At 46.6% G+C, this 71,741-nt stretch overlaps 4 protein-coding genes across 5 annotated transcripts in view; 1 reads left to right on the top strand and 3 right to left on the bottom strand.

Moving 5' to 3' along the window:
- LOC119391802 (putative nuclease HARBI1) overlaps positions 1-1,399 on the bottom strand; it is a 2,873-nt gene extending 1,474 nt beyond the window's left edge. Inside the window, exons 1-2 of the mRNA XM_037659449.1 lie at positions 1,365-1,399; positions 1-231 (exon numbers count right to left, since the gene is read on the bottom strand). The exon at positions 1-231 is cut by the window's left edge and continues 316 nt beyond it. Of these exons, the coding sequence (XP_037515377.1) occupies positions 1-231; positions 1,365-1,399 (266 nt within the window). The remainder of the gene's footprint in view (positions 232-1,364) is intronic.
- A 6,452-nt stretch (positions 1,400-7,851) lies between these two features.
- On the bottom strand, positions 7,852-8,238 carry LOC119391801 (serine/arginine-rich splicing factor 6). The gene has a single exon (XM_037659448.1). It carries the CDS (start codon positions 8,236-8,238, stop codon positions 7,852-7,854), a length of 387 nt encoding a protein of 128 aa, XP_037515376.1.
- A 10,877-nt stretch (positions 8,239-19,115) lies between these two features.
- Positions 19,116-60,605, bottom strand: LOC119390863 (evasin P672). Of its 2 annotated transcripts, XM_037658570.2 has the most exons (6): positions 60,522-60,605; positions 56,207-56,236; positions 48,391-48,438; positions 39,111-39,151; positions 36,111-36,194; positions 19,116-19,367 (listed from the first exon to the last, which is right to left on the bottom strand). In XM_037658570.2, the coding sequence occupies exons 1-6, from the start codon at positions 60,562-60,564 to the stop codon at positions 19,245-19,247; spliced, it is 369 nt and encodes a 122-aa protein (XP_037514498.1). In that variant the 5' UTR covers positions 60,565-60,605; the 3' UTR covers positions 19,116-19,244. The 2 variants fall into 2 exon arrangements, with proteins under 2 accessions (XP_037514498.1, XP_049270925.1); XM_049414968.1 differs by lacking the exons at positions 56,207-56,236; positions 60,522-60,605 and adding an exon at positions 53,889-53,968.
- Positions 60,606-68,240: 7,635 nt separating this feature from the next.
- Positions 68,241-69,670, top strand: LOC119389095 (uncharacterized). The gene has a single exon (XM_037656355.2). The coding sequence runs from the start codon at positions 68,289-68,291 to the stop codon at positions 69,516-69,518; it is 1,230 nt and encodes a 409-aa protein (XP_037512283.1). The 5' UTR covers positions 68,241-68,288; the 3' UTR covers positions 69,519-69,670.
- Positions 69,671-71,741: the final 2,071 nt, after the last annotated feature.

Below are 71,741 nucleotides of genomic sequence, written 5' to 3'. Positions count from 1 at the left end.
AAGAACCTGAGTGCGCAGAGAACTTGATCCTCAACACTCAGGCCTCCAGCAGTGCGGTGCTCTAGCAGGTGGGCCATCTGGCTGCACAAAAGCCGCACGGTGTTCTTCGACATTCGGAAATGCCGCCTAAAACGTTCTTCCGGCATGTCGAAGGGGTTACGCCATTGGTCAGGGTTGGGGCGGGCACGCTGGCGCGCGGCAAACCACGCGATCAACGCGGGGTTCATGCTGCTGCACGTTCAAATGACTGCACGACGAAAACACGGGCACAAAACAGCTGTCACCGAAGGCACAATGCAAATATGTTCACTGAAAACTTGACCTACGCTACGCACATCGACAAAAAACACTAGAAACTACCGCCTACGACACTGGAATGCTAGACTTCACCACGAACCGACGGTGAACGGTGTCTTCGTTTATTGCAAATATGTCGAGAGCACCGTCGAGCACCATGACGCAAAATTGACGTCGGCGGAAGTGCCAGATGGCGCCCTAACTTTTCCGGTTTGTTCAATAGCCAATCAGCGCGGACCAAAGGCGATACTTTTGCGATTGTCGCCTTTTCAGAATACGGCCCCAGAGCAGGTACTTTAGGGCAATGCGCAGATTAGTACGTGCACCTTTCTTAGTCCGAGCAGTGCACCGATCGTGAATAAACAGGATATCAAAGTGCACAGAGCATCAGTGCATGATTTCTTCTGAAAAGAGCAACCGTTCTCCGGGAGAGTCTTCGGAAGCGATTCCTGGGAGAGCTTTCGGAAGCATAGACACTGCTCAAGATCGCTATAATAGGTGTGGTGAGCGCACAGATGTCACAGCTGCTAGTATTGTTGATCCCGGAGTACCATATCCCCAAAAATTTTCCAAGCACCAGAAATACATAGCCGGGTACTTTCCCCATGGCTCCAGAGAGGATTTTAACACGCCAGAAGTCTGGGAATTGTTGGATGTTTATAGAGCGCTGAACAACACCGTTCACGTGACTGCAGTTGAACGCAACGACGCCATTACCGACATATACGCCGACATTCTTTTTCTTTCCGTTAAACACAGCATTTCTGCAGCAGCTTCGGCTATTTGAGTATGTCCACTATTCACTTTGCGTCTCTGCTTTTCACCAGAATCCAACGCGCGAACCGCATCACTTTCATCGATTCTCGATGAAAGTGACGCAGCCACGATGAAAGTGAAACAGCAGCCTTAGTCCTGGCTGCTGTTTTTCTCGTACTGTGTGTGTTTGCCTGTAGCCACATCTTTTTCCGAAGGTCCAAGGCCCTAGTTTGGCTCATTTTATCTTGTTTATGCTGAGAACTTTGTTTGGTCGGCCTCAAAGCATTCCAACTTCTCAAGCAGCTGCTTACCGTAGCCTGGCAATAGTCTTCTGGTTCCTCGGCATGGTTATTCTCGGAAATTACGCCCAGACGAGCATCACAGCCTTCGCCCCTTTCAGTGCGTCTCCACTCATTAGGACGACTGAGGAAGTGAGTCCTTACGTAGCGGAATGCGCACTAGCAATGCGCATGAATAGCATTCGGGAAGACCCGTTCATCCCCGGTTCAGTACCAACGTCTCCAGTTCTTACAGACTGGCGTTATGCGCGGAAAACAATACTGGTGACATCCCGTTGTTCGGAAAAAGTGCAGGCAGCACTAACTTTGCCTTGTCTTCATGCAGCACCGAAGAGCTATCTGCCCCTTCACAAAGGGGGCTGGTTCCGAGCAAGGACTTGTGCACGTTACCTCAAGTGGCCGCCACTCATGCGTTAAATCTCGCGAGGTGGGATCATGTTTTCTCAATTTTTCTAGGCCTGATATTGAAAGCAATCGCACGGAGCCAGTTGCCTTAGCAAGTTTGTCATGAGCGGCAATGTCGACCATAGTATTAAGCAACATTCTTGGATGTTCCATGACCTGATTCAAATGGCGATGACGAATAATATTCGATGTCATATACATGATCACATATGCACATGCGATCAGGATTTGGCCTGAGTGATCGCTAGCTGTTTGAACTCCATGGTATAGTGCAATGTCTGCAGGTATCTATTTTACCGTTGTGTACCATTCCGCGGGAAAAAAACATCGGCAGATCCCACGCAATGTGGGACTCGATGTAATGCGAAGCAGCCAGCAAACAGCTGCATACATAGTCTTGTTTGTCATTCAGGCTAATGAAGTCAATCATATTGTGACATCTAGTTCGCTATATATCGCGAGATTGTCATACATGCATGCGTGTACAATCGGTATACGCCATGTCAATGAAATATATATTCTGCCACATATATACGATGCATGACCTGCCGTTTATGTTCGTGACGCACTTCTGTCATGCCATACCAATTTAGGTATATCTCCAGTTAACAAAACGGCCGCGAGTGCACCATGAGCGTGGCGTCTAATTCATAGCCTACATGACATGCATGTCATCATTTTCGTATTACCCCCTGTTATTTATGTTCGTCACACAGTCACGTCGCGCGATACCAATTTTGGTGTATATCAAGCTAGCGAACGGCCCCGAGGGCACCATGAGCGTGGCACGTAAGTCGTGTTCTACATGAGAAGCGTGTCATGATATTATTATTAACTCCTGTTATTTGTGTTCGTCACACATTCACATCGCGCGATACCAATTTTGATGTGTATCAAGCTAGCGAAACGGGCGCCAGCGCATCATGAGTGTGGCACGTAAGTCATGCTCTGCATGACATGCGTGTCATAATTTTCATGTTACCGCCTGCTATTTGTGTCCGTCACACAGTCGCGTCGCGCGATACCAATTTTGGTGTGTATCAAGCTAGCGAAACGGACGCCAGCGCATCATGAGTGTGGCCCGTAAATCATGCTGTGCATGACATGCGTGTCATCATTTTCGTGTTACCGCCTGCTATTTGTGTTCGTCACATAGTGACGTCGCGCGATACCAATTTTGGTGTGTATCAAGCTAGCGAAACGGCCGCCAGCGCACCATGAGTGTGGCACGTAAGTCATGCGGTGCATGACATGCGTGTCATGATTTTCATGTTACCGCCTGCTATTTGTGTTCGTCACACAGTCACGTCGCGCGATACCAATTTTGGTGTGTATCAAGCTAGCGAAACGGCCACCAGCGCGCCATGAGCGTGGCACGTAAATCATGCTGTGCATGACATGCTGTTAAACTATCACACATATTCCTCCTGAGTGGAAGTTATAAACGAGAGCCATGCACGTGCTCTCGGCTATATAATTTGTACAGCTTTGCTTAGAAAACTCAGTTACATATATATGACCGAGCCGAGCTCACCTGAACATTCACGGAGAAGACCCGCTTTCGGTTTCTAAACACCTCGGCATATTCGCCGCCGGGGCTCTTGATACATACATGGGTGCAATCGATACACACTGTGACTCCAGGGAACTGGACCATTTCGTAAAAATCGCGCATCACATCGGGATACTGTGAAGCTGCTGGCAAATGGAGAAGTCTGCGAAACAGATGGCTTGCGATGAGACATGTCACCTTTCACACGACGCGCCACACAGTACGTTGTGAAACCTTGATGAGGCCACCGGCAACAACCTGAAATGTTCCAGCACCATAAAATCTGAGGGACAGAAGAAGCTGAAGCATTGGCGTGATCGGAAGCCCGCGGTTATCATGGCTTGCTTAAAGCGGCAACATTGTCAACAGCTCTCGCACAGTTTCTTTAGAGAAACGGTAGCGTGCTCGTTGCTGTACATGTCCAGTGGATTTTCCTGGCCCCGAAGCACTCGTCGTGGCACTCTTGGTAGTGCATATATCTCGCTGTAGACAATGTCGTTAGCGCGACCCCTGCAATCAAGTGCGTCGAGCCGACGAGCGAAATCCGCCATGTTTACTCGCCTACGTGCTCGCGACGGCTTCAAGTCGGGTCGAAGGCAGCTGCGGAGCTGCCTTCGGATTCAAGCCGAGCTTGGCCTTCCAAGTTCGTTTTGAGATGGCGCTTCAAGTCAAGGTAGGTTTATGAAATGCGATGTCGCCGCCTCAAGCAAGTCAGAAGTCAAGTTCGAGTCAAGTCGCGTTTATGAATACGGAGGTATGTCTGTTTCCGTACAGTCTCTTCGCGTTGAGAGCACAGTACGTAGAAGGGTATACGAGCCGCTTGCTGATGTCTGCCGGGATATCGGGCACGCCAGCGATCGCGGCGTTTGTTTGTCTATGCCCTTAAGTATATAAGACCGTCAGAGCCCAGTAAACATAACTGCATGGCGTGCATGCGGCTTTACGCGGTGTCAGACGCTTTCAGATCATTTTCTTGCCTATCAGACTCACGTAATCTAGGACTAACGGCACACAAGCTGGAAATCGTGCCCAGCCGCTTGTTACCAGGCGAAGTATCAAGATGCTTTCTTGGTGGCTATTGATATTGGTGCGCATGATGTCGACGTCGGTTGCGCGGTCATGGCAGGGATGGTCGCATAAAATCACAGTTTCACCGCAAGAGCGCGTCGTGTTGGCGCGCGCTGCTGCAACCCAGCGACCAACATCTTGACGATCAAAGATCACGCCGGTGGTAGCCGGTTCCCGGAAGGCGCACCGAAAAAGGCCCCCGGCGTTTATTTACACTCGTATATGATGCCCAGTTTGGGAACTCATAGCTCCCATAGGTTTCCCCTATTTCTCATAACCTCGAAACCAGAAATCGCAGAACAACTCGCCATAACCCTCGCCCTGATCGACGATCGATGCTGGGAGGCGTACAGTTACTCGAGAACCGCCATCAAGGCATTTCAAAGAGGTCGCATCGCTAAGCAAGCGGCCCGTATTCTTAATCTTCGTGAGAATAGCCGGCTCAAACAAGGGAGTTGCCCTCAACCCCAACGAGTCCGCCCACGAAGCAGCGCGCGCGTTAACTGACCGCACCACTACCCTAACGGGCGACAACTCGACAACCGACTTCGACGGGGCACACAAAGATGCTCCAAGCACGTACAAGGAGGTTAATAAATATTACATGGCCAGAAGAGTTTCCGTCTCCTCACCCCAAACTCAAGAGAGCTCAGGCGGTCTCGTTACGATTATTGCAGACATACTTCGCATACCTTAACGAAATCTACCCGCAAAAGTACCCTGACGCTTACTGCACCGCATGTCGTCAGGAGGTCGCTACCCTAGCTCACATACTCTTGGAGTGGTTGTCGCTAGGCCCGACCTACAGCAAGCCCAGATTGGAAGCCACGCTGCACAGCCCGAAGTCGCAAGGCCAAACCCTGGCCGTCCGATACGCCCGCGAAAGGGCCTACAGGCTAGACCTGTCGGTCCTCACGTGGGAATAGCCGGATGGGCGCGGGGGACGCTCTTCCCCACGTCTGTCATGGACCTCAATAAAGTTGTTCTCTTTATCTCTCTCCCCCCTATTTCTGCAGGCGGTTCAGCATCCTTCTTTTACGCTTTAGCGTAAGGTGCTTGTCAGTTTTCAACACGTAAGACCAAGGTGTAGCAGCTGCTGGAAGGACCGTGCCTCTCGTTTGCATCATACCCAGGAAATCGGGACATCGCTTCTAGTTCACCGTTTTTCACACCACGTGGCGTACGGACCTTCAACGTTCAAAATTCGCGCGATGACGCTTGCCGTAATCGCGCGGATTGAGAAAACCACACTACATAAAAAAAAGCACGACAACCAGCGAGCGCGAACCTGTCGCCGACAGATAACCGCAACGCTTGCGACGAGCGCCCGGTTGGGCTGCCCGGCTGTGAGTCAGCAGTTCTGTTGCACTGAAAGGGTGCACACATACAAGTCGCTTGGCTGTGCTTGATAACTACGAACTCTCCAAAGAGCGTGCTGCCCTTCTTCTCATCCCCTGCCTCTTCAATATATTTCGTCCGATGATATTGTAGTTGGCTCCGACGGGTTTCTTAAAAGAAAGCAAGAACGCGTCCTTTAGCGCTGCTGTTTTTGTAATGTGAATAAACTAACTTCCAGAAAATAATGCAAGCTTGGGAGGCGGTGATGACGATTGCCGGTTTCCGAATGTGCAGTGTCTTGACGTCCCTAATTTTTGTTGGCCTCAATTTATAAAATCAATATTTTGCGCTATTATGTGAAGACGCCTGGCCGTGTTCGCTACCACAGACATTTTTCTTGAAAGCTCAATAAGCAGCAGAAGTAAAGGAAGAATGAATACCTTTGCATGCAGAATGCAGTTCGACGATCTTAAAAAGAATGGTTTTAACAAAGTCGCTTTAGTTTTAACTGCGCGCTTTTTGTTTCTAAATAACATACATATACGTCGGAAAGTGCATTGACTTACGCATGACATGCTACACAGGAGGCGTTTCCCTCTCTGCTAAGTGTTGGTTAAAGAGTAATGAAACAGATTAGATTCATATAAGGTATCAAGAAACACGCCTTCTTGTTTGACTGCCTATGCTAGTCTGCACAAGTGTAGGAGGTCGCGGCTTGAAACCCGATTCTTACGGCCAGCTTTATTCGGGACAGAATAGCGCGTTTCTATTTTTACATGGTAAAGTTCGCTAAAAGGCCCCTCGTCAGGACCCGTTTAATATATTGATTACGAGCTGAAATATTTCATTTATTTGAGCAAGGGACGTGGAAAAGTCTCGAAAACCCGTTTTATTTTTATTCTCTGTGTCGTGTGTTTGTTTACCGTAAGACAACGTAGCACCTCACCAGGCGATGTTTGGAGCAAGCTGAGCAAACTTTCACGGATGTCTTTTTTTTTTGTCAGTATGTTCGCTGTTCACTATTACAAGAGTAGGAAGGCATTGAACTGCCCTGTTACCGTGCCGCCAGAAGGTAAACTGTTGTCAACGCGGGCCTTGTTCGCCGCGGTGGAGCAGTGATTATGGTGCTCGGCCGCTGACCAGAAGATCGCGGGTTCGATCCCAGCCGCGGCCGTCGCATTTCGATGGAGGCGAAATGCTAGAGGCCCGTGTATTGTGCGATATCAGTGCACGTTAAAGAACACCAGATGGTCGAAATTTCCGGAGCCCTTCACTACGGCGTCTCTCATAATCATATCGAGGTTTTGGGACGTTAAACCCCAGATGTTATTATTAACGCTGGCCTTATACCTTCGCCAAGGTGATGCAGGGAAAGAACTCTGCAAGCGGAGTTTTTTCCCTGCCTTCCCTTACGGTATCGTAGGCGATGTGCCCTGTTTTGCTTACATGGCGAGCCCCACCTTCTTTCTGTTTTTCTTCGCGGCGCCTTTAGAGTGACCGCATTGAGCGTCTCGCAATGGGAGGTTAACTGAAGTCACGTGCTGTAATCAATGCCGCTAAAAGCAGTGTGCTGTAGTGCACGACTCACATCTCGCAGGAAGTGTGGCCCCCTCTGAGATGCACGGACTACCTTTTATTATTTTCATACTTGGTAGACACGATGTTCACCTGCTAATCCACTGACCGCGAATTGGTCAGAAATCTTAGATGATGAAATTCTTCGGTTTCCTCGCATTCCTCATTATCATCGTCTCAATCATACAATAATGTCAATAAACACTTCCCACCGTCAGATGGTGCTAAGTAGCTATCATTCATTAAGGCGAGAGCGTTGTACGGCTCGTGATTTTAAAAATCCGGCTTGCGGCGCGAACACACCATTGGTACCAAAACTCGACTGGGCCGATACCCGGAGGCTGTGCAAGAACGGGCGAGGTTGAAAATGCTTCAGGGTGAGGGTTGGACGACCAATTCTTAAAGGCTGTAATTAACCAATCTAGCTTGGCGTCACTTCCATCAGAAACGTGAGTCAATGCGGTTGCCCCGCTCTCTCTCACCTTTCTCGTCCCTTGACTTTGTCTGCCCAGGTGGTAATCCCGGCGTCTTCTGTCGGTAGGAGTTCCTTGTCTGCCCAGGTTAGGCTTGAATATCTCCTGCCCTGGTGCTCGTTGGCGTGGACTGGTCGGGACAGCTGGAGCCCCTGGGTGTACCCGTAGTCGGCCTTGGGCGACGGGTCCGTGCCTGGTCCTGCGCGTCAGTCCTTCCCTTGGCAGGCGTGGAAGACTCTGAACGGGCCCGGGAGCTGGAACGTGGTCCGGTGCGGCCCTTGGATTCAGACCGCGTCTTGGACATGGAGCGGGCCCCTGATCTCGAACGGGACCCTTGACGCGTCCTGGAGGTAGAGCGGCTCGCACTGCCGCCTCTGGTTTTGGATCTCCTCCGGGATCTAGATCGGCCTCCAGGTGCCGATGATCCGGGCTGGTCCTGTTGATCGCGGTCGTTGAGCTCGAGGAAGGCGTCCATATCGAAGGATAGGGACCTCTCCCGAGTTGCGCGGGCGCTCAGGGCTCGCCTGCGCCTGACGACAGCGGGTGTCAGATATCGGTGTTTGCATTGCCTGGATGCAGTGACGTGTTTGCCGCCACACAAACTACATATCGGCTCACAAACGTGATCCTCTTCTTGCTGGATAGCTTGTCTGCAAGCCCTGCAGACGGAAGCGTCTGGCGTCGGGCACACGTCAGAGCGGTGTCCGAGTCGGCCGCAGGCATAGCAGACGTCGACTTGCTTCCTGTATAAAGTGCACTTGAGGAGGATACCGCCGTAGGAAACATATTGGGAACCTTGTACCCGTCGAACAGCACTATGATCACGCCAGTACTTTTGATTCTCTTCGCTCCGAGGGCCAGCGGATTTTTTGCATTAACAATCTTGCGGTCGATGACCTCTGGGCCGTCGCTAAGCGGGATCCCGCGGATGACTCCTTTGCAGGTGGCATGTGGAGCAGCCACGTATACACTGACTTCGTGGTCCTGACCGGCCACTGTAATAGCTTCAACGTTAACGTAGCGCTTGACATTCTCAGTGCTCGGAGTACTGACGACCATGATATTTTGCAGTGGATTAGGGCACATCGTGTCCATATTTCTCCCGTCCGCATCGAGCCCAGCCGCCCCCCATATGGCCTCTGCCACGACAGACGGGCCAACCTTGCTGATACATAGACCGCCTCTCGGCCTCACAGCGACCTTAGTTTCTTCTCGTGGCAGCGGTGGCATCTTGCTGCCCCTTATAATATTTTTCTTGACATTCCCGAAGCCGCGACGGCCGGGCGTATGCTCTGCTTATTTTAATAATCCGTAAGTAGCCACGTGAATGCGCACGTGGATACTTCGGAATTCCAGATGCTCTTGTCGCAGGATAAAAAAAAACATATATAAAGGGAGAAGGTTATGATATTCCTCTAGTTTTGCTTGCTTTGCTCGCTAGGCCGTCTTCTGGCGCTGTTGTCGCATGCTAAAAGCTACACCGCAGTGTGTATTTTCGCGGGGTACAAGTCATGAAATGGCTTCTCCTGGTCTTTGTATTTTTTTTCGGTCATATTGCAAGATGAGAAATCCAAAACACGACTTGACGCCTAAGACGAGTGCGGTTTATCCAATGCCCTACGGAGAAAACATTCAACCAGGTTGATTATAAAGGCTTCGAGCTTTCATTTTTGGTAATTCAATTTACATAAACCAACACTCTGCCAGTACCATGTGTTAATAATAATAATAATAATAATAATAATAATAATAATAATAATAATAATAATAATAATTGTTGGGGTTTTAGCGTCCCAAAGCCGCGATATAATCATGAGGGACGCCGTCGTGGAGGACTCCGTAATTATTGACCACCTGAGCTTGTTTAAGGTGCACCTAAACCTAAGATTTATTCCAGTATTTTTAAATATGGTTCATCGACGCCCTGATTCCGTAGCGCCTGCGTAACTGCTTATGCTCGACCGAATCAAATGCCTTCTCGTAGTCTATGAAGGCTATATATAGGGTTTGGTTATATTCCGCGCATTTCTCTATCGCCTCATTGACAGTGTCAGTATGGTCTATTGTCGAGTAGCCTGTACGGAATCCTGCTTGGTACTTTGGTTGACTAAATTCTAATGTTGTCCTAATTGTATTAGCTACTACCTTTGTAAGCAGCTTGTAGACAACGGACAGTAAGCTGATCGGTCTGCAATTTTTCAAGTCCTTGACGTCCCCTTTTTTGTGGATTCAGATGATCTTAGTATTCTTCCAAGATTCTGATACCCTCACCGTTAAGAGACATTTCGTATACAGGGTGGCCAGTTTTCATAACACAGTCTATCAACTCTTTCAACGGATCTGATATTACGTGATCCTCACCAGGGGTTTCGCCTCTTTTTCCCTCCAAGGCTTTCTTTATTTCCCCTGTCGTTACCGCTGGGATGTCCGATTCCTCTGGGCTACTACTACTTCTTACAAAATCTTCCTGGTTGCCCGGCTACTGTACAGATCTCCGTAAAACTCCTCAGCTGTTTAAGCAATCCTACCCATAGTGTTAGTGCCTTTGTCTTCCTTGTCCCTAAGTGCATACATCTGGTTTTTGCCAGTACACAGTTTTGCTGTTCACCGCTTTGAGGCTTCGTCCGTTCTAGAGAGGACTAATACAAACATGGGACGAAGTTAGACACGTGCGAGCCGGGCCGTGTCCGCTGCCCCTACAGCATAAATTAAATAAAACAAAACAATTAGTCTTCCTAGATGAAGTTCAGGAGCGGTCTATGCAATTCGCGAATCCATTTTGAATCAACGTCCGTCGACACTGTCGACGAGCTGAAGGTGAGGTTGTGATATCCAAAGAGTACTCGAGAGAGTATAGTTGGCGTTAACTAAAAAAAACGTATACATTCAAGTATAAAGTATACTGAAATAAAGTATAGATAGACCCGGTGCGCGTCGCTCGCACCATATATGCATCAAATGATAAGCTTTTACGACACTTCGTTGATACTTACTGTAGTTGTTGCATTTTAGAAACGCTGGTTGTGCTTTCGCGTGATGGCTAGCAGGTGAATGTATGCCGCAGATATGAATAGTCGTGAGCAAGATGACCTGCAACGCTCAAATTACCTTTTAAATAGGCCATAGCGGCTAAACGCAGCGAGCAAGCGCAAAAGTGTTCACTACACCAAATGCTCAAACGGAAATGTGTCTATGACGATTCTGTACGTCCCATTTACATTAGTGCATCACAAGTATTCGTACACTAAACATTAATTCGGTGTTCGGCTCATATTGATGACGACAGAACGTCTTCACGGCATCGGCACGCGGTAACACACGTGCCGTTTAAATGCTACGTCCGATACACATACATACGCTCGGCAATACCTACAATGACTGCGTTATTCCTTTCACATTTCATGCGTAGAGATACATGCAGATGCGTTCGGATATGTGATTTGTATTATGATGTAAGAATATTCAACGTGTTCTTTTCGTTTCGTGCTCCCACGGCGCCAACGAGCCACGGGCTACCGAACGGCTGGCTCGCTCGATGTACACATTTTTCCTATAGTGCTTCACACTCCCGCGCGGCGTTCTGGGATTACTTGAAAAAGGTTTATTAGCAAGAATCTAACAATGGGGGGCGGGGGGGGGGGCATTCACCCTCTCTCTTTAGCCTATCATCTGATGCTTTGCAATCATATCCCTCAATTAATTTTTACTATATCTCTACGCTTAATTATTATTTGCCTGCAACTATCAATTCAATTAATTACTCCTTTAAATTGCAAAAGGGTCTCTTGAAGAGCCAGTTGGTATACCTGTTACTGGTTTGAAAACAGCGCGAAAACGGGACGAAGTGTAACAGACAACACAAGCGTTGTTCTTATGCTTTCTTAGCATTCGGGTCGTTTTCACGCAGTTTTCAACGCAGTAACGGGGGGGGGGGTGCAGGGTACTTACTGAAAGCCTTGACTATTTGAGAAAAACGCCTATTTTCAGTATTTATTTTCGGTAAAACACCACGTATCAAAAAAAATTCGGGGGGGCCCGGCCTTCCCCCCTGGCTACGGGCCTGCTATCTATCTATCTATCTATCTATCTATCTATCTATCTATCTATCTATCTATCTATCTATCTATCTATCTATCTATCTATCTATCTATCTATCTATCTATCTATCTATCTATCTATCTATCTGCCAGCCTGCCTGCCTACCTACCTGCCTACCCACCTACCTACCTACCTACCTACCAGGCCCGTAGCCAGGAACGTTTTTTTCGGGGGGGGGGAGGGTACTTACTGAAAGCCTTGACAATTTGAGAAAAACGCCTATTTTCAGTATTTATTTTCGGTAAAACACCACGTATCAAAAAAATTTCGGGGGGGGCCGGCCTTCCCCCCCTGGCTACGGGCCTGCTATCTATCTATCTATCTATCTATCTATCTATCTATCTATCTATCTATCTATCTATCTATCTATCTATCTATCTATCTATCTATCTATCTATCTATCTATCTAGCCGCCTACGTCTCGGTGCTCTCTTGATCGCCTCCCTAACTTGGTGTAGACCAAAATTGGCATGGGAGGGTAAGAGGATTTGACAAATATGACTGTCGGGTGATGGCATGAATAATGTGAAAATCCTGTCGCGTACGTCGTCAAACACTATCTTCCAGAACGTGTGGCACATACCCGTGTACCACGGGCCGCGGTGTACGGGTATGCGCCACAGGGGATAGAGAGTTTATATCTACCCAGGAACGGCGAGAACAGACATTGGTAATTTAAATGCGAGAGAGTTAAGAGAAACCGACATCGGCAGCGTTGACCCGACGATTGGAAAGAATAAGAATTAGGGCCAAACAACGAAACGTTCCTTTCCTCAGTAAGGAAGCCTTCAGTTTGGTGAGACCGCCTTATGTCACTTTGAAAGCTTCCTCACTGAGGAGCCCTCGGTGAAGGCTTCCTTGGCGCTTCCTCAGCTTAAGGTTGCTTTGGGGCTACCTTCGTGCGCCCTTAGGTCCGCTCCTGGACGAGCGCTTCACCTCACAGCTAGCCCACGTGATGCTTGTTTCCGAGGCAACCCTCCCATCCCAGCTTTGCGGGGAAACGCGAGCGCGCGTGCACGGTATCCAGAACACTGTAGTGCACGGTGCCCGGCGTTTCAGTGTTGCTACAACGCACCACGTTTTGCGCTCGACTACGGTGGCTTTTCACATTTAGTAATCGCAGTTGGGAGAAAGCGTACACGCGTCTCTATATTAACACTTCAATTTGGAAGTGATGCGGTGATCCAACTTTTTTTTTGCAGAATAAACGCTTGTGAGCAAAGCTTATACTCGATAATCTCAAACGCAGGAGCGCGGCAACCATTCCTCCCGCGAGGACGGGTGAAGGGAGCTTTCAGAATACGCTTGCTTCCTCCGTCGGTACTTGGCTGTAAGGAGGCCTCACGTAAGGTGAGGACGCGGTCGAAGGAAAGGAACGTTTCGTTGTTTGGCCCTTAGGATCCCAGCAGGAATCGAACCCAAGCATTCTGCGCGGCAATCAGCTATTCTACAACAGAGCGGCGCTATGTCTATAAACTGGTTTGGAAAAACAGCCTATGCAGGCGTAATGTTGGTGCAACTTCAGTAGTGGTTGTGGTGCTGGCTATCTAATTTTACAAGAAAGCAATAAACACAACATATGTACTCCTGCGATACAGACGTCATATCAGATTAACGTCTGTGGTTGCAGTGATGGCTCCGCTCATATAGCAGTCTAATAAGCATTACATTTGTATTCCTATGATTCAGCAAGCTACATTGAAGTTGAAGCACTGCTCGACCCCTACATTAAGGAAAGTTACGTATGATATTCACATGGTTGCACCATAATGTGAACTTAGTTTGTATAATACTGTCGTATAGACGTCAGACTCTGCCCAGGCGGCGCTGCGAAAAACACCGCCACCAGCGCCCTCATCGTAGCCCTGGCACTCACTGGGTAGTGCAAAGAGAGCCGCCCGCAAGCGAATGTCCATAGGCCGCAATATAACCCTCCTCTTTCGTTGGTGTCGAGGCGCGGTTTCCTGAAAATCAAGGACCTGGAAAGCTTCTTCCGCCAATCCACGCTTCAGAAACAAAGGAAGCTGATCAAAGCGAACTGCGAGTACAATGCAATATAAGTTTTAGTTATTCCCGCGCGCTGCAACTCGCAAGTACAAGCGAGCATCACACGACACCGAGTTCGAGGCAAGCCCTCCGACATCCGTTATCTAGAGCCTAAATGCATTAAAATCTGGTATATACGTATGCCACAGCGATAAAGTACCTACATACACGATCAATTTACTTAGCTATGCATCTTACGATCAGCGGTAGAAAACTCGGTTCATCAGGGGCGAATGGCTCCGGCGATTTTCGCCTTTTCAGTTGCATTCTCCCTTAATTTATCTCTCGCTTCCTGTGCATTGGAGTGTTTTATTATGCATCCTCAAATGGTCTCTTGACGGTCGTCTTCCGTTTGTATGTACTGCAAATGGGGATACGTGCGTGTCCACTTTCGCGGGGTACAACCAAAGGCAAAACCGTGGCCTCCGAGATAGCTACGGCAACCGCGGAGGACACGGGCGAAACAAACCTGAAGGGGGTCACGACCAACATTCTGCGATTCACTTGTATGACGCACGTGGTGTTAGCTAGTTAGAACCAGAACTCTGAGCCTTCAAAACGTACGTACGTCCGCGATCCTGTGTTGTGACGACCAACTCGTCGCGGTGTGCGTATCACGCTTCTCCAGTCTGCCTCTAGCTGATCACTTCGTGTTACACGACAAGCACCGCGGTCAGAGCCTCTGCTGAGCTTCATAGTCAAGGTTACCACGGTTTTGCATCAGGGCTACGCAAAACAACAGCAGAGCCACACATTCATGCCACCGGCTGTGGAGAACGCGGGTACTTCGCTTACCCAACACGCTCGCAACGGCCCGTCTCCAGCGCTCTCGCCTTTCTTCTTCGTACGACAACTATGGAAATCGGTAAAACTGAACGTTTTTATTCAGTCTTTTACGTCCGTGGCAATTCACAACTCAACAGTGCGTCTTTTGCGGAGTTTCTTCGTAGCGTGCGGAGGGCTCTCGTCTGCTGCTGTTTTCGCCGTCGTTCAGGCGAGTGATCCAGCAAGCACTTCACGACGGCTCGGTGGCGCGTCCGACTAGCGGAGAGCAATTCACAGCTCTCGTTCTGAGTGCTAAATGCGCAAACACACGCGATATTAAGCTCAATCGTTGTTTCGCACTCGCTAGTTGCACCTGGTCCCATAGCAAACTGTGCGAGACAGTCGGTATATGCACTGCTCAATACTTCTCCGACAGGTGGCGCCACACATCTTGGAAACTCCAGAGTCTGATGTCTATGTGCTCTAACGTGAGGGCTGACGTTACGTCGCACCATAAGTTACCCTTTAAACGCCAGTATTGTCGACGTGCCTGGTAAGCCCACGATGTGCACACAGCTACTACACTTACAAAAGCACGTCGATCCACCTCGTAACGCTTGGCTCAAAGCCACAAAATACAGCATAAAGGTACTCGATGACTGCTTCGCACGAAACCGATTCCCACAACGCGTGAGATCTGCCGAATTTTTTTTCTTAGCCTTCGTCCAGTTTTTGTGCTGTGGCACATGTCAGTGAAATATGGCATCTATATTAAACGAATAATTACAATTGAATACAAATTAATTATATTTATCGCTGCAATAATTAACGACATTCTATTATTTCCCGCCATCGTACTATAACTGCATAGATTGATACACTAGCTATCTATCCTAATTATGTCCTACACCGACAGCTTTCACCCCTACATTTAAAATGTTGAATTCATCGTCGCCATTCGTTAGTAATGCACTTCATGCCAAGGTCCGAATGTAGATCAACTTATAATGAGTAATTCTTAATGTGAATTCTGGGTTAACCTAATTTAAAAATTCGCGCAGCTTGCACTGAGTCGCGCAAAGCTGGGCTAGAGGGGAGCTGGTCGACAATTGGCTGGTCCTGGCTTTACCAGCCAAGTGTCGACACATGCATTCACACGCCGATGCACGACGTGTTCATGGGATCACATTGTAAATCACGAGTATATAGACTAGGTGTTGATAGGGTTCCATTGGGTATCGCTTGGTAATCACAACACCAAGTAGGTCACAACACCAGTAAATCACAACACCAAATTAATCACAAGTACCAGTCACAAGTAAATCACAACACCAAATGAATCTGCTTTATGCAGGATAATTATAATAATTAGCTTAATAGCACTGTAACGGAAAAACAGCGCGAGAAGACAGGGACGGATGGGGCACACACAAAACGCTCGTGTGTGTACCCCTTCCCTCCCTATATTCATTACAATGCATTACAATATTCGTTACAATGCTACCAAACCAACGAGCCCACCGACATGCAATAGCTTAATAGGTCTTAGTGGCACATTGGAGACTTGGTCCCGATTAGCTTGCATCCCAAGTCAGACTAGCCTTAATTATAACTTAATTAGCTTAATTAGCCTAACTCGCACATTCGAGGCTCGGCCTCGACTAGCTTGCATTCGAAGTCACTCTAAGCTTAATGAACTGTTTATCATAATTAACGCTAATTAACTCAGTATTACTTATTCTTAATTAGCATTTGCTCGGCACATCTTGCTGAGCGCAGCACGGCTATGCAACAACACTCTCAACTCGGCTTAATAATCGCTAATTAGCCTTTGAGTTTAATTATGCCTGGCAAATTAGGCTTTGCCCTGTTCAGCTAGGCTTAATTAGGATTGGCTATGATTCACTTGGCTTAACTAGGCACATTTATGCTGAACACGCCGACATGATGATCATTGTCTACATCGCGAGTCGGACAACGGGTGGACATAACAGCTCTGCTGTAAAAATAAATATTGTAATTGTGCTGCAGAGCCCTTAATTGCCAATTATCAAAACACTCTAAATGTATTCAGCCTCTCCCTGTATACTTTCATTTGATGCATTACAATGATATCGTCCTATTAATTTATTGACCATCTACCCACGCTTGATAACTGCCTACAACGATCACTAATAAACTATAAAATATGTTTCTCTTGCATAAAATTTCATTTGTCACCTTTAATCATTCGGTTCCATAGATCTTCCCCCAATATCATTCTTGACTACTAACCATCGATCACTACCACTAAAGGTAATTCCGTCTTATTATCTATCTCTTAATTTCATACATTGAATACAGTATACATTTCATGTACGTATGCTTCTATACTGAAAGGGTTCTATTATGAGCCTAAAATTTGTGATTTCATCGTTAGAAGTGATGACATATTGTCAGGATGCAAATGGGCATAATGTCGATGAGTAAACCTCAGTCAGTGTGAATACTTGAGGGTACGTCATTGCAAATTTTTCTAATTATCCATAATAATTAAGCTAAAAGACCCATAATCACGAATTAGCAACTTGAGATTCTTACATCTAATTAGGATAAAATACCCTAATAACTAACTAGCAACTTAAGATTCTTATATCTTTCATCGTCTTCGTCTCCACTCCATGTGATGCATTACAACGCGATCCCCTGATTAATTTATTCTTGTTTACCCCTTTCATAATTAACACTAAGTGTAAGTATTAATAATTCCAGAGTACGATTACCATATCTTTTATACCTTTTATTAGTAATTAGCTATAACAGTAGCTAATGCCAGTTTCATGCGACAGCCATCTAATAGCAATGGTGTAGGTTCAATACCAATAAATATATATATATATATATATATATATATATATATATATATATATATATATATATATATATATATATATATATATATATATATATATATATATATATATATGATACATGTCCTTCTGTACTGACCGCTTTCACCAATGGCTTTTAAATAAATTGTTAAATTCATCAGTACATTTCATTACATATACTCAATAGAGGAACATTCGTATGCGCATCAATGTCGCTTGTTAATTCTTACTTGCTTTGAATTTCGAGGAACTATTCTCCTTTTTGATCATCTGCTCTAATTAACCTACGATTTCTCATTGCTAATTATCAACTGAAGAACTCCACAGTATTCATAAAATCCGTATCTTGAGCAGCTTCAAGAAAAACAAACTTGTATAAAAACACTGACATTTTCACGTGTTTTGGGGCCACCGAAAACGCTATGATGCGCATACACCCCTATAAGATAGTTTTGCTGCAATGCACCGCTTTACAAAAGTTCCCGTCGAACCTCAGAAACTTCGCCAACATCAGCCAAACTTCACAGGTGCGAAGAATGAATCATCTAGATTGAATCACTTCAGTGATTTAAGCAGGTGAGGGCGCATTGTTTTTATATAAATTTTTTAAGTTCTCTCCTATGGAGTTTCACATTGCACATAAGAGTGGTTCTCGAACCCAGGAAGTTTATGGGAATAAAGCAAAACTTCTCGCACTGTGAGATGATGACTCCCAGATTATATGGACGAAGTGATTTAAGCGTATATTGAGGCGTTGCACTACAATAAATGTTTAAAGGTCGTTTCCCATTCAATGACGCTGCCACTCAGCAGCCAACTCAACAGATGGCGCTAGTTGTCGATGTCCCAAATTCCTGGACATGGTCGGTCACCCTGCCCGTATCGCCACGACTGAGTTCCCTTGGTCGCCTTGCTCGGTGGCGTTTGTTTAAAGACTGCACTTTCCGCTTCCTTTCAGCGCGTTCGTTAGCTTTCACGTCCAAAAGACCAGACTTGACTGGGCCACGCAACTGAGGTGCCATTGAAACAAGGGTTCGAAGACGCCGGCCCACCAGAACTTCCGCAGTGCTGAGCCCAACAATGCCGGGTGTCGCCCTGTAGGCGAGAAGAGCCAAGTATGGGTCCTCAGACTTGAGCACAAGGCGCTTAACTGTCTGCACCATTCTTTCAATCTCCCCGTTAGCTTGCGGATACCTCGGGCTTACGGTGATGTAAGCACGAGGCATCCGCAAGCTAACGGGGAGCTTACGGTAATGTAAGCCCGCAGGTAGAACATACGATGAGCGGCAGGATGTTATCAATTTGAACTTAATACGGAACATGAGGGCGACGCCGACGCCATAGACCCGTGCAGAGTGTCCATATAACTGCTGTAGCAATAAAACGGCTGAGGAATTTTATATTCTTACTGTGCAACCTATACATTAGGGCACCAAGTTTCTTTCAGGCGTAGTATTTGTTGGTAGTTCTAACACATTTGCGGGAAAACAGTGATAACTGCGACAAAACAATTCCATGCTTCGTATTACCCCGGCACGCATTGTGTAACCAAATGTAAAGTCTGTTTTGATTCATCTATCCAGACCACAGGTTTGTCTCTATGGCATCAAATTTATTGATTGAAATATCAAAAAAATATATACACCGTTTTTCAAACATCACGTCAGCGGGTTTGAGGAACATAGTGTCTGTTCTGGCTCCGCTACCAGCATTCGGCGTATGTGTGGTTGGATATACATGTCCCATTGCTACAAAAACCAACAGTGCAGTTGTAGATTTTCGGTGATGCCTCTTGCAGTTTGCTTTGTAGATCACTGTAAGAAGACTAGAAGAGGAAAAAAGAAGAAATAAGTCCCTAATTATCAGAAATTTATTTGGGCAAACAAAAATTAAAACGACTTTTCAAGTTTTACATCGTTCACAAGCTAACATCCCTGCTCGCATTTTGCAGATGTATTATATTATGTACTTTCATAGCTGTGCCCAAACAAGGCGCATCTTTTATGGGCATCTGTTTCTCTGTCTCCACAACTTGATTTTTTGCCAACAGAGGCCTTGCCTTCCAGAGGACTTGCGTCATAGCCGCGGCAGACGCACTGGCACCGGCGCGTGCCCAGCTGTGCCCCTCTGTTGCGCAGTAGCCAAGTCTCACACTGCGCACGGCGTTGGGGCCATAGACACGGCAGCGTGTTACAACACTGACCACCGAGCCGTCTTTGTTGCAATAGAGAAATGACGTTGAGCAAAAAATAAACATAGATGTGTCACATAAAGCGCATACCGTGTGTGTGTCATTGAAGCAGCGGTAAGCATCATAATCAAGCTAATCCTAGACGACTAGGAGAGCTAAGAATAATCAGCAGAACCTTAGCTCACGCTACGTATATCCTGGCTTAGCCGAGCTAAGTCACTACAAATGATTTTTCTTTCTTTGGCTGCAGATTTGAGTATATGGTTATAAATGCTGCCGGCTGGATGGGCTGTGCTACGGGGGCTCTTTTAGCTAGTGTTGACTTCCTATCTTCTTGACACGCTTCGTTGTAGACCTTGTTTTAGACAAGATCTACAACGAAGCATGTCAACTAGATCGGAAGTCAACATAAGCCAAAGGAGCCGCCGTTGCACTGCCCAACCAGCCGCCAGCATACATAACCAAATACTCAAGTGCGCCCCCAACCGTAAATAATATCCTCTGTAAGCATGTTAGTGCAAGCGAAAGTACACCCTCGTTCTGCGGCCCACCAGCACCTTGTTCTCGTCCTAGATATAAGACGTGCAAACGCCCTCACGAGGACGTTATAGTTAAAAGCACCGAAAATGATTACGCCCATAACATAAAATCTACTTTTACCTGCACTAGTTCAAACGTTATCTGCATGGTCGAATGTTCATATTGTCACAAACGATATATTGGCGAAACATGACACCCTGTAAATGTTAGAAAACGTGGCCATCGCGCGGACACGGCGAATAAATTAGCGAAAGCTGTGCCGCAGCATTTTAATGTAGCAGGTCACAACTTCACCGATCTGAAACTTTACATACTTGAGTCAAACTTCCGGTCCTCAAGGAACAAAAAATATTCATTCCTACGTTATTCACTAGTTCAATACACTCCAGTGAGCAGGCATTAACGTTCCTCAGGGGGCTCTTGAATCCATCCGACATGGTACATACACAATGATGCCAGCGGAGTTAAGCCCTTCTTCTAGGAATTTTTAAACTACAGTTGTTAATTGCTGCCTCCTCTGACAACCACAATTCAGCGAAGCGTCATCCCCCTCCCGCATTTTTCTTGTTTTTTCCCACCGATTACCGCTTTCTTTTCTCATTCACCCAATTCGTCACGGCGGCCTCTCCCCCACCCCCGCTTTCGCAGTTGCCTTCTCCTCCTCCTTTGTTTGGATTGTAGGAGGGCGTACGCACCGTATACACACAAGCGCTCAGGAAACAGTGATGCCAACCAGACTTCTCCCTAGATCTAGGGATTTTCGGTATTGTTCAGGAATTTCGCGCCTTTTTGTTGAATCTGGGGAGTTTTGTAAGGCTCTGGATATGTGAGATTATGCAGTCTAATTACAGGCATTTAAGAGTAATCACGTCTTTTCAACCAGGAAGGCTATAAAAAACTATATTTCTTCCTATTTCGTGCTCTTTTTTTCATTGACGAGCTTTGATGTTCTCCTGGGCCGAGTGAAGGCGATAGCAGTTGGTAACGCGAGATTGTTATTTCCTGAATACTGGGGGAAATGAAACTTTGTCGTTGTAAGTGTTTAGCATGTACGCGCATATCAATATAAGCGCCCTGAGTGATTGCTGCCCGGAGAAACAAGACGAAATTTTGTCTTGTTGCGCACGTAAACACGTGCCATGTTCACGCCCACTGCGTGCCTTGGCCGTGCAAAGTCTCCATGCCAAATAGCTACTGAACCACGAGGCTTAGAGAGAAACAGAGTGAAAGGAGTGAAAATTGTGTCAGCTGGTACGGGTTCATTACTGTGAAAATAGCGTGATAAAAAGAGACGAGATAACTGTTCGGGTGTTTTCAGTCTTTCCATCGTGCAGTTTTCATGAGAGCGAACAAGAGACGAAAATATTTGGCCAGACGGGAAGCTGATCGATAGTATAGAGGAAAGGTGTAGCTATCAGACAGTAAAAAAAAGGCCCACGTACATCTACTGCAAATCATGCAAAACTAGTTGCAAGTGTGAAAAATAAGAAATTGACCACAACCTCCCAAGCTGCAAATACAAGAAGGGCACTACAGGCTCCACACTCCACAGAACATGTAGGAAAAAGACACTAAATTGTGTTAACATGGTGATTTTAATTCTTAACAAGACGTTGTCTTAGGTTGGCATCACTGTGAGGAAACCAGTTCCAGCTTGGAAGGAGACACGTTCACTTGTCGAAACGTCGGCTTGAGTCATCTACCCCCTGTGTCCGGATTTTTTCATCCGGAGCTTCCCTCTTCCACTTCCAGCTGTTTTATGGATAAAAACTCATGGCGGCATCAAGGCAACATCTTTTAGTATTAAACCATATATGCCCAAACTCAGAAAAATTGACAAAACAAATATTTTTTTCCACAAAAAGTGTACTTCTAGCCTCAAAAGAAAGCACAAGTTCTTTATTTACTGCCAGGTGAACGCAACACTGTTTTTCAAGCCGTGCTATACATATGAGACAACAGGCATTAGGGGTTCTATGTGCGGGTGTGGTGAGCCTTGAAACATTTCACGTGCACACCAACATTGCACTTCTTCCTCTCCATGACGTCTTTCATACAAAGCACGCGTTTGCCCGGAGAAAGCGGTCGGCATTTCATGTGCACTTCTTCCTCTCCATGGCGTCTTTCACAGAAAGCACACGTTTGCCCGGAGAAAGCGGCCGGCACGTGGCAGCATGGAAAGCAAGCAGTGTCTAGGCTTGCACCCTTTCAGAATGAGGCCTGCTTGATGTGCTGTAGGTGGCGCTAGTCATCAGCTAAAGAAATATCGATGTTAGAGTGCATCAAAGAACCGTCCTATATGTAGGACACTGGGCATACATGGGTTAATACGCCAGCGAAGTTACCAGAACAATTATTATGTCATACGGCCGTCGGCTGTTATTTTCTGCTACGATATATTATGTGTTAATCGCACAACTTAACATTTTATGAAAAAGAGGAAGACACTGGAATGTAACTTGGAATAGAGCGAATACATTTCAAACTCGATTTAAAGAAACCAGATTTCGCGAAGTTCACGATATAACAAAGGGATTTCCATTAACCAGCACGTAACTATTGGGGGCAATGTTGTCATCAGGCCGAATTGACAAAATTACCTTGGCCACTAAACCCAATTTAAAGAAGTTTATCGAGATATAATTTAATAAAGGAGCGCGATTTCTTCCCCAGTTTAACAAAGACCAGAATTTTTTGTCGATCATGCGCTCTGACGCCATCGCGTTGAAGGCCCCGCCACGGTGGTCTAGTGGTTATGGCGCTCGACTGCTGACCCGAAGGTCATGCTATCGAATCTCGGTCGCGACGGCTGCATTTTCGATAGATGCGAAGATGTTTGTGGCCCGTGTACTTAGATTTAGGCGTACGTTGAAGAACCCCAGGTGGTCCAAATTTCCTCAGCCTTCGACTACGGCGTCCCTCATAATCATATTGTGCTTTTGGGACGTCAAACCCCAGATATTATTATTATCGCCTTAAAACATCTATGGGCCCAGTCCCGGCCGTAACTTTATTTGGACGAGGCTACACGCCCCGCCCATGCACAAAACAACGCACTGAGCTGTCGCTAGCCCTCTTCCGTGCCAGAGAGCCCTGGGGCCGGCGGTGGTTGTTTCGTTATTTCATCGTTTGCGCCACCGATGGCGCTGGTCGATTGCTAACCACTTTCTTGCTCGGCCTCTCCGCACAGTCACATTAATCGTTCTCCCCGTGCTTGCAGTCTGGTAGCCTTTCATAGCTGAACTTGACCGACTGCCTCAACTTCATCGCCCATATGCCCGCAGCATGAAATGTGCCGTGCACGGTTCGTCTTTGGGCGACAGTCGCTGATATTTCACACGTGCGCCATGGTTTAGCGGCAGATGCACTGCCGCGGCAGCTGTTGGTGTTGGGTGCTACGGTAGTTTTTGTGTGTCGCTTCTAAGCAATAAAATTCCGGCATAGAAACGGGTCAGAAAGTTACATACAATCTCGCTAGTTTTGCTCACTGCATGTTTATATGTAGTGTGCAAATTATAAGCGTTTAAATGTCTAGAGTGCAAAGAGGCGGGTATGATTATTAACGGAAGGAAGGAGCAAGAAACATGCGGAAAGACAGGGAGGTTAGCCAGTTCTAAAGCCGACTTTCTACAATGTGCTGGAGAAATGGAAATAAAACAGAATAAAAAGGTGACGCTGCAAAAAAAATACAGCAGAAAAAATCGAATGACGAATACAACAGTGCTCTAAAGCCAGTCTCTTAGCCCGGTTTACCGCCACAAGTGAAACAACGCTTCGACGGCCTTCTGAGCGGTCTTAGTCAGTGCCAGAGGACCCATTGCTCCGATAAAGGACGATTATCAAGTCTGTCTTACAGATAGGGTAGCTCTCTTCTGGGTGCACTAGAACGGGGACACTCACAGAGGACGGAGAATATCTTAGCAAGCTGTGATATGCCGACGACATAGTGCTCTTCTGCAATGAAGGGGACCAATGAAAAAAAGAAAAGTCATTGAATACCAAAGACTGACAAAGTACTAGTAGGATTTGAAAATGAATATGCGAAAGACACCGATAATGATTAAATTTAGCGAACGGGGAAGAGTTCATTTGTGGCAACCAGTCTCTAAAGTCTGTACAACAGCATGTGTAGCGAGGTGAATTAAAGACGGGGGAGCATACTCAGGAGAATGAAGTCTACCGAAGAATGACAATTTATTGGAGCGATGATGACAGGCGTTTGCGAGTAATAACAGCTAATGCGCTGCCATCCGTAAAACGGAAAGTGTACAACTACTGCATACTAGAATGCCTCGATGCCCGTCCTCGCTTAAAGTGGTGTCAGTTTTTGAACGGGCAGTTGGCGCCTCCGCGGCCTTGGCGTCAGCGTGGCCGCCGTTTTGACTCCTCCGCCCGGTCACTCGTGCGTGGCATGCGTGCTGTTGCTAGGTCGGTCCTCGTTTCCCTCCAGTTTTATGCGCTCGGTACTGTCATCATGGACTGGTGTAGCGTGCCGCAGTGCACCAATCATACCAGAAACGCTGGAAGGTGTATTGTTTTTCAAGAGGCCAGAAAAAAAGGCGTCTTTAGACAGTAAAAATCAAACGTGAGAAGTGGCATTCGAAGATCACATCATCCATTTGCAGCGTAAGTTTCCAACCGGTATTTCGAATGGACATGCAAGCAAAACGTGTGCCAGCGTCAGCCTTGCGTAAGAAGGGGACACACTGATACCAGCGGTATGCTTAACCCTTTCAGCCCTGGATTCTTTATTTTGGTCGGGGAATTTTTTTGTGCGTGTTTTCCTAATAGTTCTGACCTCAGAAGACCAAAAACGAAAAATTGAGCCAATGCTGCAAGTATCAACGGATTTACAGACATGACGTCAAATTAGGTCATCAGGTCTCAGCGGTTGCGAAATGAGAAAAATTGCATCTTTTTTCCTGCTATTCACTAGAGTACACAAAATGTGAACCACGTCTCATTTTTCAGTGTGATACTCATTGAAACAGCTTCGGTACGTCGATCCGAAAATGGCGGTTACCCGCCTCAGCTGACCCGCCTCGCCGTCACCCATGACTTCGCTCAAGCTTCTTCTTCTTTGCGGCTCCCAGCTCCGTAAGCATGTCACAATTTTGATGTCAATCGCAGTGGGTATCATTGAAGAAGTATTCCCCCAAGAATCGGCAGTTTTGGTTTCATTTTCAAGGCGCTAGGGCAAGTTTTGTGTCATGGTGTCAATTGACACCGCCAGGGCCGAAAGGGTTAAATTATTTTGCTTCACGCGTGCATGAATCCTGCATTTTACTTCGTAGATATTCTTTACTGCACTTGCTTGGTCCTGTATGTGCCTTTGATCTTTGCTTTCGCTATTTTTTGTGATGTGAAATGCATCATCGGATATATTATGCGTGTTTTCTGCAGATGATTTGCAGTATATACAAACTGAAGAAAACCATCAAGAGACTATTTGAGGATGCGTAATGAAACAGTGCAATGCACATGAAGCGGGAGATGAAGAGAGAATGCAACGCCGAGGCCATTCGGTCCATGACAAAGAGAGCTTTGTACCTCTGATCGTTAGATACATAGCTAAGTAAATCGATCATGTATGTACTTCATTGCTTTCACGCATATACCCCATTTTAACGCATTTAGTCTCTAGAGAAAGGACATCGGAGACCTTGCTTCGAACTCGATGTCGTGCGATGCTCGCTTGTACTTGCGAGTTGCAGCGCCTCCGAATAACTGAAACTTATCTTGCATTGTACCCGCAGTTTGCTTTGAGCTTGCTACTTCTTTGAAGCGTGGATTGGCGAAAGAAGCTTTCCAAGTCCTCGATTTTCAGGAATCCGCGCCCCGAAACCAACGAAAGAGGGGGGTCCTATAGCGGCCTATGCACATTCGCTTGCGGATGGCTCTTAGTACTACTCAGTTAGCGCCAGGGCTGCGATGAGGGCGCTACGTATGCAGCACCACCTATGCAGAGTCTACATCGGGACAGCGTGCGCACCAGCGCTCGCGACAGCGCCCTTTTTCGAGCGGCGCAAAACCCCCCGCGCTTGCACCGGCATCCATTCATGCTCGTTCACTCGACAAAAACAGGGCGGGACGTTTTCTCTGTGCTTGAGGAGCCATCGACGGCAGGCCTCCCACAAGCGCAGATGATATCGCATGCTGTGCCCTTCCGGATCCTTTCATTTCTGCTTCCGCCGCGTTCGTCCCCAGCGCTCGTGAGCGTAAAACATACGGTGCGCTTGTCGAATCGATTTGCACTTTACAGGGAACATGGCCACGACGCCGGCGGTGACGACAGCAACCCTCCGAGGGTGTCCACATAATGGTTATCACAATAATGTTGGCGAAGAATATCTTAGCAACCCTGCGATATGCTGATTATATAGCTTTCTCAGCTATGATGGTAAGAAATTAGAAAAAAATAGCCCAGCTTGCAATGACTCGCGCAAGGCTCAGGCTGAGCAGTGTGGTCAACCGTCGGCTGGTACCGGCTGGCCTAGGCACTCAGACGCCGATGTAAGAAGTATTAACGCGATCACAATGGAAACCAGGAGTATTTCCTATGTATCAATCGGGTTCGATTGGGTATCGCTTGACAATCGCACTGCCAAGTGTCCTAATTGCCTTGATTATATTAATTACATGAAAATGTTATTTAGCTTAAAGCGACCCTGAAACGGTTTTTTGAAGTTTCGCCAGCGTTTAGGCAAAAGCATCCCTAAATCATTCGCACCAGAAATTAATCGACGCACCGTGTAACAAGGCCACTACGGATAATTATATATACATCCTCCTCCTCACCCTGCCTTGCACCCTCAACTCACAGACACGCTGGTATCGCCGGCAATTGCAGCACTGTCATAAGCCCACTCGATGGTTTGAGCTTTGTGAAATAACTGGTCGCGGCACTTGAAGAAACAAGACTATATTTACATTATTTACACATAGCAGTTCGAACAGTCCATGGCGGATGCTTTCTTCTTTCTCTTCTTTGTTGAGAGCTCACGCGTTCTTCTCGACAGCTTCTTCTTCTTCTTTATCTTCTCAACGAAAGGCAAATATTCAATACCATCCGCCCATCGCAAAGCCGCGCATCGGGTAGAGAAGCTGGAGAGGCCGTCGTATTACAGAGCCTGTCGGAAGTTTAACCGAACAGCTTCCTATATATTGGTCACGTCCACGATGTACATCTTGGATTCTCCCCATCTTCCATAGCTGCCGTGGGATGCTTTCTTCATAAAGAAGAACGATGGCTTTGAGATAGTTAGAACCCTGCACATTGGCATAGTGCGCAGAGCGCAAGTTAAGCAGGTAGTCTTTCCTCCATCTTTTTCAAAAATGTTCCAACAATCGCTTACGATGGAGCCACTTTCTCGTGACCGTCGATCTTGATCCTGAAGTGTCGGCCTTTTCGTTCGGATAGGGAAGGCTTGTTAAGCGTTTAGCGCTTAAGAAATGAGCCGGCGTTAGTATTTCACTACCCTCGGCTGATGTTGACAGGTAAGTGAGGGGCCGGGAGTTAATTACCACCTCTACCTCATACAACGCTGTGGTTAACTCTTCAGGCGAAAGCTTCGCTTTGCCTAGAATCTTCCGGAGGCTGGTCTTGACAGTTCTTATCAACTTCTCCCAGAAGCCGCCCCACCACGCTCCCATTTCTACAATAAACTTCCATTCAATTCTTCTTTGAGAGCAGTAGTCTTGTAGCTCTCCACCGAACAATGCTCCGGCCAAAGAGGAGATTCCCTTTGACGCTTTCTTTAAAGTCTTTGCGTTATCTGTATAGATCACATCAGGCAATCCTCGACGTGCTATAAATCGGCGAAACGTGAGTAGAAAGCTTTCTGATGACATGTCGGTGGCTAATTCAAGATGTACTGCTCTCGTGACGGCACAAATAAACAGTACAATGTAGGTCCTGGTGTAACTGCCTTTCACATAGAGTGGTCCAGCAAAATCTATTCCAACCGCTTGAAAGGGATCTGATCGGCGTACTCGTTCTCTTGGTAATGGTGCAACAGGTGCGCTGCTTGGCTTTAAGCGCGTCTTGACACAAGCGTTGCGAGCTCTGATAATCTTCTTCACAGTTTGTCTGCCGCGTTGTACCCAAAATTTTTCTTGAAGTTCGGCAAGGGCATCTTGTAGGCCTCCGTGGAGTGTTCGCTTATGGCAATCTCTTATTATAAGTTTTGTAAACTGATGAAGTCGAGGCAGCAAAATAGGATGCTTCTCTTCTTCTGCTTCCTGTGAGAATTGCAGTCGTCCTCTTACACGCAACCGGCGTTTCCTGTCAAGAAAAGGATGAAGCATTGCTATATCAGACTTGTTATGGAGCTGTTGTTCCTTTCCAACTTGACAGATTTCTTCCGAATAAGCATTCCCTTGAACAACCTTGACCCAGTAATCTTCTGCGTCGCAGATTTCTTCGGCTGTGAGGTGCGCTTGGCCTCTGATACTTGAATCTTTGCAACTTTTTATGAAATGAAATACTCAGACAGTTATTCGTAATACTTTCGTGAAGCATGAGTGATGTTGATGATCCAAAATAGGCATATATGTTCTCACATGTAGAACTTGCACAACGACTTTAGCTTCATTTAAGTCTACATAATCACTAGGTAAACCTTCAAGACTGTTCTTGGGCCATTTATCCTCCATTTCTGTTAACCATGGTCGCCCTGTCCACCACAATGTGTTTGTCTTGAGAAGTTGCAATGGCACTCCACGTGTGAGGTAATCCGCAGGATTATCCGTACCGGGGCAGTGTCGCCATTGGCCGTTCACAGAACATGCTTGAATTTCAGTCACTCTATTTTCGACAAAAGCTTTCCATTTCTTTGCGGATCCCTTTATCCAGTGTAGTGCTACCTTGGAATCTGTCCAAAAGAATGTCTCCAACCTGCAGTTATTAGGAACATCCTTCAGAAAGTTCCCTAGCCTTGCTCCAAGCAAACTTCCAAGTAATTCCAGTCTTGGCAAAGTCACTTTATGCAGAGGCGCCACTCGCGACTTCGCCATAATGAGGTGACTATGAGCGACATTCTCTTGATCAAGGAATTTCAAATACGCACAAGTTCCCTACGCCTTCTGACTAGCATCACAAAATATGTTAAGTTGCAGAGAGTGACGTGTTAGCCCAGTCTTCATCTATCGCGCGATAGTCATAGAACGAAGGCACTGTAGATTCGAGCACCATTTCTTCCACTGTACAGCAATATCCGAAGGCAAATCTTCGTCCCAATCTGCTTTTCTTTGCCACAGCTCCTGAAACAATATCTTGACATGAATGCTGAAAGGTGCAACCATTCCCAGTGGATCGAATATCCTTGACACTGCTTGCAGCACATATCTCTTACAAGGTCTTTGCCCTTTCTCCAAGAACCTTAACGCTGATTTTGCCGCTACTGTCATCTGATCTGTCATAGGATCCCACAAGAGCGCCAATATCTTGACAACCCCTGCGCTTGCACCATCTCCTTCAGCTGTACTAATAAGATCTCTCAGCAGTTTGGAATTTGATGACCATTTCCTCAAACGCATTCATGCTCGCTCCGTAATGGCGTTTGCGTCTCGGTAAATTCTTTCTGCTGAATCCTCATGTTCGGCTCCGATAAGAAGCTCATCAACATAGAATGATGCTGCAAGCCGCTTGGCCGTTTCTTCGGTTGGACCTTTAACTGCCTTCATGTGATGTTGTAGTGTGGCGTTGAGCAGAAATGGACTTAATACGATGCCAAAAGGAACCCTTGTCATGCGCCATTCCTCTACGTCAGGCTCAGCATTACTCTCAGAGAGTATTTCCTTGAACCATAGGAATCTCAGTGCGTCTCGGTCTTCCATTTTTGTACTAATCTGGAGAAAGGCTTTCTCTATGTCGGCTGTCAGAGCAACGCGGTTGAAACGAAAGCGTATAAGAAGAATAACCAAGTCGGCTAGTAGCTTTGGTCCCTTCTCGAGATGCTCATTAAGGGATGAGGAATCAGGATTGTGAGAGGATGCGTCAAAAACTACTCTTACCCGAGTTGTCGTGGACTCGGTTCGCACAACTGCAATGTAAATCCGACCTGCTTGCTCCACAACTTGATGAGGTACTCTCTCGGCATGCCCCGTCTTCATATAGTTCCTGATGGTGGCATCATATTCCACAGCAAACTCCGGATTGTTCTTCATTCTTGTCCCCAGATACTTCAGCCGCTTCATTGCTTGTATTCGGTTATCATCTAGTTGTCCACAACTTTCTTTTTCGAGCGCGACTTTGTAGCGACCATTGAAGAAAGTAACCTCCTGTTCAAATCTTTCCAGCACCCTATTCATTTCTTTGGCCGGAGTGTTCTCGGCTGGCATAATCACGATGCTCTCCAAGTCCCAGAACCTCCGTAGAATCTCGTCAGTAGAGTCAGCAGACGTACTTAGTCGCACGACGCATACGTTGAGAGCTGATTCCAAAGAGGTGTCAAAAGAAAGTGGCCCTTGCAACATCCATCCAAAGGCAGAACCCATCGCCACCAAGCTTTTCTGTCCATGGTATCGCTTCGTCTCTCCCGACATGAATTGCCCAAGCTGATCAGCACCGATTAACAGGCTGATTCCTGGAACTGCAGCCATGCCAGGTATCACCAACTTGTCAGCAAGAAGATGGCCTTCGATTTCGATGTCTCTGACAAAGTCATGGTCGACTGGTACTTGCACAACATCCTTGCAGACGAATGGTACTTCAATGGCAGTTAACAGGTACTCCTTGGTGTCATACTGACTGTGAAGTTTTACCTCGACGACACGATGTCTCGGAACGGAACTTGTCTGTCCAAATACATTTAGCTGTAGATTGACCGATCCAAGTTCTTTCAATCCAAGCGTCTTGGATACATCTTCACGAATAAATGTACGCTGGCTTCCGCTGTCCACAATGCCACGAATATAGGCCTTTTGTGTTTTCCCCATGACCCATGTCCTAAATGTTTGCAATGAGACATCAGAGTCCACGTACGAATGAGAGTTGGTATGCAGACTGTTTGCAGTTACGGAGCCTTCGTGTTCTTTCTTCTTAGGTCTCCACTTGGGATCGCACACTTAAGAAACGTGTCTACCTCCACATGTTCCGCACTTGACCTTTCTGTAGCAGTCCTTGGCTAGATGCCCCCTTACGGTGCATCGATAACATCGCTTCTCGGCAGCCAATTTCTTCAACTTTTCTTCATGGGTAATACTGCTGTCACAAACTGGAGTCGCGTGCTTTGCAGACCCACAAAACAGACAGTCTTTAGCCTTGCTTTCAAGGAAGACTGCAAGACCGCTGCTGTTGGTGGAGTGGCGTTAAAGTTCCTTTTCTCTTCGGGTGGACGGGCGCCTTTCTTTCCTTTCAATTCATCAGCTTCACTACTGTCGCGGCTTTCAACTTCCACTCGAAGATACTTCAGGAGTTCTTGCAACTCCTTCTCGGCTGTGGCTGTCGATGATGAGTCATGCTCTTGTTGTCCCGAGCTTGCATTATCTGTCGTAGACGGTGGTGACCTTAGGTTGGCTTCTTTCCGGTAATAACCAACGACGATGTCTGTTAGCAATGCCTTCAACAAAATATCCGTCATCATAGTTGCATAACTGGAAGGACTGACGTTTAATCCTTTCATACCTCTGATGTGACACTGCACATAATCCAACAGCTTTCGAAGGTTGTAGACGTCTTCCGAAGAATCAACTGCTGGTAGAGCGCGCAGTCGGCGTAGATGGTCCTGTACGATACGCCGGTTATCTCCGAAACGACTCTTCGGAATCTCGATGGCATCGTCGAAGCACTCGGCCATCGCTTGCAGACCAGAAATTGCGGCGGCTGCGTCCCCTTTCAGTAGAGTCTTTAGATATTGAAACTTTTCTCCTTTTGTCAGGTTTTCGTTTTCCTCCACAGAGGTCTTAAACTCCTCTCAAAAGGAAGGCCAGTGGCAGAGCTGTCCGTCAAATGTCTGCAGCTGGAGTGTGGGAAGCTTGATTGCCTTGCGCGGTGGGCGATCCTCGGGCGTCTGGGATGGCCTTGCAGGTAGAGACTGGGTTGTCGTAGAACAAGGGTTTTGACGCAATTGCCACTCCCGAGCCTTCAGCTGTCCCAGCATTTCTAGCGCAGCGTCTTGATATGTCAACACAGCTTCAAACTCTGTAGCGAACTCGTCCTCTGGAATAAGCTCTTCCAGCTCGGCCTTCACTTTATTCAAATCTGCGTTGTTGCCTTGTAGCCGTTCAATCAAAGATGAAATCTTTGCGCTGTCAGCACTTTCCATCACGGCTTTGGCTTCATTAATCAGAGGCGTATTCATCTGTCGTCGCGCTGCTCGCTTCTCTTTCAGCGCTCTGACACGATTCATGTTGCTTCAACAATGCGTGACCATGCTCACCTCAATCGACAGGTCAGTTTGCTGTCACGGCGAAAAGCAGCGGTATATGTCCCTTCAGGATTTCCTTTCTGGCTTTCTTCTAAGGTTGCCGCTGTCCTCACGACGTGCTGTCTTCCGCTCAAAAGTTCTCGATGAGCACTGGTAGCATGTATTGTCCCGGCGAGTACTCCGGATGGCTTTCGGCGCCACTTTGTGAAATAACTGGTCACGGCACTTGAAGAAACAAGACTATCAGGGGCGTAGCCAGGAGGGGGGGTTCAAACCCTCCCCCCCCCGAATTTTTTCCGTTTTGCTTGCGTATATATACACGCGCATATACAAACGCACGCACGAACATACATAAAGTATGGTTGAACCCCCCCGAAACAAATTTCTGGCTACGGCCCTGAAGACTATATTTACATTATTTACGCATAGCAGTTCGAACAGTCCATGACTGATGCTTTCTTCTTTCTCTTCTTCCTTGAGAGCTCACGCGTTTTTCTCGACAGCTTCTATTTCTTCTTGATCTTCTCAACGAAAGGCAAATATTGAATAGCTTCGCGCAGTCATGGCCTCCGATATTGTGTGCCGACAAGTTGCGCGCAATCTCGGAGGCCCAGTGTGCACGGCAGCACGCCACTCGTGGAGTGGTTAATATTTGTTCCGACACGTGCCGCCACACTACCAGTCGATCTTGTTTTATTCTCCGGTACGGCGACAACCTGCAAAAGCATGCGGACAAACAAAAAGAATTCGAGAACGATCACCGATAAACGTAAACTCTGGCAATGTGGTTGAGTCTTCAGGGGTGAAGTTACAGCCGCAGACATGTGGATCGTGGCGTTGAACGGATAGCGAGAGCGCGACGCTCATTGCAGCGACAAGGTGAAGGGATTCCGCTCGCCAGATGCCTCACAAACATTGCACGATGTCGCAGCTACAATCACCAATTGCTAGATATGCGGTACACAACATGACTAGGGCAATTCATTTTGTCCAAGAAAAGAAACCTCGAGATAAACACTGTCGCTCAGCTCACGCCAACACAGAGCACGTTGTAACACAGGCAGACGACGCTCGTTGCCCACAGGAGGTTCAGTGACGTGGACTTGACAAAACCAATCAGATCAGCCGCCTGCGTGACGTCGCGCTTCCAGTGCAACACGCACTGGAAATGGGCGGGGACCACAGCTGAGCGGCTGTGATCGGTGGCGATTCGCAGCTTTAAAGCCTCGTAATAAATTACACAGTTTACGCACAGAGCTTAAAACGGTATGTAAGTGATCCTTACGACTTGCTCTACCGGCCCAATGTGTTCGTACAAAATCGTCAAAACCGTTTCAGGGTCCCTTTAAGTGACTTAACTTACATATTTCGAGGTTTGGTGTCGTCCTAAATATAGCTTACTTGGCCTAACTAAACGAATAAGCTTACTTAGACCAATTTGCTTATTCGACGCATGGCGTCGATGAATTCATCACAACTGAACCTAGCCTTACTTAGCTAATTAGTATAAGTTGCACTAATGAACCATTACTTAGTCTTAATTAGGCTCAGCTCGGCTTATGCTGCCGAGCTCGGGATGACTGGGCACACCAGAATATAAACTCTCCTTAATTTGTTTTGACATAATTAGCTTAATTATGCTTACCTAATTAGGCATTCGTATGCTCTGCTTGGCTTAAATATGAGTGGCTATAAATAACATGGCCTAATTAGGTTTGGTAATGCTTAACATGTCTTGACAAGCCGCGCCAGCATGATGATAATTTGTTTTCTACCACGCGAACCGGACAAACTGCGGACATAACAGCTCTGCTGTAACAATGATCGCTGTTCTAGAGCGCGAAAATTCAAGAAGGGCTAAAATGAATATGCGAAGTACAAGGTTAAGGATTATTAGCTTAGCGAAATAGGAAGACTTCCAACCTGTGTAGTTTTACAAGAGTAAGCATGCCTATTGCAATTACTGCGAATGGAATCTACTCATGAAAATAAATCTACCAAAGAATAAAACTGGGCTGAAGCTGCTGCAGGAGGCACTTCCAAATACTGACAGGGAAGTTACCGCTGTATCTAAGGCGTGATGATTACAACCACTATATACTGCCAATACTAGCATTTGGGGAGAACTCTTGGACGGTAGCAGAGAAAATCTGGAATAGTTTAGAACCATAAAAAGCGCGATTAAACGAAAAACGATATGTATTACAATCTGAGGCAGAAATATACTATTGTGGAAAAGAGAAGAAACAGTGGTAGCCGACATTCTACTTAAAACCAACAACTAAATAAAGGTGGTCCGGGTAGGCCTCGTAATACCAAAGATAACAGTTGGTCAGCTAGAGCAACAGAATAGTTAGGAAGATACAGGAGACGTTTCCAGGGCTGGCAGATGGTTAGACGGGGTGACGATCTCGGGAACTTGGCACGCAAAAAATGAAACCTGCTCGCACAGGATATGGTAAATCGTAAAATCATTGGCCTTCGTCTTGCAGTCGACAGAACATAGGCCGATAATGATCATAGCGAAGACAAATTTTTATATCGAAGAAGCACGACACCTCTTTATCGATTTTACAAGCTTGCGAACTTAAAAACTAAATGGAGCGCGGTCAACACTCAGTCAAATGAAGCTTCAACCACTGTAGTAACCGCACTAAGCGAGGCCGTAACAGAATTATTCACCTGTGAATTAGTCACCGTCCTTCTTGTGCTATTAGGTAGCGCAAAGTCTTTGCGGCACACGCTGACGAGGAATTACGCTACCTACCACTAAAAGTTATACCATTTGGCCGAATAAAATTGCCTGTTATCTCCACTCCCAGTTTGGGCGCTTACAATACCAATGTCGCTTTCCACACTCGAAAGTGCGTGCAGTAATAGCAAAGCCCGTACGTTTTTATGTATGGGAACTCTTGGAAGATTTGCGAACACCTGATTCAAATTCAAATGTGAGCCTAAAACACTGTATATTCAAGTACGCAACATTGCCACGGGTGACATCAGCCTGAGGCCTCGTCATCACGGTTCAATACATATTTTTAAGCGTACAATACAATCGGAGACATCTGTTCGGGTAAACCGGCTGAGTAAAACAACAGCGATCATTAATTTGAGTCTCACTAAGTTGAATGTTCGTTCGCCAAGGCGTGTCCGGCTTAGCAGCAATATTTTGGTGAGCTTGAGCCCGAATAACCTCCTCTGAGTAGAGTTTTCCTTTGGGAGAGAGGCTCAAAGAAGAATTTTATTTTGTGAATGGGTCTGAACTATATTTTCTGTTGGTTTTGCCAATACATATTACAGAATGTGTCAAATGGTCCGCGTTAGCAAGGGAGCATGATTCTTCGGGTTCCTTAAAACCCACAATATGACCTTTATCTTTTCATGCTATAGGGACTTTCACGTACAGGTTGTAGGAATGGGATGGGAGAGGATAGTCAATTAGAGTGGTCAAATAAATTTAGGTACTCACATAGCACGTAGAATTATCTGGTTCCGTTTGATTCCACGAAGCGGTAGAATTATGACAAGGCACGGTGCAATTAGGAGGCGCCAGCTGAAAGAAGAAAACTATTGAATGAACGAGAGTATTCTTCAACTTTCAGTTTGCAATGTTGAATTCAAATTTAGCTTTGAAGCACCAACACCAAGATCACGCTCGTGTTCCCTGCTGGCGTCGATTCTGGGTAAGCCTTCCCATTCCTTCGCTCCTGTGGCATACGCAGGGCTTAAAGTCAGGGGGAGCCCGGGGGCTCGGCCCTCCTCCATTTTTTAAGGAGGTGCCCAGGCCCCATCCTCGGCAGTCCGATGGTGACACTGCGGCACCCTTTTGCCAAGTGCTGGAGTTGAATTTTTTGGCAGCAGTGCTTTGTGCGCGGAAATTATACTCTCCAATTTTCCGAATAATGATTTAATCGCAAATGTTCGGTTGACGGGGTGTCAGCAAAACAGAAGAAAACAGGTATCGTCGCACTGCTGAATGCAATTCACTGAGACACTGAACACCACGGGCAACGCCTCCTGAAACCACGGGTCACCACACTGTTCGACAGAGCGTCTTGGCACAGCATACTGTTTCACGAGGTGCCAGTGTGTGAAGCCACCAGCTCCTGCATCAGTAATGATTCCCCTTGGTCTATTTAGTTTGCCACTCAATTTTCATTCTTTCAGTTGTGCATCACAAATCTGCTGTAATTGCAGAGACGCATGTATTTTGCGTACTTTATTAGGCAAGTGGTAGTGTAAATAAATATAGCATTGTTGTGCCTGATATTCTCAATCCGGTTAGTCAACTAATGTTACCTACTTTGAGCTCACATATATTTAAGCCCATCCCCAGTTATTTTTTAAAAACCGTTCTGAAAATAACTTCATTTATTGCTTTATCCGATCGACACGTTGATAAATGCCGAAAATACCTACGGTATTATATATATATATATATATATATATATATATATATATATATATATATATATATAGACGTACAGTCGACCCTCGTTGATACGATTCTGCATATTACGTCTTTCAGCATAATACATTTTTGTTTTATTTTTGGCCGAAATTGAATCTTGCCTGCGTGAAAGTGGATCTTGGCCGATATATCTAGAAATCCTGCGGTTATTCTTCGGTATGCCAGCTCGCATCCCTCCAGATCCATCCATTTAGGGCATTCAGATTTGGTGAGAAAATCTGCTCATGAAGAGCGCTCCAAGCCGCAGGCGGCAGAGAACGGTTGTTTTGCTGTCTCAGTCGAACATGAACGACCGGCTATGAGCTAAATGGCACGACATGCATGTGGTGCCGTTATATAAAGGGCATGACACGCGTGACGCGCGAGCCATAACATAACTGACCAGATACCGCTGTCAAGCACCGGTCGTCGTTAAACAATGATAGATAGGAGAATGTACATGACGTCATGTGCCCGTCCGACTAACGTAAATGATAGGTAGTAATGGGACTGACATGCCATGCATACATTTGCTGTCATGGAATCATTCAAACATAACACCGCTTGTATTGCTTCTTTACCTGGGACGAAATATCATGCTGCTATTCAGGCATAATTTGAATTGCGTGACATGACGCGCCATGACGTCATTTGCAATGGCAGCATAATATTACGTATATCCTGCAATGGCGGGCTAATATTGCGTACTGATAGGCGTACTTCCTTTTCTTTGCAACCATGTGTTATTAATGATGGCACACTGCATAGGAAACCTCTCGAGTGTTTCTTTTAATGGGGTAGCCACTGTGCGCACGACCAGACTAGTTGAGCTCATTCTTGAAGTTAAGCGACCACTAGCAATACCACTGCAATATACGATACCACGTCAAGTACGGACGCGTTTCACCCGCAGATGAGTTTTCCGTCAGCCATATTGGCCACTCTCACTGTACTATAAGCAGTTCGTCTTGCTGGGCGCAAGCGCGCCCAATAAAAGTTTCAGTCTATACCGACTGGACTGGTGCTTTCTTCAGCGACAACCGCGTCAAAATATGCCTCAAATACCATTTTCAGCATCTCATCATATGAATTGCACGTTTGCATGTTATGATATCCATGCATTCAATACCATACATAGCGTCTCATCAGTTCGATAGTACGCATTCATGACACAATACGAAGAGCATGTCATACAGGCACTACAAATGTTGTACGACGCGTCAACGTGTGATGCCAAGTTACATCATTATATAGATGTCTCACATGTGTTAAACTGCATGCTAATCCAAGTCCTGGCGGCCGCATTTGGATGGAGGCGAAATGCTAGAGGCCCGTGTACTTCGTTAGGCGCACGTTACAGAGCCCCAGGGGTCGAAATGTTTGAAGGCCTCCACTACGGCGTCCCTTCATAATCATGTCACGGTTTTGGGATGCAAGACCCCTACAGTTATTATTAAATATAAATTAGATGCCATGTGTTGACATCCATCTTGCTAATACTTGAATGACATTACATGGTATTAATGAACATGATGTCGTAACATGAGATATGGCAAGAGATATTCATTAAATAGGCTAGTACCACGTAACCTTGTCGAATGCATCTGGAATGCATAATCCAATTATTGTGACGAGGTTATTCGTACTACAGCAACCACATTCGACTGTGGTCCTCCTGTCAAACCCAACCGCACACTATTCGTCTCTGCGGGCGTCTCCTGAGACTGCATAACTCGGCGTGTTCGATGCTGAGTGGTGCCGAGACATAACATTAGCTCAGTCTGCGAATGACGACGAGTGACAGCGCATGGAATGATACGCCAGCAAACGCCTGTCAGACAATGAAACTGTGGAGAGTTTCGGGGTCACGGGCAGCGTGATTAAGGTGCGCCCATGAATAAATTAAGATGCCGTCAGCCGGCTACCCGCATACTGCGTCGCACAACGTCGAGTCCTACAGTGCACGGAAGCTCTATTTCTCTACAATAGAAAAAAAAATCACAATAGGACACTACGTACCAGACCAACTGTAGAGTTTGCGAAGTGGCAAGTCACTGGTTCTGGAAAAAAAATCAGCGTTTTATTAAGTATCGCGTAATCATTGCATAATATCTCTTTCCTGTGAATGTATACACATTGTAGTATGACTAGCCTATCACAGTAACCACGAGAAGCTTGTACAAAACAAATAAATAGTAGCACACGGTAGTTTAAAACAGGGTTCGAAACAAAAGAAACAGGTCTTTTGTTCCGTTTCTTTTGTTTTAAAAACGCTCCACTTCACCTCGGTTAAGTTATGGTTCCGACAAATATAGATGTGTAGCGGTTCAGTAATCAGCTCACCACACTAAACTAATTAAGGAACAGCTTTGGCACACCAAGCACATAAATGCGGCTAGTTCTGAGTGCAGCTAAGTTATTCGTGCTAACCTGAAACTTTAGAGCAAGCACTGCTCAAGTGGCGGCATTCAAATAATCACTAGAACTCATATTTCTTAACTTTCTAATGCGCCTTCGTGACCAGACGTGTGTTATTCCAGAACGCACGCCACATCCTGAAATTTTCTTAGAAGGTGGAAGAAATCAAACGGATCGCAGACTTGAAGCAGCGGTCGATATTTTTCATATATACCGGTGAAAATTAGTTCACATACTAACACTAGGCGTACTCATACACACAGCCACTTATGAGCACTGCATTCTAAGGAACGGCTACGGGACTGCTTTATTGTGTTGCCATGTGAGGCGTCAACTCTGAGCTTTCCTTCTTGTGCTACTTGTGCTGAGAACACTAAAGTACCAGAGATTTATACGCATGTGCGAAGAGCGAGATTTTCGACCCGTGTCGAAGGACGGGTGTTAGAGTATAATGAACCACGGATATTCGTGTCAAGAAATCAAAAGGAAATGTTTTGTAGTTTGTTCAGCAAAACGTTTACATAATTTGTTACGTGTATAACTTGGAAAGTACGGACAGATAGGTGTAGTGCACGATCACAACGAACATAAGGGTAAAAAGAAGATCACTACGAACTACGTGAATATGGTGTGAAGTAAAGTGCTCCTTGATTGAGAGGCCGCAATATCGAGCTCCGTTTTGAATAAGAAAAAAATAAGATGGGATTGCTAGAAAAATAAACAGCTTGGTCTAAATCGAGACGTGTTTCCTCAATAGCACGTATGCTGCATTAATTGACATGCCTCGCGTGAAGTTCAGGAACTCGGTCGTGTGCGCGAAGACAGCAATGCACCACTGACGTCAGTCCCCATTTGAATCAGTTTTTCCATGAGGGCTGCAGCAACTGATGTAGCTTATACATTGGAAAGCTTTGTTCGCAACTGATAAACCATATTATGTTTGTTCTTGTTGGGGCGCATTGCATGGTTGTGTGTCCGAGTTCGTGTTCAGCTAAGCTGACAATTACGGTACGGTTTCTAGATCGGGTTCCATTCGACAACGTGGTTAAAGTAGGGTAATGTGCTTTGCTTTGAGCCTGCATACACTGTTAGGCCTTTCTTACATTACCAGTTTCATGCTCTCGGTTGTTAGCCTACAGCACCACTGCCTTCCCCCTTGCTCGACCATGCTCGAGCTGTTATCCAAATTGTTCAGCGCTTAATCGATACAGCAAATTTGTCGTGTAAATAGTCTGTTTTGTCCCGGCCCCGTTATTGTGCGCCATTCACCTCAGCGGCAACAACGAGAAGCGCTTTTCCTTCTCGGAAATCTTGGAAAGACTGCAAAAATACAGACACCTTTCTTAATGTGAGGAAGTAAACATAGGAGCGTGCAAGTTTTGTTCTGAATAATGCAATGTTACTGTCCAAAATAAGTACATTTTGGTCGACGCGACACGTTCGGCAGTGTGGATTTCTCACAAACTGAGCATGAAGCCGCGCTCTTAGACTGTGTTACCGATGCCAAAATTGCGTACAATCTACACACTTATCAAAGTTTTATCTTCACGTCATGGAATGTCAAATGGCCTAATATATTTTGCGCATTCCGTATGCTGCAAAATATGAGTTTTCACGTCTTTAATTTCGAATGCTCATTCTTCTATTCCGTTCATTTTGGCAAAAATGTGCTTACAAAATTTTTCTTCTTGGAGCCTTTGTCTTATTCAATAAAATTGGTGGAAGAGCTGTAGACTCTGTCTTGTCCGAATTAGAATTTGCAATAAGGTAGAGAGGTGGGTGAATTGGAATCGATGCATACTTGGAAAGTCATACATGGAAAAACGGTGAATGCCAATTAGTGCTCTTCTGCCTATTTCTTCGGAAATCTGAATGCTTGCAGAACCGAGTACTGCCAGGTTCACGTAAGCTTCGATGCCTCTGCTGCTGAATAAATACATGTCCGCCTAGCCGCTTTATCAGTTGTGGTATGAAAACTCACATGAAAAGAAAACAGAAATCCCCTATAACTGTCTAAAAGTTTGCAGTGGAAAGAAAGGAAGAACGAAACAAAGAAAGAACGAAAGGAAGGAACAAAGAAGAGAAAGAAAGAAAAATGAAGGAAGAATTTACAGGAAGATAAAAGATGGAAGGATTGTTGTTGTTGCTATATGGTATTTTTTGGCACAAGGGCCAGTGGTGGCCAAAGAGTGCCAGGTCATGGTATGGGATGTGATCAATGAGGATGTTAGATGGCTGTATAAGGGCCTAAAATTGTTTGCAGTGACGGTGCGTAAAAAGTATAATTGCTAAAATCATGACAGTGGCGTGAATTGTGTGGTGAGGATAAATCAGTAGTGCTTGCGTTACTAAAATAGAGCATAGAGTTAGCACGAAAACCTCACGTACGCCCTTGAGACCAAGGGCCTGAGGTAGGTGCTTTCTCTTAAGAGACTACCGCAACATCGACCTCTTGTGAGAGGCCGTGCTACGGATCACCTGTGTATATGATGTGAAAATTACGAAGTTCTTTGAAGTATCTTAAAAGATATTCATATTTGAAAAACGGATCCTTGCCTAGCAACATTGCTGGGTGTAGTGGGATTTGCTGTCGGACTGGTGCTGGAAAATGTTTTCTCCTAAGCACTTCAAGTTCTCGGCATTCCAACAAGACGTGGACTGAGAGTGGCTGGCCACATTTATCACAGCTGGGTGGCTCACCACCGGATAAAAGGTACGCGTGTGTGCTGTGTGTGTGTCCTATTCTAAGTCTGCATAATGTTACTTCGGTGTGGCGTGTCTTTGCAGTGGGCGTCCAACTACAAAGGTGTGGCTTAATCAAGTGTAATTTGTTATCTAGTTCTAGATCCCATGACCTTTGCCAGAAGGCCCTGAGCTTTTTCCTTAAAAAGGGTTTCAGGTCCGTTACGGGAACCCCCATAGATGTATTAGTAGCATTTACGTGGACAGAAGTGGCTAGCTGGTCAGCCAAGACATTGCCTTCGATGTCTCTATGTCCAGGCACCCAGCATAACACGATATGTTGGCCAGATGCATACATGGTGCAAAGGAGTGCATATAGTTCCATCACTACAGGGTTTTTATTCTTTCGGAGAGACATGATGGCTTTGACCACACTGAGAGAGTCTGTGAATATAATAGATTTTTCTAACTTTTCTTTGCTGATATGTTTCACAGCAGTCAATAGTGCAAAGGCTTCTGCTGTGAAGATACTTGTTTCTCGGTGCATAGCGCCGGATTCTGTAAATGAAGGACCGATCGCTGCATAAGGAACACCGGCATGCGACTTGGAAGCATCCGTAAAAAACTCAGCACAACAGTACTTTGCCTGTAATTCAAGAAAATGTGTATGTATATGCGCTTGTGGAGCATGTTTGGAAGTTCTGATGAAGGATATGTCACAGTCAATTTGTTGGCACTGCCATGGCGGGAGTGGTCTCGCCGGGGGCATTACATGGTGTGTAACAATCGAGACATCCATTTCTTCATTAAGCTTCCTGGCACGAAGTGAGAACGGCTCTCTTAGTGCCGGTCGCTTGTGGAATAGTGTGGCACATCCTGTGTCATTTACAGTAGGATAAGCAGGGTGTTCATATTGTGCATTCACTTTCAGAAAATACGTGAAGATATTGTATGACCGTTGCAAACTGAGTGACCACTCGTCTGATTCCACATAGAGACTTTGTACTGGGCTCGTCCTGAAGGCGCCAGTGGCTAGGCGTATGCCCAAATGGTGAATCGGATCAAGCATTTTCAGCGCACTTGGTGCGGCAGAGTGATACACCACACTTCCGTAGTCTAAACGTGTTTTGACAAGACTCTTGTAGAGGTTCATTAAGCACTTCCTGTCACTTCCCCAAGTTGTGTGTGACAGTATTTTTAGGATATTCATTGTTTTTAGGCACTTTGTTTTAATGTACTTGATGTGTGGGATGAAGGACAGTTTTGAGTCAAGAATGACACCTAGAAAATTATGTTCTTTGTTGACCTGCAAGCGTTGTCCATCCAGCGTAACCTCAGGATCTGATACAAGGCCTCTTTTTCTGTTAAAAAGAACACACGAGCTTTTAAGGGGTTTTATCTTAAAACCATTTTCATTTGCCCACTTAGTTATTTTGTTCAGGCCAAGCTGAACTTGTCGCTCACATATTGAAAGGTTACATGATTTGAAGCCTATTTGGACGTCATCAACATATACACAGTAAAACATTGCGGGAGGAATAACCGTACGAAGGGAGTTCATTTTTACAATGAAGAGCGTGCAGCTAAGCACTCCTCCTTGTGGCACACCAGTTTCTTGAGTGAACGGTTTTCACAGGACATTTCCCACTCTAACGCGAAAAGTGCGATTGGACAGGTAACTTTCTATTGTTTTGAGCATGTTGCCCCGAACACCCAACGCGGACAGGTCTTTGAGGATTCCAAATCGCCATGTTGTGTCATAGGCTTTCTCGAGGTCGAGAAATACGGAAAGAAAAAACTGTTCGTGAATAAAGGCATCTCTAACTATTCCCTCAATGCGAACAAGGTGGTCTAGTGTTGAGCGACCCTCCCTGAAGCCGCACTGAAGTGGGTCTAGTAGGTTGTTGTTTTCGAGAAGATAGATTAATCGCCGGTTTATCATTTTTTCATAGAGCTTGCACAAGCAGCTCGTCAATGCTATTGGCCTATAGCTACTGGCTAAGGACGGATCTTTCCCTTGCTTGTGTATTGGAATTATAATGGCTTCTTTCCAAGACGTTGGAATGTACCCAGCTGCCCACAAGGTGTTGTAGAGAGACAGAAGTGCATTCTGTGCTTCGGGGTGTAAGTTCCTGATCATCTCATACATTATACGATCACCACCTGGTGCTGAGTTGTGGCAGGAGTTCAAAGCGGCCTTGAGTTCGGCTACATTAAACGGACGGTTGTAAGGTTCATCTTTTGCGCACTTTCGTTCAAGGCGTTCCTGCTCAGCGCGTTCCTTGAACCTCAGGAAGGTTGGATTATAGTGGGATGCGCTAGAAATATGTTGAAAGTGTTCACCCAGAAAGTCTGCCTGGTCTTCCATGTTATTGCCTTCGGTATTTACTAAGGGTAGTGGTTGTGTTTCCCGGCCATTTATTTTGTTTAGGCTATTCCACACCTTAACTTCATCCGTATAAGAGTTTATGTTAGATATGTACTTTTGCCAGCTTTCTCTCCTAGCCTGTCGACGGACTCGTCTGCCCTGCGACTTTGTTTGCTTGAAATTAACGAGGTTCTCAGCTGTTGGATGGTCGCGAAGTAAAGCCCAAGCTTTGTTCTGTTTTTTTCTTGCCTCCCTACATTCTTCATTCCACCAGGGTATACGACGTTTTCTAATTTGTCTGTTGGTTTGTTTAATACATTTTTCAGCAGCGTCTATAATAAAATGTGTTATATACGCCACAGCGTCGTCTATGCTAGAGGAAGCAATGTCATCACACTGTAGATATGTGTGTTCTTGGAACAGCTCCCAGTTTGCCGACTTAATTTTCCAACGAGGAAGCTGGGGGGAACCACTGTCTCGTTTTGTTAAGCTTATCGCTATAGGGAAGTGGTCGCTTCCGTATGGGTTTTTAATAACCTGCCATTCAAGATACGGAACTAGAGTACTGGATGTGATGGTTAAGTCGATAGATGAGTATGTTTGGTGCGTGGCATTGAAGTATGTGTGTTCGTTTTTGTTGAGCAGACATGCACCAGTAGAGAATAGGAAATTTTCTATCAGTCTTCCTCTCGCATCACAACGAGAATCTCCCCAAAGAGTGCTATGTGCATTGAAATCTCCAACTAGTAAATAGGGTTCAGGAAGCTCATCAATTAGGTTCTAGAATTCAGATCTACTAAGTCTATAGCCTGGGGGAATGTATAATGAGATGACAGTGATTAGCTTGTTAAAAAGCACCGCTTGAATAGCGACTGCTTCTAGATGTGTTCTCAGATGGAGTTGCCTGCAGCTAACGCTACTATCAACTATGATCGCCACACCACCGGACGAAGTGACTGCGTCGTCACGGTCCCTGCGGAATATGGCATATTGTCTGAGGAACTTTGTGTGTGTTGGTTTAAGATGTGTTTCTTGAACACACAGCACTTTTGGACTGAATTTACGCAGGAGCTCATTAACGTCGTCTAGATTATGCAGAAGACCTCTGACGTTCCATTGCAATACCTGCGTATCCATCTTGAATGGAAGGTTACTGCTGTGTGTTTAGAGAAACCTCAAGTTACGGAGTTCTTTCTAGGCCCCGTAATAGGAATTTTTCTTTTCTTAGAGCGGTCGACAGAGTCGCGCCGCTCCTTTGGCGCTTTCCGCGCCGCCTCACTCGAACTAGTGTCCATCACCTCTTGCGAGGCGTTGGATGTTCGCCGAAGAGGCTTCGCCTCAGGAGGCAGAGCCTTTGGGCCCACCTGCTCAGAGGCTGGTGGGTCCTTTTTTAGAGATGGCGATGCAGCACTGGCTGCAGCCGCCGAGGGGGAAGTTGGCGTCACTGCCAGCTCACTACGTGTGCGCTGGACAGCCGCCGGAAGCCGTTGTGACGCTGCCCCCTGTCGCGCCACATCGGCAAAGCTACCATTCGGTAGGTAGGAAATACGCCTGCGTGCCTCCTTGAAGGAGATGTTTTCTTTGACCTTAATTGCAACTATTTCCTTCTCTCTCTTCCATGATGGGCACGACCGCGAGTACGCGGCATGGTCCCCATCACAGTTCACACAGTGTGCAGCATTTTCGCAGGACTCGGACGGATGTTCAGTTGCACTACATTTTGCACAGGTAGAGCGGCCGCGACAGTTTTGTGAACTGTGGCCGAATCGCTGGCACTTGAAGCATCGGAGAGGATTTGGAATGTAGGGTCTGACTTTGAGTTTGATGTACCCTGCCTCGATCGTTTCGGGCAGGATACTGGAGCCAAAAGTAAGGATTAGATGCTTGGTCTGTATTTCTTTTCCATCGCGCCTCATGCTAATTCTCTTCACATTCAGGACATTTTGGTCACTCCAGCCCTCAACAAGTTCAGCCTCAGTTAGTCCCATGAGGTCATCATCTGAGACAACACCACGGGATGTGTTCATCGTGCGGTGGGGGGTGACTGTCACTGGGACGTCCCCAAATGATGTTAGATTCGACAGTTTCTGATGCTGCATTTGGTCGCGGAGTTCTAAGAGGAGATCTCCATTTGCCATTCTCGATGCTTTGTAGCCTGCTCCAATTGTATCTGACAGTGTTTTCGAGACCAGGAAAGGTGAGATCATTCTCACTGTCTTTCCTGCTTTTTCGGAATGTACGACATGATAACGTGGAAAGGTTTCTGTCTGGTGTCCAACAAAGCGAAATACATCTTCGGTGCGCCCCCTCTTATGGGGACGATCGGGTAGTTTCGGGAAAGAGCTATCCATAGGATGTCGTATGTTTCGGCAGTAACGCCAACCACCCACCACGGAGCCCAACTAGGGGACGCTGCAGGAAGTGTGAAAAGCACATCCTGCAAGCGCCAGCTGTACGTTACCGCTATAACCAAATATGGCGTATCCAAGGCTGGCTACCCACACAAGGTTAACCCTTGCCGCCATGAAAAAGGAAGTAAGTTGAAGAGAGTAGAGGACAGGAAAGGTGAACAGTGAGAGAGAAAGACGAAGATGTGGGAGAGAGATAGGAAAAGGCGACTGCCGATTTCCCCTGGGTGGGTCAGCCCAGGGGTGCCGTCTACGTGAAGCCGGGGCCAAAGGGGCGTGTTGCCTCTGCCGGGGGACCTTAAAGGTCCAATCACCCGGCGTCGGCTCAACCCCCAGGATCCCCTTTTCCCCGGACACGGCAAAGCCACGCACGGCGAGGCATGGGAAGGGGTCGAAACCCCCCCGTTAGCTCGGGTCCGTGGTGTCGCTACACACCAAACGCCTGCTTGCGCAGACGCCCCTGCGGGGAAAAGATGGAAGGAAAGGAGTAAAGAAGGAAACAAAGAAAGAAGCAAAGAAAGGAAGAAAGAAAGAACGAAAGAAAGAACAAAAGAAGAAAAGGAACAGAGAAGGAACGAAAGGAAAAATAAAGAAAGTAGGAAAGAAAGGTAAGAAAGAAGGAAAGAAAAGAAGAAAGAGAGAACCAAAGAAAAAAAGGAAGAAAGAAAGGAAGACAGAACTAAAGAAAGGAAGAATCAAAGAACAAAAGAAAGACAGGAAGAAAGAAAGAACGAAGGAACGAAAGCAAGAAGGAAACAAAGAATGAAAGAACGGAAGAAAGAAAGAAAAAAGAAGTGCATTGCTTTTCTATATTCAGGTGGGTGAATTGAGGTTTCAGGGCGTCTTCCGATTTTCTAATCTACTATGAATGAATTCACGAAGTTTGTCGTTCTGTGTTTCTTCCCCCAAAGTCCACACCTCAATTTTCTGCCCCTATGTCATAACCCGATTCCACTATAAACGATTAAAATACGGTAAGAGTATTAGCAAATCGCATAGCTGCAAGCCCTCCACACATTAGGAGAGCTAGTGAAGTAATGGCCAACAAGGTAATCGTGGTTCGTACGCTCATCTTAAAAGTATAGCTGGAAATCGCATTGATTTCATCAACACCGCAGTGCGCAGAAAAAGATGTACATAGCAGCTTGCAATAAACATTGGTTCGGTACTACGCTAGCCCAACGACGAAAATGATTGTAGTACGCTTCTTTTATATGAAAAGTGAAGGGAAAAATTCTGTACTAATCATTTATAATATGGAGGGTGATTACTTAAGTTGAAGAGATACAGAATTCTTTCTTAAAATTCCCCTCAATCGGTGTTGTATATCTGCCACTTACAAATACTACACACTGATATATTTATATATAACAAATCAGTAATCATTTCTCGGTAAGAAATACGTGCAGCAAGTTTAACTTACCATACGCTCCGCTTAAGTAGTCCTCGCTACTATCACTTAGTTCTGGATCTGCAATGTACGCAAGAAAAGAAATACTTGTAACTTGAATAAAAAAAAACGTGCAAGTCAGAGTTATAAACGCTAACCTACAAATTCGTTTTCGCAATACACGATGACTGATTATGCCGGTCTACCTTTTGTATTCAGTGGAAATAAATAAAGGTCCCACTTTTTCCCGAAAGCTGAAGCGCCGCCAAAGACATTTCAGCTTATAGCCATACAGAGACTGTTCGCTTTATCGAGCATGTTTATTGCAGTAAGCATCCGGGGTGCTACTAATTACAGAGCATGGTGTCTCCACGCACAGGCGAGCATGGACATACTTCACTCAATGACCACAAAATCTGACTTTCACAACGCTGGCGAGGTTTACAGAGAAAAAGTTATTCGGTTACAATAAACTACAACAGTACGCAAATGCATGAAGTTTTTCAACGTATCTCCCAGATAACGCCGGCGGGGAAGTTAGACGCAGCGATATACGGGGATGCGCACGGAGATACACTCAGACGCAGCGGCCAAGCACATCGGCTCGCTCAACAGTTGACACTTCCGTGAGTTACCTGCAGGATAAGAGGACCACGACCCATCTTACGACCTCTGAAGCACGGAGGAATGGGCTGACCGCTATCCCGGCTGTCTAGACGAGAGACACACGCTTCACATTGAACTTCACTGCCTATTTCATAACGTACCGTCCGCGTCGTGCATGAGGATCTCATCGCACATGGGCTTCGTGCTGACTACTTCGGCGTCGACGGGAGGTTTTCGAGGTAGGGTCCCTATACCTGGCGCCGCAACAAAAGCTGAATGATAAGCCGGCGCTGGCAATGCGACTAGGAGAAATCCTACAAAGAGACAGACAGACAGACAACGAACTTTATTGGATCCTACCAAGAGAAATGGCGTTTTTATGAAACTAACCTTTCTTTCCATCCTCCCGCTGGCGTTCATTGTTTTGCTATCAGAAAAGGCACCTACTTTTGGCTCACTTGTTTTGCCTCTACACGACGCTAAGGACGTGATTGTTTCCACAGAGTCGCCGAGCTTGTTGTACATGGGTAATCGAGGCTACGCTTGCGACATGAAACTTTTAGGGGTAACGAAACACTAGCACAGTGAAAACAACCCGTTTTGATGGTAAGCAAACTAAGCAATGGACGGAATAACGTAGAACTGTTTCGTATTCCACATCCCTCACACCTATTCCCTATCCCTCACTATCTCCGTGATTGGACGTGATCGCTTGTCGGTCACGTGATCGAACAAAAGCCACGAAGACGTGCCATCGCATACTGGCTATTTATTTGCGGTTACCGAGTACACAAGAGCACAATTATTTTCTACAGCATCTTCCTCGCCACTAGTTATTCACATCTATCGCTATGGAATTTTTTGTTTCGCCTAAAATCGCCTGTCTACCTAGTGACGTCAGAAAATCGTGCAAACTCTCGACGTTAAAATGACGTGCATGCACAAAACAGCTCGTTTGTCTCGAAAGAAAAGGTATCCACCCTCACCGAATAGCCGGACAGCGGCGCCTTCCAAATGAAATAGCAAATAGCTGACTGTCGATCTCCTTGGCGGTGGTTAGTCATACCTGCTGGCAGGAATGGACTTATTGGCGTAAAGCCAGTATCCTGTGTGGTGTATAAAAAGCCGAAGGGCCGTCGTTGCGCGTTGTGACGTTACTTCGGTATATGCTTTGCTCAGGATGGGTCTCCTATAAAGTCTCGCTGCAAGCTTCCGCGGATCGTTGCGAGCTACGGCACGATATACGGAATGGGTGAACGAAACGATTGGAGTCATAGGCGGAACCCTCAATCTCCGCTTTATGTCGGCGCGTTTCGCCGAACAAGCCTCAATGACTAACGCCTGCGTATTTAGTCGCGTGAATCGATTACATAAATGGCGTCAGAACAGGCGACTTTATATGTTCTCTAGAGAGAAAGCGAGATATCTGGTGTTCTGGACGGAACATGTTATAGCTTCGCATTCGTGCTTGCGTTGCCAGTGACGGAAATCTGACGTCAGGCAGAACGAAACAAAAACACGACCGAACACATGTAAGCCATCCCGCCTCATATTGAAGTGTCTTACGGCGAAAGTTAGACATTTTATTTATTTATTGTACTATTATTGTATACATTAAAGTGGTCCCGAAAGAGTTTTGAAGCAATAAGTTTTGAAGAACCAGTTTTGAAGACCCCAGTATCAGCTTCACGAATTCGTTGTCGGAAAAATTTCTCTAATCTGGAAGAACGAGCCGAGTTAGAGTGATGTGTCTCTCGCATCAAGCGCTGCCATTCTTCTCGCACCCTGACGAACGCCCTAGAAGCCACAGAGGGAGGGACTGCAGCGGGAGAAAGCAGTTACTACAGTAGGCGTCGTGACCTTGACCGCGCGTAATTAAACGCGATCGCTCTCTCCCGATTGCAAACGTGGGATTGTCCGTTGTGATTCGTGTGCGTACTGCGTAATGTTAGCAGACTATGGAGTTCGGCATCGGCACGCGGCGGCACACCATGGCAAGAAGCGCATCTAATCCCAACGCAGCTTTTGAATTTTGTCAGCTGTTAGTCAAAAGCATGCTGTTTGTTCTTCGACGTCAAAGAGCAGGCGCCGGCAGCTCCCAAAAGAGTGAGCATACGCCTCTACATTAAAAGAGGGCACCTGAGATAATGGCAACCGCACGCTCCGCTTGTATACTCTCCTTGGCGCGCACGACTGGAAGCTTTGAGCTGAACTGTTTATTTCTGTGTCTGCTTTCCGCAGGATATGTTTTTTTCGCCAAGCACGAGGGCTGGTTCACGACCCCTTTAAGCACTTCTTTTTTGTTGTCTCGACGAACGCGACGAAGCTACAAGGGAGAGATGATACGGGGAAAGAGGCTGAGTAAGCGCACATCATCACCTTGCTAGCTAGTTAAGAAAGTGATCGCTCTCTGCTGTTCTGATTCTGTGTGCGTTGGTGTCAATACTCTGCAATGTTAACATACAATTGAGCTCTGCGTCAGCAGCTCGCGGCACCCGGCCCCAAGTACATCGGATCCAAATGCCGCTCTGGAATTATGTCGCCTTCGGCCAATAGCATGATTTCTGTTCTGCGACGCCAAACAGCAAGTAGCGGCAGCTCCGAAGGAAGTAAGCACAGGCCTCTATCAAAAGAGGGCGCCTGAGAAAATGGCAACTTCGCGCTCCACTTTTAAACTCTCGCTGCTGCGCACTACGCCAAGTATGAGCTGTGCGGTTCACAGCACTGCATGCTTTCCGCAGGTTGCGTTTTTCCATCAAGGCTGAGGGGTGGTCACGACCCCTTCAAGGCGAAAGTTATTCTTCAGCACATGAAGCGAGAACTGTAAGAATCACGGCACTTAACTTGTAATCGCATATAAGTGTTATACTAATTTATTTACCTCAATATCTAAAATAACGTTATCACTGGTAATGTTTTTGCGATAAAGAAATCACTCATCTTGAGTCCCACTCCATTTCGCTTGCTGCTGAAGCAACGTCGATATCATAAATGAGAGTCTATTTGATCTTCACTGCTTTAGATACAGGAGTGTGATTCTCGTGCTTCTTATACCCCGCTGTAGTTTGTCTCGGGTATTCTTGTGCTATCGTGCTCACCTAGACATTGCCAACTCTTTCAGGGCTTATTCAGGCCGTGTTTGAGCACCTCGAGGGTGTATATATGGTAAACCTCTCTGTATGTGCGCTGCCCCGCCACGATGGTCTAGTGGTTATGGCGCTCGACTGCTGACCCCAAGGTAGACATGTGCGCCGGTCCCAAAATCACCGGCGGCGGCGCGTGAACGGCGCGGGTTCATCAGACCGGCGGCGGCGCGGCGCGGGGGGAGGGCTAAGCAGTGAATGTGATAAGTGCACGCCGTAATGTTACATGAACGAGGGCTAGCAGCTAACTTTTTGCTCCGATCTCACTTAACTCTCCAAAACGCTGGTGTATGGCTATACGGCCGCTCCCGGGAGAGAAGCGGTTTCCAGTCAGTTTGTCGTATCAATGGTCCGAGCGCGAAGCAGTGAGATCACAGCGCTCACAGCGCGTAGAAGGTATACGAGCCTTTCGCTGGGGGATGTCTGCCGAAATAGCGCGCGTGCCAGCGCTCTCCACCGCGCCCTTATAGTTAAAGTTCACAGTTGCTGCTCGAGTTACGCAGTCCCTCTCCCCAGACATCGCTTCCTGCTCCTTCGCCAGCAAATGACGGGCGGGGTGTTTCCTTCTGCTTGAGGAGCAATCCACGGCAGGCCTCGCACGCGGTTGATGTTATTCCGTGTGGTGGAGATGCCAGCTTGTTTCATCTCTGCTTTAGCCATGTTCCTTGGCAACGCTAGCGAGCTTTAACTCGCTGGTAGGACATACAATGCGCGGAGCAATGTTATAGATTTAGTGTATATACGGAACATGACGGCGACGGTGAAAACCTGCTTTGAGTGTCCATACAATTGCTAACGCAATAAAAAAATATACAATAAACCGTCAAAGAGGGCTCGCCTTTTGCCTGGAAAGCTGCATCATTTCCGCTGTAAAGAGTGCGTCCGTTGGAAGAATCATATAATCCGCCGGTTTTCCATTGGTTTCGTTGTCGCCTTCAATACCCTTCGTACAGGGGACATCTCCTCGCCGCTTATTTCTTCATAAAGCACGCGTACAATGTCAGAACTAAGCGTTGAACCTATCATGATTTCGCGCTTGTCGGCTAGTCTGTTATCTCTGCATGCGTGGTCGCAAACGCACAGGATGGAGCGAAATCAGTTAATCGCGCACGATAGTCGTGTGAGAGAAGCAAGAGCGGGCGGGCGGCTGCATAGCAAAGCAGTTTGGGAGACAACTCACAACTGTTATTTCTCGTATATGGACCAGTCGAGAGTATCTACTTTGGTGATGTCACGCAAATCACTGTTCTGGCATCACGAAGCACACCAAAAGACAACAAACGCCAAGAGAGAATAACGCGCTCATAGTTTTTGTTTTTTGTGTATTTTCAGAGGCTGTTAGGGTCCCTTTATAAAAACAAGGCGTGCAAACACGGACACAGGAGAGTAGTCAAGACACCAGAAACGCCGCTAACAACTGAAAATCACACAGCGGCGGAACCGAAGGTGGACACAAATACTGATCTGCGCATTCCCACGTAAGAGGCCATACCTATCCAGCAAGTGCGAATACTGGTCTACGTAAGAGAGAGCTGTTCACTCTCTCGACTTTTCTCTTATGTCTGTGTTTCCAGGTCATGTCTTCTTATCATGAATACCTACCAACTAGCTCAGCCATATTCTAAGTTTGCCATTCTCTTTACTTCTGTCTTAATTTATCGGTTTACTCGAGTAAGAATGAAAGGAAAAAGTGTACTAACGCACCGAGATATATATATTACTTATCTATTTTATTTATTTATGCACAGTGTACTAGGTCCAAGACTCCAAGAATATGCTAACCAGCGAGTTGGGTCGTCCCCTTCATCGCTGGAGCACGCGGCAGCGTTAAGGTCAGGCAATACTCGTGACATTTCTGGAGAAGAAAAAGATACTGCACTTCTGGGGAGCTATTATCGATGCGTTCATCCAAAGGAGATGTCCACAGTCCATTTCGGCAGAGCGCATTTAGTGATTCGAAAAAGCGGTGAGCCGTGATGTCACCTTGCTCTTGACCACGTCGCCGCACCGAACCCGCCAGCACATTCCTAGCGTAAGAAGAAAGTGGACGAAATGCACAGAATGAGGAACTTTGCAAATAAGAATTTGCATATGAATGTGTCCGAAATGTTTGAGAACGATGCAGGGAATCCGCTCCGACCTTACAGCTGCGTTAGACGAGCGGCTGCATTGAACCTAAATCTATGGCTTACACTATCAAAAGACATGTGCACCGAAAATCGGATCTCGGAGGACTGCGTTCGTTGCACTGAGGCGCATTCCGTCGCTGTCATTTGTGTCGAGAGTGTTTGAAAGCTTCCTGATGTCATGATGGCACTGCAGAACAAGAACCGGAAACAGGGGGCGCGCTTCTCGCCGAGCACCCGCTATTCAGCGGCCCGCTGAAATGGACAGTTCATTACATGGACACATCGAGAACAGCTCCTCCGTCGAAGTGCTGTATTTTATTTCAGATCCCCCCTTAGAAATAAAAGACAGCACTAGCGGCGGCGCGCCGCAATTATTGCGCGGCGGCGGCGTGATCTCTCTTGGGACTTCGGCGGCGGCGGCGGCGCGGCGCGGCGCGGCGGCGGCCATCTCTACCCAAAGGTCGCGGGATCGAATCCCGGCCGCGGCGGCTGCACTTTCGTTGGAGGCGAAAATGTTTGAGGCCCGTGCACTTAGATTTAGGTGCACGTTAATGAACCCCAGGTGGTCGAAATTTCCGGAGCCCTCCACTAAGGCGTCTCTCATAATGATATCGTGGTTTTGGGACGTCAAACCCCAGATATTATTATTGTTATCTCTGTGTCTGTGCTGTTGCATGCGGTGGCTAACGTCAGGAACCATTGTTTTACCTTACACTAGTTTTCCGAGGGACATTTTTCAGGTTCACAGCAAAACTGTCACTCGCAAAAATTCAGCAAGCAAAGAGTTCTGAAAAAAAAAAACTTAGAGTATCTCATGTCTCCGCCTAAGACGACTCGAAGGCGAAACTATCCTCTTTTTTTTTCTTCTACGTCAATATTTATTCCCTCGCCCTCCTCTGATAGCGTTCTGCAACTACGTGGTTGCGCACTGCCTCCGTGATCGGCTCCCTTTTGACCGAGCGACGATGTCTTCTGTAACTCATCACGTGACCGTCACAATTTGACGATCTGCGACATCATTGCCTGATTATGATTTTTGCCTCAGTTGTGTTGACGCCGCCGGACGCCACCGACTCCGGTGGTCAGTTTTTGCGTTTAAACGGACACTAAAGGCAAATAACAATTTATGTCAGAGTGAAAGCTCAATGTATGACAACGTCTAAAACGGCAATATTATCAACAGCAGTGCCCTACTTAAATTAAGCTAAATGTATCACACGATGAGCGCCACGAGCGGGACATTTTGGAAATGATAGCGATGACGTGAGAGTGTCCGACTACAATTACTCACTCGTAATCAAACTAGCTACAATAAAAAAAGAAGTTTCCGTGCATCAAGAGACGTAATAAAATGCTCCTTGTTCGTTTCTGTTTGATTCATGGAAAAAATAACCTCTTTGGCGTTGCCATGGGGAACGGCACGCGTTCCTCAAAGGTTCCGTTTTCGTCGAACTACGCTTCGCCCGGCGCCCTGCTTCGCAAACGCGGTCGCGTATCAGTGGTAGTTTCGGTATCGCGTACTGTCGCGTGTGTTTTGCGCGCTCGTGAAAGTCGTTCTGACAGAAAGTTCGACAATACGCCATGCATGTGATGTTGCCGGATGCCCGAATGGTGCACGCCGCCAGTGTACGCCGCCGCGCAGTAAAGGCGGGCAACCTTGGGCACGGCAACAGTGACGTCAGAAAAACCGCTTTCAGACGGGTAAATTGAAGTGCGCTAACGCGATGCGCACCAGTAAACCGTTATTTTATTTCAAAATGAGCACTTCCTTGGCACAAAAGTAGCACTAAGAGGTTTCTGAACCGCTGTTTGAACAACCAACGTCGACTTAATATTTGCCTTTAGTTTCCTTTTCAGGTTTCTCCCAAGTAATTCTATGACTTTACGTCCCCTAGGATTTGAAAGGCTACATGGTATCTCAACCGAAGAAACCATAGAGCGATATACAAGCTCATTTAATCAAATGCTTACCTTCACAAACTGCATACATGATGTGGAAGGCTAGAAGAAAGCAAGAGTATGTGTTAGACAAAAAGTCGTATTTATAAATGTTAAGAAAAAAATGCAAACACCAATATGAGAGCCATGTAATCGGCATATTCTATGGAAGCAGAACATGATCGCCCTGGAATTACGCGCCGCATGCAGTGCATTTTTCAGATGGTGCAAATATTACACTATCATACAGTGCTGCTACTAAAGCTCAAGTAAAGAAAAACCTTGCATAGGGCTTGTTCATGAAACAAGAACAACGTTCTTTGCGCAAAGCAACGAAAAAACTGGACACGGAGGCAAAAATACATGCGCACAACACTTGACGAACAAGCAAACGGTTTATGGCGATAAGAAACAAAAAATAAGTAGTAGGCTACACACAGTCGCAGAGATGCCCTATCTATCGACGCCATGCAGAATTACTGAGCAGCTGAATTTCTTTCAAGCTGAACGATATTGACAATGCACTTACACGTGTACAGTAAAGGACAAAATTTTGCGGGATGCCGGAGTGCCGTCCGAAAGCTGCGCTGGGACGCTAGGCGATTATGAAGCGCATGCGCGTCCTATAATGCTCGTTTCCCTGCTTCATCGCTCATTTCGCGTGAGGCGCTGCTTATTACGCACTTGCGCGGGCAGTCGCTTTTCACTGCTGGCGATGCTTTAGCCATGCGGCCATCGTGCGCGACGTGCGGACTGTCAAGTATCTAATGGCATGTGTTTGCAGTGCGCGCTGCATTTATGTCGCGTCATTGAGGAGATAAGCAGCACTGTCTGTTTTTTTTCCTTTATTTTAATAATCATTTCGATTTTGCTTGCGATTGACGCCTGGTTTGTGAAAACTGCTCGCTGCAATAGAAACCTAATTTCGAAGAAACTCGGTCCGTATGCTTTCACTGCGAGCGTTACCGTGCACCGCCACCCATTCGGAATTCTCGTTCCGATGCAAAGCGTATAAGAACGAATAATTTTTAGGAAACGTATTTTTGTCGTGAAACAAAACAAGAAGAAAACAAGGACAATCGAGGCTGCACTAGGAGAGGGTGATTTGTAGGACTTGGCGAATTCGCCGCCAGCAGCGACGACGCTTCTGAAACGGCATGGCATAGACCGTGTCAGTGCGAAGCCGTTCCCACTCCGCTTTAGTCGCTTCGCACAGTGTGTCTGTGCTGGCATTCCTGAGAGGGACTTCGCTAGATTGGCTTTGAATAGACGCCACACATTTTCAATGCGGTTCATGTCGGCTCCTTTCGGAGGCCTTGGCAGCTGCTGCACGCCAAGAGCGTCTAGGACAGCTCTCACTCTCCTAGATGTGTGAACGGGACTCCTATCTTGCTGAAAAAAATAAAATCTATCAGGGAAAGATCCGCCGAAGGCGCATGGCACGAAAATATTTGAATGACGTTGCCCTATGTGTCTGAGTCGAGGGGTCTGTCGATTCTCACCACAGGAATCAGCCCAGCTCTTGACTGCGCCCTATAACAGCCGCACAGCAGCGAGAGCAGGCAAACACACTGTGCATGTATCAAGGCGACTATCTGCGCAGGGAAACTAGCCCACTGCAACAAAATGTTGGGGATATGCGTCCACTGTAGCGCGATAAATAATCTTTTCAGTGTTGCAGTGTAGTCGCAAGTGTAAAAAAAAACATGGTGGACCCTCCGTCTAGTACTTGGTCACGGAGAAAGATTTCTTGAAGAGCGAAATTGCGCTCGCTCTGGCGTCCTTATAAAGTCACTGAATCGAGCACAGCACTGACGCGCCCTCTGTCGTGAGAGTCCGCCAGCGGAGAAAAAAAAAACGCGCCCATCGTGTTCTCGACGAAGCTCGCCGCTTCAAGGCCATTCGGCCCGATTCGCATCTCGCGCTTTATCCGGACTGGGTGTTTCTTGAGCGTTCTCGTCAGCTACAAATTTTTCAGTAAATACGGAAACAGTGGCGCCACATACAGGACAATTTCATGAGAGTGATATGTTTTTTAGAACGCGAAATCTATAATTTTGATAGCGTGAACTCGATAGCCTAGTATAACCTTTAAGGCAAAAGCCTTAGATACCTATCAAACACGAAAATTGACCATCGGTGCCAGCGTCGGCGGCGTGAACATGATGATGCAAAAAATCATCATCTCGTCATGACGTCCACACACGACGTTATCATGACGTCTCAGGTCACCAAAATTCGTGACGTCATCACGACATCATGAAGACCAACCTGACATGACGCCATATGACATCGTCGCTTTGCACTGCTTCCGTGATCCTTGAGCTTCACGGAGGCAATGCAAAACCAGGTTAGGTGCAGAAAGCTGCTGTGCCTGCGATCCTGGAGCCAGTGAAAAACCACGTTAGGTTAAGAAGCCTTTGCCGGGGGTTGGGCACGACAGACACATCGAGCGAAGAAAAACAAGATAGTTTTCGCCTTCGAGACATCTTAGTCTAATGCGTAAGGGACACTGTGAGCTTTTTCAACGAATGGTGGGATTTACTCTCCGAGAAGTCCTTCTCGCAGACGTAGTCGCGACGCGTGAGCTCTCGGTCTTTCCTTGGTATGGCACGAGCCCACGCTTCCAACCTCAGGGTCACTAAAGATATTGAAGGTAATTACCTTCTCCTTGCAGGATATGTATCCATTGCTGAAGTTCGGCATGACACATTTCCGCAATACACCGGAAGCGTCATCTCTCGTGCTGCGGCGAAAACCGCATTTCTCCGTGACGCTATTGCGTTGCCCTAGAGCGCTGCCGCGGTCTAGAAGATCTCCTCCTCAATACTTCTTTCTCCGTGGGACTCGGTATAACAGGAAATTGAACCGCGTCAGAGGAGCAAAGTTCATTGTTTATTATACATTGATGCATGACAGATTCACAGTGTCTATTTGAGTTTGGCAGCTATAACCCCGTTTGACGTGGATACACCCACGTTGACGCCTAGTGACACATCATCCCGAGCACTAGCGCCAAAGATCACGTAGAAATAGAACCCGTGTAGTAACTGAAGCAGTTAACATACACCTTTGAACACAGACTGCGAACTTTTATTCTGCGCCTAACAGTGTATTGATTCCTCTGTCTCACTACAGGACCTGTCCTGTAATGAGACACAAGGAACCCAACGCACGGCTCATTACAGGCGACCGTAACCAGCGAGCTAGCGACCTTCAAAAGACGTGTGGCAGCAGTAACAAGGTTGCATGCGTAGATGCCACAAGATATGGGGAAGGCAGAACACGCAGCTGCCGTCGTTGATTGCGCGGGTAATGCCTCGCGTGCGCCACGGTGACCACAGGACATTCGGAGGCGGCCGAGAAAGCCGCGATAGCCCTAGCATTCACCGCAGCGCCGAACCACTGCCATCGCGATAGCGAATCGCAAGCGGCAGTCCGCGGCTTCGCGCGCGGGTCGTGCCTCGCGGGAAGCGGCCCGGATCCTTAAAATGCTCGATGATCGCGACTCGGCGTCTCGCTCGCAACACCCAAATTCGACAGCCTTCTCCTACGGACCCCGGCACACACCGACGTCCCGCTCGCGGGGAACGAGGCGGCCCACGCCGCGACACGACGCCTCACTCGCCGAGCCGCGGAACATTAGGTGACCGTCGCCTCCGCTCCCGAGAACGGGGCTTTGGGTCAAACACTTCGACAGCCATGCAGCAACAACAAGGATCACATGGTCGTGGGGTGATCGTCTCGCAACGTTCAGCGACGTTACAGTACAGTACAGGCTCAAAGACGTAAATTCCCGGACTGCACGATAAATTAAGCAGGCGCGATGCCGTAAGCTACGGCTTACTGCATACACACTTATACCCTAGCCCTGCCTTCTTATGCCACTGCTACCTCAACTCCCCCAATATGTGTAAAGCGTGCGGGCACAGAGCAGCGCTGCGCCACATGGTCTGGATATGTGCCGGCGACAGCGGTCGTGATACCGCCGCCATTCGATACCAGGTCACCGGCAGCCTCGAGCTCACTCGTTCCCGCCGCCGCCCCCGCTGCGGGAGCCGCGGCCTAGCCGCGGGGTACCTTCTCCGTCGGCGCCGCCGCCGCTGGGAGGCGGCCCTCAAAGCTCAGAGCTGAACTAACAGGCTCTGGGCCGTCCTGCAGGCCGAGGATGCCTCCCGAGTCCAGGACTCTGAGGAGCCACCTGAGGCCACCAAGACCACACTGCCGGCCCACTTGAACAACAAAGACCATTCCCTTCTGCCACACGTTGAGCGCCCATGCTTATGTTTATTGTAAGGTTCTGCCTTTTTCTAAAACCTATTTTCTACCTGCTGACAAAGTAACTCACCGTAGAGAACAGAAACCAGTGCAACGGCTACCTTGCGGGCCATTCTGTATCTTCCTTTCCTTGCCTTGAATGAGAAGTGCTAAGCCAACCTACGTATTCCTTTTATATTACCTGTCCGAGTGCATGAAATGACGGATTGCACTGGAAGGCGAGTGCGTCACTTGTAGCTGTTTCTTGTGACCCTCACATACAAGCTTATTCCGTGCGTCAATACAGGCGACACCAGGAAAGGCAATTAAATGCCGCTGTTTTGAAATTCTTCAGTTGAGCATGCCGTTGCTTACGGTATCAGGATTCTAACAAACAAACACAATTTTATTGTAATTTTATTACTCTCTGCCGAATGTGTTGTTTACAAAAGGACAATGCACGAAAGTGTTGAGAAAAGCGTCATTCCACTTCCTTGTACATAAAATTCCCGGAAAACTGATGCCACGGCTTTAAAGGTCGGAAATAACCGGAAGTAGCGCCAGAATTCAGTTAAGCAACGCGAGCTAAATACAGTGGACCGAGTTTATTTATTGTTGTTGTTTTGTTTTTGCAGAGAAATCAACTTTGATCGCAGATTCGCGTGCAGTTCCCGTGAAATTGAGACAAATAGATATTTGCTCGTTCTCCTTAAATTACTTTTCCTGTTGCGACCACGTCGTTAGGTGAATAGAGACAGCAAAAAAAGCAACAACAAACAAGTTTATTAATGAACTCTTTCATTAGTAAAGGTAGGCGATCGGATCCAAACGACAAAACTGAAGCCCTTCCTGTGTAGTGCTCCTCACGTCTTTCAGATTAAAAAAGTGCTTTCTGGTAATTAATGCGAAGTTATGAACCCTGATAAGTTTGGGAGGGATCCTCCCTTCGTCAGGGCTTTTCCTAGCAATATATATATATATATATATATATATATATATATATATATATATATATATATATATATATATATATATCATCAGCCTGCCTACGCCTACTGCAGGGCAAAGGCCTCTCCCATGTTCCGCCAATCAACACTGTCTTGTGCTTTCTGCTCCCTCGTTATATCTACAAACTTCTTAATCTCATATAGTAGAAGTACACTTTCGTAAAAAAAATATATATGTTTTGTCATTTTTCAGAGTTTGGACATATATGGGTTAACGCTGCCCACGTCCTCCAGCCTTAAAGGGCGACGACCCAATTTGCCGGATAGCGTATTCTTGGAGGCCTGGACTAGCACAGTGTGCATAAATAAATAAAATAGATGAGTAATACATATATATCGGTGCGTTAGTACCCTTTTTCCTTTCATTCTTACTCGAGTAAATCGATAAATAAATACAGAAGTAAAGGGAATGGCAAAATTAGAATTTAGCACCTCTCACGCCGTGATGCAACTTTACTGTGCCGCCTGTGATTAGGAGTAGCTTTTGCGAAGGCGTACTCTTTTTCCATAGGAATGGCAGACACCTCCAGATGTGACTCGTGCAATAGCGATAAAACATCTACTGCGTTAAAAGCGATAAAACATCTACTGCGTTTCTCTGAACGTTTTTTGAAGGAACGAAACGTTCTGCGCAATGCGCTGAACAAGTTCGACGACAGACCGTTTTCCGAAGAGAATATCCTCGGATCGTGGCCCTACGCATTACAGGCCAGCAAAGCGACGCGAGCATTGCTACTGTTTTTTAAATCGACCGGTTTAAGCGACCGCTTGTAGGCATTCAGTGAAAGCAGGCGCATATGTACCCTGACAGTGCCTTATTCCTTCTTCTTTCTTTCTTTTAATCCCTTTTTCCCTTTCCCGCAATGTAGGGTAGCAAACCGGATGCACGTCTGTGATAACCTCTCTGCCTTTCATTCATTTCCTTTGTGCTCCTAGAGTATAGCTGAGCTAGTTGGTAGGTATTCGTGTTAAGAAAACAGGAAACAAGGACATAGAGAAAAGTCGAGAAAGTGAACAGCCATCTCTCGCGCAGACCACTACTCGCACTTGATTGATAGGTATGGCCTCTTACGTGGTAATGCGCAGATAAATATTTGTGTCTACCTACGGTTCCACCGCTGTGTGATTTTTGAGTTGTTAGCGGCGTTTCTGCTGTCTTGACTACTCTCCTGTGTCCGTGTTGCACACCCTGCTTTGATAAAGCGCCCCTAACAGCCTCTGCAAATACAACAAAAAACAAAAACAACGAGCGCGTTCTTCTCTCTTTGCGTTTCATGTCTTTTGGTACACTTCGTGATGCCAGAACACTGATTCACGTCACATCATCAGGGTACATACTCTCGACTGGTCCATATACGAGAAATAACAGCAGTGAATTGTCTCCCATACTGCTTTGCTATGCAGCAACCCGCGCGCTCTTGTTTCTCTCGCACGACTATCGTGCGCGATTAAAATTTCGCTCCATTTTGTGCGTTTGCGACCGCGCATGCAGAGATACAGACTGTAGCCGACAAGCGCGAAATCATGACAGGTTCAACGCTTAGTGGTGACATTGTACGCGTGCTTTATGAAGAAATTAAGTGGCGAGGAGATGTCGCCTGTGAGAAGGGTATTGAAGGCGAAAACGAAACCAATGGAAAGGGCGCCGGATTATATGATTCTTCCAACGGACGCACTCTTTACAGCGGAGACTATGCAGCTTTCCAGGAAAACGGCGAGCCCGCTTCGACGGTTTTCTGTTTATTTTTTATTGCGTTAGCAATTGTATGGACACTCAGGGCAGGTTTTCACCGTCGCCTTCGTGTTCCGCATAAACTCTAAATCGATAACATCGCTCCGCGCATTGTTTGTTCTACCCGCGAGTAAAAGCTCGCGAGCGTTGGCAAGGAGCATGGTTAAAGGAGTACTGACACGATTTTGAGACATCGCAAAAGGGACATTTTCCGTTTCCTTTGTATGCAGTGTCAACGCTGTCCACACACCGGTGTCGGAGAACACGTACAAAATATGTTAATTTGACTGAAGTTTTCGTCGCTGAGCATCTGCAAGCCAGCCCCACTGCAATATACATTACGAGGTCTGTTAGAAAAGTATCCGAGCTTATTTTTTTTTCAAACACCTGATGGATATGAAGAAAGCGCGCTCGCACAAGCCCACCTTGAACCTTCGTGCGCATGCGCGAATTTTTTCCCGCTTGCCGATAGCGTCAGTCGCTGGGACGCAGCGTTTGAGTGAGGTAGTGCGCAGTGCTCTCGTCGGTTTTTTCATTGCAAGGAAAATGACGGAGCGACTGAACCAGCGCTACTGAATCATGTTTTGCCAAACACTTGGCGACCGCCAAGTCGAAAGCATTCGGAAGATTCAGGCGGCTTTAGCTGACGATGCTATGAGCAGCACACAGATTAAGGAGTGGTACAACCGGTTTAAAAATGACCGCACATTGGTAGAGAGCGAGCCACGCTCGGGTCGGCCATCAACATGCCGAAATGACCAGATCATTGCCGAAGTGAATGCTCTGGTGATGCGGAACCGTCGTGCAACTATCCGAGAAATTCCGGAAGAGGTGAGCATCAGCACTTTTTCTGCACATTCCATTATGATCGAAGACTTCGACCTTAAAGAAGTGTTTCGGCGAAATTCATGCCGAAGCTGCTCACGGTGGAGCAAAAGCAACTTCGTGTTGAAGTCTCACACGACATGCTGGATTCCAATAATAGTGAACCGACTTTATGAACACCATAATCACTGATGACGAGCCTTGGGTGTACGGGTACGACAAGGAAACCAAATCCCAGTCGCCACAGTGGAAGCATTCCACGTCAGCAAGACCAAAAAAGGCCCGCCAAGTGCGCAGCAATGTCAAAGTGACGCTGACTGCTTTCTTTGACTCCCGTGGTGTGGTACACCATGAGTATACTCATGATATACCACATACGCACCACAGGGTCAAACAATCACCAAATAGAACTACAGGGATGTCCTCCGTCGCCTACGTGATGCTATGCGGCGCAAGAGACCGAAGTTGTGGTCAATAGGAAATCGGCGCGTCCCTGACGACAATCCTCGTGCACATTATTCGCACTTGATTCATACTTTTTTGCGAAAAACCAGACTTCTATAGTTCAACAGGCTCCTTTCTGTCCTGATATGGCCCCTGAGTCTTCTGGCTGTTTCCCAAAATTAAGAGGCCATTGAAAGCAGCGCGATATCAGACAAGAGAGGACGTTATGGCAGCAGCCACGGCTTATTTAAACTCCATTCCGAAAGAGACTTTCTCGGAATGCTTTCAACAATGGCAGCACTGTTGGGAGAAGTGTGTGCAGTCCCAAGGAGACTACTTTGACAGTGATGAGGTTTCCAACGCTCCAGGGTATGCTAGTTTTTTTATTCGGCCAAAGGTCGGATACTTTTCTAACAGACCTCGTATCTCGACGAGTCAAGACAGTTGCCCCGAGTTTCCAAGTTCTGCGTCCTGCATGCAGCCTAAACCGCAGAAATCACTGTCAGGGTCACTGGACGACAATTCACTCATCGTTTTTTATGTGCACCACGAGCAGATGATAGATTTGCGGCTAGTACGTCGCGAGTTTCTCTTTCCTTGTGGCGTCATACTTATATGAAACGTCACTGAGAAGCCGCCCCCTCGATATCGAAACCGAAAGTGTCTTTTTAAGGTAGCGGTAATGAAAATATATACGATGTATTCGCAGGCACCACAATATTCGTTTTAAGTGTCTCGACACCAGTATTTTTATGGAGAGCAACGATCTGAAAATTTTTAAAATTCGTGTCAGTACTCCTTTAAAGCAGAGATGACACAAGCTGGCTATCTCTGTCACAAGGAATAACATCAACCCGCGTGCGAGGCCTGCCGTCGGTTGCTCCTCAAGCAGAAGGAAACGCCCCGCCCGTCATTTGCTGGGCGAAGGAGCAGGAAGGCATGTATGGGGAGAGGGACTGCGTAACTCGAGCAGCAACTGTGAACTTTGACTATAAGGGTGTGGTCGAGAGCGCAGGCACGCGCTCCATTTCAGCAGACATCCTCCAGCGAACGGCTCCTATACCTTCTACACGATGTGAGCGCCGTGATCTCACTGCTTGGCGCTCGGACAACTGATACGACGAACTGACCGAAAACCGCTTCTCTCCCGGGAGCGGTCGGATTGCCATAAAAGAGTAAGCTGCTAGCCCTCGTTCATGTAACATTACGGCGTGTACTTATCGCATTCACTGCTTCTTAGCCCTTCCCCCCCCCCCCCCCCCCCACGCCGCGCCGTACACGCGCCGCCGCCGGAGGTAGAAACACCGGCGCACCGCCGCCGGTGATTAATGGGTTCGGCGCACATGTCTAGTTTGAAAAGCCCGCCGAGTATGCAGGTCGACTTAGTGATAGTTTGACAGATGGGTCGAGGTTTCAAGGACGGGTGCGGAGTTTTGCTCCCTGAATACATTTCTGACCCACGAGAGATATTTACGCATTTCCGGTCGGAAATTCTTCCCCACCTAGCAGAGAAGGAAACTTGATGCCTCAAGGGTACGTCACAGCTGGCAGACAAAGAAAGCAATTACGGCGGTTTGACGGAGTTATGAGCGTGATGTTGGTCGAGGTGATTGTCACCAAAGCTAAAGCAATGAGCAGTGTATGGAATTCGGTCAGCAGTGAGGCCCGAATTGTGCTCTCAAGGGTGTCCAAAGGGCAATATCAACTAAGAATCTTAAAGATCGTTTCTTACACCCAAATATGCCAGCATTCTTGGCAAATATTTCTGCCAAGTGTCAGCTTCATGTGCGACGATTAACGCAATTAAAAATGGCGCAAAACACGTCAACCTCCCCATGGAGTTTGCCTGTTCGCCGCGCACACTTGAGCGATGTGCGGTGCAGTTTGATTTTTCATTAACAGATAGCTACTTAAAACATGTTCGATAGTATGATCGTTTAAAAGATGATGTCAATAGGTAAACACACACTTTCAAAAGTTCAGCATGCACGCATTCTGCTCCACGTCAGTCGTGACAGTTCGCGGGCAAAAGTTCGTTTATGTCACCGTTTGGACTTTTCCATACACCTGTCCTACCGGGCCATCTGCATCTTACCTGCCAGCGTTTTGTGAATTTTACAGAACAGCTGTACGTGCACCGTTTGTCCGTTTCGAAATGTAAACAAGAGATAATCATCATCATGCTGGCGCAGCCACGTCAAGACAACTTAAGCATAGCTGTGCCTAGTTAAGCCAAGTTAATCATAGTCAAACCAAATTAAGCCTAGTTCAGCATGGTAATTCCTAATTCGTAAAGCATAATCGAACCGATCCAGTCAAAGCATAATTAGTCCTAATTAGGGCTAGTTGCGATTCTGGTGTGCCCAGTCGTGCTAAGCTCCGCAAGATAAGCTGAGCTAAGCCTAATGAAGGCTAATTTGAATTGAGACTAGTTAGTGTTAATTAGCTAATTAGGCCTAGGTTGACTTGAGATGCAAGCTAAGCGAGACCAAGCCTCGAATATGCAAGTACGCCAGGTAAGCTAGTTAGCACAATCGATACCTAGCCAATACTCGTGGTTTACAACGTGATCACGTGAACACTTCGTACATGCACGTGTGCTCAGTGAAGCCAGGACCAGCCTAGTGCCTACCAGCTCCGCTCTGCCCCAGCATTGCGCGAAACCGCGCTGGCTGCGCAGATTTTTAGGGGCGAAGCTCCTTAAGGCGGCACCCGTTCGTCCCTCGTAGTCGTCGTAGTCGTGCGTAACCAGTCTTACGCTTTGACCTCCAAGGTGGTGCCGGTGGGAGATTTTTCCTGTGCGTTGTTGAACAATAAAAAATTCTCAGCGGTAGCTAAAAGCCGACTTCTTCTATCTCTCATTCCCATTAGCAGCCATTCTTTACCTCCAAGGTAGTGCCTGGTGAGATTTCTCCTGTGCGTGATTAAACAATAAAAATTTTGTTCAAAACGCCGTTGATTGATGAAATAAACCAACGAAAGACGCCAGATGTTTTGTAAAAGAAAAACGAAAGAACGCCAGATGTTTCTAAAGCAAAACGAAAATACGCCAGCTGCTTAACGAAAGACGCCAGATGTTTTCTAAAGCAATGGTTTTCTAAACAATGAAAATTCATAGCGTACATGTAAAATTAAGGTGAGCTGCAAGTCGTCATAACTCATCGAACCTTTAGTATAAACGCGCCCGATCTCACGTCGGTGATGATGTGCTGGGCAGAATTCACGGAAGATTCACGGTTTACCGATGAACCTTCGCAGCTTCGCCCACTCATCATCATTCACTCCGTGGATATGCTGTGATTTTTATGTATTGGTTTGTTTACTTCGGTAGCTCTATTCAGGCCTTACAGAACATGGCATACAAGATACAGTCGCTAAGTGCACCAAAAAGTGGTTGCGAAAAGAGTCATAAAAACACATTGGTCAATTTGTTGATTGTGCTGTTAATTGTGCTGTCGCAGGTATTTCGGCAAGCGGTCGCTGTCTTAACGATTGCTTTTGTGCGCGCCGTTATAATGTCCGAAACGTGACTGGTCGCTTTCTAGCGATGCTTTGCAAAAGGGTGGCTGTCTTCAGCTGTTTGACAAGCCCAGAAATGCTGGTCACAATAGAAATCAGCTCACAAGAGGGACTGTAGAAGCAGCAGAAATGGAAATTTTACAGCGAATATCAGGCCGTACAACCAAAACATCAAACAAATTGAGCAGGATTCGGACCCCGCTATTTTTCGTAACTTGGTCTTACCGCCTGGTAAAGCGTGGCGTCGATATCTGCAAAGTATGGCCTCAATATCGACTGTGGGCTCGGCGGCTGTGTACCAACGCAGACCGCTAATCCTTTCACTCTTGTCATGCAGGTGTTTCAGTGCGCATTCCTGCGCATACTGCTTTTCGTTTCCCTGCCAGCTTCTTTGACCACACCGTTGCAGTATCAACATCGTTCCAGCGAAAGTGGCGCGTTTACCTGTCACGCCCTCTTGGTCTTCGACACAAGCTTATCAACCACAATGTACTTGGAACCACTGGACTTCACCAAATGCAACAGATCTGGATCCCTTCCGGCGCCACCGGTCAGCTACATGGTCCTCGACAAAACCTGGTCGACGCTATCAGCATCGGCATCGATGCCTGTGTCGACTACAAAAGAGCGGCCTTTGCCGGCGGCGCTGTGTGGGCTCGGCGGCTGTGTACCAACGCAGGCCGCTAATCCTTTCACTCTTGTCATGCAGGTTAGTAAAATTTACAGTCTTTTCGCTAAGAAGTCTAGTAATTACCTGCTGTTTGAGCTGCCGAGCCCACACTGCTGCGTTCTTGTTGCACTTGAGTGCTCTCGTGTGATTCCTGCCTTGTTGATGATGTCGGGCGATATTGAAAGCAATCCGGGTCCTGCTTCTAATGCTGTACTAACTGAACTGCAGAAATTGTCTGCCGGTCAGACGGAATTAATCAGTCAGGTACAGGACCTTAAGTCTCATTTGTTATCAACCGATAAATCTATAGCAGATCTCAGTAGACGCATGACTGATCTAGAAGGGCACTGTCAAAATATTATTTCCTTGCGTACTGATGTGGAAGCGCTTAGAAGAGACACCGCTCGCGCGAGTGACCTTTTGCGCAAGCTTGAAGCGCGCGTGGATGACGCCGAGAGTCATTCTCGGCGCAACAACCTCATATTTTATGGCCTTCCTGAATCAACTAGATCTGAAGCATTTGCCCAAGTTGAACAACTCGTCATTAAGCACTGCCATGATCATCTGGGTATTTCCATCGATCCGAAAGAAATTGATCGCGCGCATCGTCTGGGTCGCCGCAAGGGTACTAACCACCATCGCCCCGTAATAGTTAAATTCGCATTCCATAAAACAAAAGCAGAGATTCTTTCTAATGGACGGAAATTTAAAGGAACCACTTTTAGTGTTGGTGAAGACTTTTCACGTCGTGTACAAAACGTCCGTCGGCAATTGATTGCCTTTGCTAAAACCAAGTCGCTGCCTTTTCCCATCACTTACAAAACACTGCTAATGGGTCACAAGCGCTACGTCTACGATGAGCAATCGCAAACTGTAAGGGAAGCATCGTAGCAATTTCCTCGGCGCAAATCTGCCGGGCACACCCCCACACCTCAATCGGGCCTGTCACTTTCGGTAGTCTTTGCTAACGCGCGCAGTTTTTTTCCTAAACGCATCACTTTTTCTGAGCTTGTTTTATCATCATGCAGTAACGTATTGGTGATAACCGAGACTTGGCTGACAAATGATATAACCGATGCAGAAGTGCTACATCACCTACCTGTATTTCAACTTTATCGTAAGGACCGTACAGGCGCACGTGGAGGTGGGGTTCCGATCGCTGTGCACCAACAGTTATCGTGCTCGGTGGCAAGGACTGACCCTCCTGAACTTGAAATTCTTTGGGTCGTTTGCCGTGCTCACCCTCATACTGTCCTTGTAGGCGTTTGTTATAGGCCCCCGAACAGTGACCCAGATTTCGCATATAAGCTCAACAATAACCTGAGTGACCTTGGCAAACAGTATCCACAAGCAGAGATACTCCTTTTCGGCGATTTTAATTTTCCTCAAATAGATTGGAGTAGTAGCGTTCCGTCAGCTGTGGGCAGTGGGCCTGCAAGAGACTTCATAGATTTCTGCCTCAATTGCAATCTAACCCAACTTGTATCCCAGCCAACGCGCGTTACAGAGAGCAATTCCAGCATCTTAGATCTAATACTAACTACTCATCAAGAGAGTTTATCATCAATTACATATCTGCGTGCCGTCAGTGACCACAAGGTAATCCATGCGGCATTTTCGTTTCGACCTGTAAAACGCGATCTTGTCACCAAAACAATCCGTCTTTACGACAAGGGCAATTATAGTGCCATCAATAATGAATTAGTATCTTTTCTTCCTGAATTCGAGAGAATAAGCCATACACGTTCTGTGGATGAGAATTGGATTATATTTAGAGATAAGTTAGCCACTCTTGTCGAGAAGTTTATCCCAAAAATAACGTTCACCGCAAACCGAAACAAGCCGTGGTTCTCACGTACACTTCAGAAACTAAGAAACAAGAAAAAACGCCTCTTCCGATCAGCCAAACAGTCTAAACTTCCGTCCTTGTGGGAAAAATATTACGCCGCGGAAGATGATTATCTAAGAGCCATTCGAAACGCCAAGCACGTGTTCTTTCATGATCAGTTGCCCAAAATGCTTGCAACCAGCCCTCGCAAATTCTGGGAGGTGATAAACCCTCAGGAGATGCGCACCATTAGTCTCTCAAATGCTCATGGCGATATAGTCAACAACAATGAATGCGCGAACCTTTTTAACGAGGCCTTCTTTTTCTGTTTTTACAAATGAAAGTTCAGTTCCCGATTTTCCTTTACCTGCGCGCAGCACCGAGTCTATGCCTCCGATTATATTTTCTACGGACGGCATCATTTCGATTATAGAAAACATTAAGCTTTCTTCTTCTGCAGGTGTGGATGACATTAATTCAAAACTTCTCATAAATGTTAAACATGTGTGTGCCGCATACCTTACATTGTTGTTTTCGCAGTCATTATCATCAAGCATTCTGCCAGCAGACTGGAAAGTAGGCAAGGTAGTTGCAGTCTACAAATCAGGTAACAGAGACTCTCCACTAAATTACCGTCCCATATCTTTATCCCCTGCAAAATCATGGAACATGTCATCTACTCCCATGTCATCAACTTCTTGGACTTAATGCACTTTTTTCATCCTTCTCAACACGGGTTCCGAAGAGGTTATTCTTGTGAAACGCAGCTGGCCATTTTCATTCACGACTTACATTCTAACCTTGACTGCAACGTTCAGACTGACGCTCTTTTCCTGGATTTCGCTAAAGCATTTGACACTGTCCCTCACAAACGCCTAATTCTTAAATTATCTCTGTTAAATCTAGATCCTAACGTACTTGCATGGATAACATCTTTCCTGACTAATCGCTCCCAATTTGTGTTTGTTAATAATCACTCTTCTAACCGACTACCTGTAACTTCAGGTGTCCCGCAAGGGTCTGTCGTAGGGCCTCTACTCTTCTTAATTTACATTAACGATCTACCATTGCATGTATCATGTAACTTTCGTATGTTTGCCGATGACTGCGTAATCTACCGATCAGTAACCAACATTCATGACCAAACACTAATTCAGCATGATCTTAACAACATACAAACATGGTGTAACCGTTGGTTAATGAACTTGAATCCTAATAAATGTAAGCTTGTTTCTTTTTCTCGCCGCCGTAACCCTTTTGAGTTCACTTATTCCATCGCTAATGTT

This window comes from Rhipicephalus sanguineus, chromosome 4 (assembly GCF_013339695.2).
Source record: "Rhipicephalus sanguineus isolate Rsan-2018 chromosome 4, BIME_Rsan_1.4, whole genome shotgun sequence".
NCBI classification, from domain to species: Eukaryota; Metazoa; Arthropoda; class Arachnida; order Ixodida; family Ixodidae; genus Rhipicephalus; species Rhipicephalus sanguineus.
This window is presented reverse-complemented; position numbering and strand designations above follow the sequence as displayed.

What these genes read in the sequence shown, in the direction of transcription:
- LOC119391801 (XM_037659448.1), bottom strand. Translation starts at nt 8,238, where the DNA reads ATGGACGCCTTCCTCGAGCTCAACGACCGCGATCAACAGGACCAGCCC.
- LOC119390863 (XM_037658570.2), bottom strand. Translation starts at nt 60,564, where the DNA reads ATGGCCCGCAAGGTAGCCGTTGCACTGGTTTCTGTTCTCTACG. An exon ending in ACTGGTTTCTGTTCTCTACG is followed by an intron (nt 56,237 to 60,521) that starts GTGAGTTACTTT and finishes GCTTTCTTCTAG; the next exon opens with CCTTCCACATCATGTATGCA. An exon ending in CTACTTAAGCGGAGCGTATG is followed by an intron (nt 39,152 to 48,390) that starts GTAAGTTAAACT and finishes TTTTTTTTCCAG; the next exon opens with AACCAGTGACTTGCCACTTC.
- LOC119389095 (XM_037656355.2), top strand. Translation starts at nt 68,289, where the DNA reads ATGCAGGTGTTTCAGTGCGCATTCCTGCGCATACTGCTTTTCGTTTCC.